We start from the raw sequence: 71082 nt of genomic DNA on the forward strand, positions 1-71082 counted from the left end.
GTGAGGGTCAGGTTGGGGCAGTGTGTGGGTGGTAGTGAGGGTCAGGCTGGTGGTGGTGAGTGGGTTGTAGTGAGGGTCAGGCTGGGTGCGTTGTGTGGGTGGTAGTGAGGGTCAGGCTGGGTGCGGTGTGTGGGTGGCAGTGAGGGTCAGGCTGGGGCCCAGTGTGTGGGTGGTAGTGAGTGTCAGGCTTGTGTGCGGTTTGTGTGTGGTAGTGAGGGTCAGGTTGGGGGGCGGTGTGTGTTGTGGTAGTGAGGGTCAGGCTGGGACGGTGTGCGGTTGGCAGTGGGGGGTCAGGCGGGGACCGTGTGTGGGTAGTAGTGAGGGTCAGGCTGGGGGCGGTGTGTGGGTGGTAGTGAGGGTCAGGCGGGGGGACGGTGTGCGGATGGTAGTGAGGGTCAGGTGGGGGGTGTTGAGTGGGTTGTAGTGAGGGTCAGGCTGGGTGCGGTGTGTGGGTGGTAGTGAGGGTCAGGCTGGGGCAGTGTGTGGGTGGTAGTGAGTGTCAGGCTGGTGGTGGTGAGTGGGTTGTAGTGAGGGTCAGGCTGGGTGCGATGCGTGGGTGGTAGTGAGGGGTCAGGCTGGGTTGCGGTGTGCGGATGGACGTGAGGGCCAGGCTGGGCGCGGTGTGTGGGTGGTAGTGAGGGTCAGGCTGGGTGCGGTGTGTTTGTGGTAGTGAGGGTCAGGCTGGGTGCGGTGTGTGGGTGGTAGTGAGGCTCAGGTTGGGTGCGGTGTGTGGATGGCAGTGAGGGGTCAGGCTGGGTGCGGTGTGTGGATGGCAGTGAGGGTCAGGCTGGGTGCGGGTGTGGGTGGTAGTGAGGGTCAGGCTGGGTGCGGTTGGTGGTGAGGGTCAGGCTGGGGCAGTGTGTGGGTGGTAGTGAGGGTCAGGCTGGGTGCGGTTTGTGGGTGGTAGTGAGGGTCAGGCTGGGGGCGGTGTGTGGGAGGCAGTGAGGGTCCGGCTGGGTGAGGTGAGTGGGTGGTAGTGGGGTCAGGCTGGGTGCGGTTGTGTGGACGGCAGTGAGGGTCAGGCTGGGTGCGGTGTGTGGACGTCAGTGAGGGTCAGCTTGGGTGCGGTGTGTGGACGGCAGTGAGGGTCAGGCTGGGTGCGGTGGGTGGACGGCAGTGAGGGTAAAGCTGGGTGCGTGTGTGTGGACGGCAGTGGGGTCAGGCTGGGTGCGGTGTGTGGTTGGTAGTGAGGGTCAGGCTGAGTGCGGTGTGTGGGTGGCGGTGAGGGTCAGGCTGTGGGCGGTATGTTATTGGTGGTGAGGGTCAGGTGGTGGCGTTGTGTGTGGGTGGTAGTCAGGGTCAGGCTGGGGGCGGTGTGTGTGGGTGGTAGTGAGGGTCAGGCTGGGTGCGGTGTGTGGGTGGTAGTGAGGGTCAGGCTGGGTGCAGTGAGTGGACGGCAATGAGGGTCAGGCTGGGTGCGGTGTGTGGGTGGTAGTGAGGGTCAGGCTGGGGGCGGTGTGTGGATGGCAGTGAGGGTCAGGCTGGATGCGGTGTGTGGGTGGTAGTGAGGGTCAGGCTGGGTGCGGTGTGTGTGTGGCGGTGAGGGTCAGTCTGTGGGCGGTATGTTATTGGTGGTGAGGGTCAGGCTGGGGGCGTTGTGTGTGTGGTAGTGGGGTCAGGCTGGGTGCGCTGAGTGGGTGGCAGTGAGGGTCAGGCTGGGTGCGGTGTGTGGGTGGTAGTGAGGGTCAGGCTGGGTGCCGTGTGTGGGTGGTAGTGGGGTCAGGGTGGGTGAGGTGTGTGGGTGGTAGTGAGGGTCAGGCTGTGTGCGGTGTGTGGGTGGCGGTGAGGGTCAGGCTGTGGGCGGTATGTTATTGGTGGTGAGGGTCAGGCTGGTGGCGTTTGTGTGTGGGTGGTACTCCAGGGTCAGGCTGGGGGCGGTGTGTGGGTGGTAGTGAGGGTCAGGCTGGGTGCGGTGTGCGGATGGCAGTGAGGGTCAGGCTGGGCGACGTGTGTGGGTGGTAGTGAGGTTCAGGCTGGGTGCAGTGAGTGGACGGCAATGAGGGTCCGGCTGGGTGCTGTGTGTGGGTGGTCGTGAGGGTCAGGCTGGGGGCGGTGTGTGGGTGGTAGTGAGGTCAGGCTGGATGCGGTGTGTGGGTGGCAGTGAGGGTCGCTGGGTGCGGTGGGTGGGTGGCAGTGAGGGTCAGGCTGGGGCGGTTTTGGTTGGCAGTGAGGGTCAGGTTTGTGCGGTGTGTTGGTGGCAGTGAGGGTCAGGCTGGGGGCGTTGAGTGGACGGCAGGAGGGTCAGGCTGGGTGCGGTGAGTGGACGGCAGTGAGGGTCAGGCTGGGGCGGTGTGTGGGCGGCAGTGAGGGACAGGCGGGGGGCGGTGTGTGTGGTTGGTAGTGAGGGTAAGGTGGAGGCGGTGTGTGGTGGGAGTGAGGGTCAGGCTGGGGAGGTGAGTGGGTGGTAGTGAGGGTCAGGCTGTGGTCGGTGCGGGGTGGTAGTGAGGGTCAGGCTGGTGCGGTGTGTGGGTGGTAGTGAGGGTCAGGCTGGGTGCGGTGTGTGGGTGGCAGTGAGGGTCCCGGCTGGGTGAGGTGAGTGGGTGGTAGTGAGGGTCAGGCTGGGTGCGGTGTGTGGACGTCAGTGAGGGTCAGCTTGGGTGCGGAGTGTGGACGGCAGTGAGGGTAAGGCTGGGTGCGGTGTGTGGACGGCAGTGAGTGTCAAGTTGGGTGCGGTGTGTGGACGGCAGTGAGGGTCAGGCTGGGTGCGGTGTGTGGGTGGTAGTGAGGGTCAGCTTGGGTGCGGTGTGTGGGTGGCGGTGAGGGTCAGGGCGGTGGGCGGTATGTTATTGGTGGTGAGGGTCAGGCTGGTGGCGTTGTGTGGGTGGTAGTGAGGGTCAGGCTGGGTGCGTGGTGTGTGGGTGGTAGTGAGGGTCAGGCTGGGTGCAGTGAGTGACGGCAATGAGGGTCAGTCTGGGCGCCGTGTGTGGGTGGCAGTGAGGGTCAGGCTGGGTGCAGAGGGTGGACAGCAGTGAGGGTCAGGCTGGGTGCGGTGTGTGGGTGGCAGTGAGGGTCAGGCTGGTGGTGGTGAGTGGGTGGTAGTGAGGGTCAGGCTGGTGCGTTGTGTGGGTGGTAGTGAGGGGTCAGGCTGGGTGCGGTGTGCGGATGGCAGTGAGGGCCAGGCTGGGGGCCTTGTGTGGGTGGTAGTGAGGGTCAGGCTTGGTGGGTTGTGTGGGCTGGTAGTGAGGGTCAGGCTGGGTGCGGTGTGGGTGGTAGTGAGGGTCAGGGTGGGTGTGGTGTGTGCGTGGCAGTGAGGGTCAGGCTGGGTGCGGTGCGTGGGTGGTAGTGAGGGTCAGGCTGGGGGCGGTATGTTATTGGTGGTGAGGGTCAGGCTGGGTGCGGTGTGGGGTGGTAGTGAGGGTCAGGCTGGGGGCAGTGTGTGGGTGGTAGTGAGGGTCAGGCTGGGTGCGGTTTGTGGGTGGTAGTGAGGGTCAGGCTGGGGGCGGTGTGTGGGAGGCAGTGAGGGCCGGCTGGCTGAGGTGAGTGGGTGGTAGTGAGGGTCAGGCTGGGTGCGGTGTGTGGACGGCAGTGAGGGTCAGGCTGGGTGCGGTGTGTGGACGTCAGTGAGGGTCAGCTTGGGTGCGGTGTGTGGACGGCAGTGAGGGTCAGCTGGGTGCGGTGTGTGGACGGCAGTGAGGGTCAGGCTGGGTGCGGTGTGTGGACGGCAGTGCGGGTCAGGCTGGGTGCGGTGTGTGGTTGGTAGTGAGGGTCAGGTGCTGAGTGCGGTGTGTGGAACGGCAGTGAGGGTCAAGCTGGGTGCGGTGTGTGGACGGCAGTGCGGGTCAGGCTGGGTGCGGTGTGTGGTTGGTAGTGAGGGTCAGCTGAGTGCGGTGTGTGGATGGCGGTGAGGGTCAGGCTGTCTGCGGTGTGTGGGTGGTAGTGAGGGTCAGGCTGGGTGCAGTGAGTGGACGGCAATGAGGTCAGGTGGGGATGCGGTGTGTGGGTGGTAGTGAGGGTCAGGCTGGGGGCGGGTGTGTGGGTGGTAGTCAGGGTCAGGCTGGGGGCGGTGTGTGTTATTGGTGGTGAGGGTCAGGCTGGTGGCGTTGTGTGGGTGGTAGTCAGGGTCAGGCTGGGGGCGGTGTGTGGGTGGTAGTGAGGGTCAGGCTGTCTGCGGTGTGTGGGTGGTAGTGAGGGTCAGGCTGGGTGCAGTGAGTGGACGGCAATGAGGGTCAGGCTGGATGCGGTGTGTGGTGTGGTAGTGAGGGGTCAGGCTGGGTGCGGTGTGTGTGGATGGCAGTGAGGTTCAGGCTGGGTGCGTGTGTGTGTGTGGGGTGAGGGTCAGGCTGTGGGCGGTATGTTATTGGTGGTGAGGGTCAGGCTGGGGCGTTGTGTGTGTGGTAGTGAGGGTCAGGCTGGGTGCGCTGTGTGGGTGGGCAGTGAGGGTCAGGCTGGGGACGGTGTGTGGGTGGTAGTGAGGGTCAGGCTGGTGCGGTGTGTGGGTGGCAGTGAGGGTCAGGCTGTGTGCGGTGTGCGGATGGCAGTGAGGGTCAGGTTGGGGGCGGTGTGTGGGTTTAGTGAGGGTCAGGCTGGGTGCGGTGTGTGGGTGTAGTTGTGGGTCAGGCTGGGTGCGGTGAGTGGACGGCAGTGAGGGTCAGGCTGGGTGAGGTGAGCGGATGGCAGTGAGGGTCAGGCTGGGTGCGGTGTGTGGGTGGTAGTGAGGGTCAGGCTGGGGGCGGTGTGTGGGTGGTAGTGAGGGTCAGGCTGGCGGCGGTGTGTGGGTGGTAGTGAGGGTCAGGCTGGGTGCGGTGTGTGGGTGGTAGTGAGGGTAAGGCTGGGGGCGGGTGTGTGGGTGGAAGTGAGGGTCAGGCTGGGGAGGTGAGTGTGTGGTAGTGACGGTCAGGCTGGGGCATTGTTGTGGGTGGTAGTGAGGGTCAGGCTGGGTGCGGTTTGTGTGTGGTAGTGAGGGTCAGGTTGGGGGCGGTGTGTGTGTGGTAGTGAGGGTCAGGCTGGGGACGGTGTGCGGTTGGCAGTGGGGTCAGGCTGGGGACCGTGTGTGGGTAGTAGTGAGGGTCAGGCTGGGTGCGGTGTGTGTGTGGTAGTGAGGGTCAGGCTGGGGACGGATGTGTGCGGATGGCAGTGAGGGTCAGGCTGGGGGTGTTGAGTGGGTTGTAGTGAGGGTCAGGCTGGGTGCGGTGTGTGGGTGGTAGTGAGGGTCAGGTTGGGGCAGTGTGTGGGTGGTAGTGAGGGTCAGGCTGGTGGTGGTGAGTGGGTTGTAGTGAGGGTCAGGCTGGGTGCGTTGTGTGGGTGGTAGTGAGGGGTCAGGCTGGGTGCGGTGTGCGGATGGCAGTGAGGGCCAGGCTGGGGGCCGTGTGTGGGTGGTAGTGAGGGTCAGGCTTGGGTGCGGTGTGTTTCTGGTAGTGAGGGTCAGGCTGGGTGCGGTGTGTGGGTGGTAGAGAGGGTCAGGGTGGGTGCGGTGTGTGCGTGGAAGTGAGGGTCAGGTTGGGTGCGGTGTGTGGATGGCAGTGAGGGTCAGGCTGGGTGCGGTGTGTGGATGGCAGTGAGGGTCAGGCTGGGTGCGGTGTGTGGGTGGTAGTGAGGGTCGGCTGGGTGCGGTATGTTATTGGTGGTGAGGTCAGGCTGGGTGCGGTGTGTGGTGGAAGTGAGGGTCAGGCTGGGGGGCAGTGTGTGGGTGGTAGTGAGGGTCAGGCTGGGTGCGGTTTGTGGGTGGTAGTAGTGAGGGTCAGGCTGGGGGCGGTGTGTGGGGGGCAGTGAGGGTCGGCAGGGTGAGGTGAGTGGGTGGTAGTGAGGGTCAGGCTGGGTGGCGGTGTGTGGACGGCAGTGAGGGTCAGGCTGGGTGCGGGTGTGGACGTCAGTGAGGGCAGCTTGGGTGCGGTGTGTGGACGGCAGTGAGGGTCAGGCTGGGTGCGGTGTGTGGACGGCAGTGAGGGTCAAGCTGGGTGCGTTGTGTGAGACGTCAGTGAGGGTCAGCTTGGGTGAGGTGTGTGGATGTCAGTGAGGGTCAGGCTGGGTGCGGTGTGTGGACGGCAGTGAGGGTCAAGCTGGGTGCGGTGTGTGGACGGCAATGCGGTCAGGCTGGGTGCGGTGTGTGGTTGGTAGTGAGGGTCAGGCTGGCTGCGGTGTGTGGGTGGCGGTGAGGGTCAGGCTGTGGGCGGTATGTTATTGGTGGTGAGGGTCAGGCTGGTGGCGTTGTGTGGGTGGTTGTCAGGGTCAGGCTGGGGATGGTGTGTGGGTGGTAGTGAGGGTCAGGCTGGGTGCGGTGTGTGGGTGGTAGTGAGGGTCAGGCTGGGTGCAGTGAGTGGACGGCAATGAGGGTCAGGCTGAATGCGGTGTGTGGGTGGTTGTGAGGGTCAGGCTGGGGGCAGTGTGTGGATGGCAGTGAGGGTCAGGCTGGATGCGGTGTGTAGGTGGTATAGTGAGGGTCAGGCTGGGCGCGGTGTGTGTGTGGCGGTGAGGGTCAGGGCTGTGGGCGGTATGTTATTGGTGGTGAGGTTCAGGCTGGGGGCGTTGTGTGGGTGGTAGTGAGGGTCAGGCTGGGTGCGCTGTGTGGGTGGCAGTGAGGGTCAGGCTGGGACGGTTGTGTGGGTGGTAGTGAGGGTCAGGCTCTGTGCCGTGTTTGGGTGGTAGTGAGGGTCAGGTGGGTGCATGGAGTTGGTGTTAGTGAGGGTCAGGCTGGGTGCGGTGTGTGGGTGGTAGTGAGGGTCAGGCTGGGTGCGGTGTGCGGATGGCAGTTAGGGTCGGTTGGGGGCGGTGTGTGGATGGCAGTGAGGGTCAGGCTGGTGAGGTGAGTGGGTGGTAGTGAGGGTCAGGCTGGGGGCGGTGTGTGGGTGGTAGTGCGGGTCAGGCTGGGGCGGTGTGGGGTGGTAGTTAGGGTCAGGCTGGGGCGGTTGTGTGAGTGGTCGTGAGGGTCAGGCTGGGGACGGTGTCTGGGTGGTAGTGAGGGTCAGGCTGGGTGCGGTGTGTGGGTGGTAGTGAGGGTCAGGCTGGGGGCGGTGTGTGGGTGGTAGTGAGGGTCAGGCTGGGGGCGGTGTGTGGGTGGTAATGAGGGTCAGGCTGGGGGCGGTGTGTGGATGGCAGTGAGGATCAGGCTGGGGGCGGTGTGTGCGTGGTAGTGAGTGTCAGTCTGGGGGCGGTGTTGGGTGGCAGTGAGGGTCAGGCTGGGGGCAGTGTGTGTCAGTCTGGGGGCGGTGTGGTGGGTTGTAGTGAGGGTCAGCCTGGGGGCGGTGTGTGGGGTGGTAGTGAGGGTCAGGCTGGGGGCGGTGTGTGGATGGCAGTGAGGGTCAGGCTGGTTGTGAGGGTCAGGCTGGGTGCGGTGTGCGGCTGGTTGTGAGTGTCAGGCTGGTTGTGAGGGTCAGGCTGGGTGCGGTGTGTGGACGGCAAGTGAGGGTCAGGCTGGGTGCGGTGTGTGGGTGGTAGTGAGTGTCAGGCTGGGTGCGGTGTGTGGGTGGTAGTGAGGGTCAGGCTGGTGGCAGTGTGTGGGCGGCAGTGAGGGTCAGGCTGGGGGCGGTGTGTGGGTGGCAGTGAGGTCAGGCTGTGGGCGGTGTGTGGGTGGTAGTGAGGGTCAGGCTGGGTGCAGTGTGTGGACGGCAGTGTGTGTCAGGCTGGGGGCGGGTGTGTGGCTGGCAGTGTGGGTCAGGCTGGGGGCGGTGTGTGGGTGGTAGTGAGGGTCAGCCTGGGTGCGGTGTGTGGGTGGTTGTGAGGGTCAGGCTGTTTGTGAGTGTCAGTCTGGTTGCGGTGTGTGTACGGCAGTGAGGGGCAGGCTGTGGGTGGTGTGTGGGTGGTAGTGAGGGTTAGGCTGGATTTTTTTACACTATTCATTTTATGATATTGGTGATTTTGATACATAGAGAATATCCATCTACAACAGATGGACTCTCCTTCTCTCCCTCTCCCCTTGCCTGGGCTGTGGTAACCTTCAGGTTAAACCCACCACCAGCCATCTCTCCCTAATGAGAGGCCAGCCCTATGGTCTGGGAGGACAATGCTGCCTTTCCCTTTTACACAGTGATGTCACTGTACCCCAGGGGTGGGGAGAGGGAATGCTGAAGCGGGGGGATGGGACACCACTCAGGCACAGTGCTTTGTCCTGGAGGATGGTCACTTTCTTTAATATTGTTGTGGGCTGCACTGATGCAGGCAAGTGGAGAATGTTCCAATACAATCCTGATGGTGTACCTTATAGAGAGCAAACAGACATTGGGGAATCAGGGGTTTGGGGAAACTGAGGTTGTTCTCCTTGTAGCAGAGGCAATTGTGGCTGCACTGTGACAGAGGGGTTTAGAAATGTTACAGGTTTATAATAATAAACCTTTCACCCATCGGCTCATTATATAAGGATTAGGACACACATTGATTGTTTGGGAAGATCTATTGAGAGAATGGGATGATTCAAAGGAGAACTTTGATGCAGTAAATGGGGAATGAGCTGGAACACAATCCTCACACACAATGTGAATATCCAGCTCCTGATGAATTGAGCAATTCTGTCAGGGTTTGGCATTACAGTTACTGAGATTCCCATCTGAATGTCCACCTGTAATATCCTGTAATACAAGTTTATAAAATCCATCACTGTCAGTTCAGGTTAGAAACTCGCACCATCCCCTCCTCTGGCCCAGGATGACTGGGCACATTACCCCTTGTGGAGGGCAGCAGTCAGTTCAGGGGGAAATCTATGTGAGTTTCTAGGAGTTTCCAACTTGGGACTTCATGTGACTGAACAGGGCAGATCTTTGACACATGGGACAGAATGTTCCAAGAGTCAGTGAGATGTGGAGAGCAGGAGTTGCTGCTTCTTTTTTAACTTCTGTGCTGCCGCTGTGCCTCATCAATAAGACATGGGGGGTGAAAGGCTCATGCAGCTCGATGGGCAAGTGGCCTCATTCTGACCAATGGGCAGCAAGCTCCTCCTAGTCCTCCCATAGAGCAACACTGCCGCTTCCACTGCCAGGACAACCAGTTAACGTTTAGAAGAATTGGGTGGAATCTGTCAGAAAAGGCATAACTGTAAAGTTCTAAGAGGATTGGTAAGTGTGAGAGATGACAGGAAGAAGGGGCAACAAGTTGCCAGATGGAGTATAATTTGGGAAAATGGGAAGTTGGTCATTTTGGAGGGGATAGTAAGAGAACAGAGTGCTATTTACATGGTGGGAACGGGGAGAAAGCTGCACCACAAAGGGACCAGGGGGGTCATTGTGCAGGAAACACAGAAAGCTAGCAGATTCTGGGTCAGTCAAGGAATCAAGGGCTCTGTTTCAGATTCATCAAGTTTAAGGCAACACCGACACGGGTAAGGGGTTTCAGTAGCAATGGACTGGGGTGAGGTGGAGACAAGCAACATTTTAAAGATTGGAATTCTGGTGTTTGTTATTGTGTAGAATCTGATCAGAAGGTCACCTTGGGGTTACAGATATAACAGCAATGTTGTAAAGAGTGTAGTTCTACCTCAGACTGCACCAGCGAGAGGGAGGGGCTCAGCAGTAAGGGAAAGTAATTTCTAATAGCATCTGAAGGCAACGGGTTTAACCATTACAATGTTTATTGGAGAAAATGCAGCCAATCGAGTAGTGGGAATGTGGTCAGCAGTTTGATAACTGAATAACAGTGGAATAATGGAGAGGGATGATGGGGAGGGAGAGCTGGGCATTGTCAGTGTACATGTGAAACCTAACACGGTGCTTTTGGACGATATCACCTCCTGGCAGTGTGTAGGTGAGAAAAAGGAGGGGCCAAGGATAGATCCTTAGATTCCCTACAGTGTGGAAACAGTCCCTTCAGCCCAACATGTCCACACTGACTCCGAAGAGGAACCCACCAGACACATTCCCCTACATTTACCCTGATTAATGCACCTAACATGACAGGCAATTTAGCATGGCCATTTCACCTAACCTGCACATCTTTGGTCTGTGGGAAGAAACCGGAGCCCGGAGGAAACCCACGCAGACACAGGGAGGATGTGCAAACTCCACACACACAGTTGCCCGAGTCTGGAATCGAACCTTGGTCCTGCTGTGAGGCAGCAGTGCTCACCACTGAGCCACCGTGCTGGCCAACCCTTGAGGGACACCACATACAGGGATTTCAGAAGGAAATCAGAGAGGGTATCACAGCTACAGAAGTTACCATTGTCGAGGAGGGGCTGCCTACTGAGTCAGTATGGGTGGAAATTAGGAACGTAAGGGAGCAGTTACCTCATTGGGCCCCCCCCAAACAGCAGCAGGGAGACTGAGGAAAGCATAGATCGGCAGATTTTGGAAAAGTGTGAATGGAGTACGGTTGTTGTAATGGGTGACTTTAACTTTCCAATATTGATTGGAACGTCCTTCGAGCAGATGGTTTGGAAGGAGCTGTTTTTGTAAGGTGTGTTCAGGAGGGTTTCCTAACTCAGTACATTAAAGCGGCCGACGCGGGGAGAGGCCATTGGTGGGCTGACGAGGGGAGAGGGGATTTGGTGCTCGGCAATGAGCCTGGGCAGGTGTCAGATCTTGTGGTGGGAGAGCATTTTGGTGATAGTGACCACAACTGCCTCGCATTGTACATAGCTATGGAGAAGGAGAGAAGCATGTACAATGGGAGGGTATTTAATTGGGGAAAAGGATATGATACTATCAGACGTGGGTTAGGAAGCATGGGACTGGGAGCAATTGTTCCATAGAAAGGGCACTATAGACATGTGGAGACGGTTTAAGGAACAGTGTTTGCGACTGATGCATAAATATGTTCCTCTGAGATAGGCAAGAAGGGGTAAGATAAAGGAAACCTTGGATGCGAGAGCGGAGGAGAGTATTCTCGTCAAAATAAGAAGGCCACTTACGTAAGGTGGAGAAGCTAAGGTCTTGCTCAGCTCTAGAGGATTACAGGCAGGCGGGGAAGGAGCTCAAAAATGGTCTGAGGAGAGCCAGGAGGGAGCACGAGAAAGGCTTGGCAGGAAGGATTAGGGAGAATCCAAAGGCATTTTACACGTGTGTGAGGAATAAGAGACTGATCAAATAAGGAGGAGAACCGATCAGGGATAGCATAGGGAACTTGTGTGTAGAGTCTGAGGGGGTACGGGGAGCCCTAAATGGGTTTTTTGCTTCTGTCTTTACTAAAGAAAGGACCTTGTAGTGAATGAAACCATTGAGGAGCAGGTAAGCATGCTGGATCAGATAGAGATTGAGGAAGCTGATGTGCTGAAATTTTTGACGAATGTTAAGATTGACAAGTCTCCAGGGCCAGACCAGATTTGTCCTCGGCTGCTTTAGGAAGAGAGAAATGTGACGGCTTCGCGCTTGCGAAGATCTTTGCATCCTCGCTCTCCACTGGAGTCGTACCTGAGGATGGAGGGAGGCAAATGTAATTCCTCTCTTCAACAAAGGAAATAGGGAAATCCCCGGCAATTACAGACCAGTCAGTCTCACGTCTGTCGTCTGCAAGGTGTTAGAAAGGATTCTGAGGATAGGATATATGACCCTCTGGAAGAGCATGGTTTGACTAAATGCAGTCAGCACGGCTTTGTGAGGGGCAGGTCATGCCTCACAAATCTTATTGAGTTCTTTGAGGATGTTACTAGACAAGTTGATGAGGTTCGAGCGGTGGATGCTGTGTATCTGGACTTCAATAAGGCATTTGATAAGGTTCCCCATGGTAGGCTCATTCAGAAGGTCAGGAGGAATGGGATACAGGGAAATGTAACTGTCTGGATACAGAATTAGCCGGTCGACAGAAGACGGCGAGTGGTAGTGGAAGGAAAGTATTCTGCCTGGAAGTCAGTGGTGAGTGGTGGGCTCTGTCCTTGGGCCTCTACTCTTTTTTTAACTTTGATTAATGACTTGGATAAGGGGATTGAAGGATGGGTCAGCAGTTTGCAGACAACACAAAGGTTGGAGGTGTCGTTGACAGTGTAGAGGGGTGTTGTAGGCTGCAGCGGGACATTGACAGGATGCAGAGATGGGCTGAGAGGTGGCAGATGGTGTTCAACCTGGATAAATGTGAGGTGATGCATTTTTGGAAAGTCGAATTTGAAAGCTGAGTACAGGATTAAGGCAGTGCGAAGGAACAGAGAGGTCTTGGTGTGCAGGTACATAGATCCCTTAAATGGCCACCCAGGTGGGCAGGGCTGTGAAGAAAGCATTCGTGTTTTGGCTTTCATTAACAGGGGGATTGAGTTTAAGAGCCGTGAGATATTGTTGCAGCTCTATAAAACTTTGGTTCGAACGCACTTGGAATACTGTGTCCAGTTCTGGTCACCCTATTATAGGAAAGATGTGGATGCTTTGGAGAGGGTTCAGAGGAGGTTTACCAGGATGCTGCCTGGAATAGGTGGGCTTATCTAACGAAGAGAGGTTGACTGAGCTTGGACTTTTTTCATTGGAAAAAAGAAGAAAGTGAGGGGACCTAATTGAGTTATACAAGATAATGAGAGGCATAGATAGAGTCGATAGCCAGAGACTATATCACAGTGCAGAAATGACTAACACGAGGGGTCAGAGTTTTAAGCTGGTTGGAGGAAAGTCTAGAGGGGATGTCAGAGGTGGGTTCTTTACACAGAGAGTTGTGCGAGCATGGAATGCGTTGCCAGCAGCAGTTGTGGAAGCGAAGTTGGGAACATTTAAGAGACTGCTGGATATGTATATGGTCACAGACATTTGAGGGTCCGTACATTAGGTTTACCTTACATGAGGATCAATGCTCGGCACAAACATCATGGGCTGAAGGGCCTGTTCTGTGCTGTACTGTTCTGTGTTCTATGATCTATGAAGTGTATCATCTGCACCCTGTACTGACAGATAGTGCTCCCTCAATACCTTAGGAACCATCCCTCAGTAAGTTTATCCCCAGATCACCTCGAGAAAACATCATAACCTCAACATCTCAGATAGTAAACCTGTTACCCCTTGGACTTGATCATTCCCAAACCTGTTCTCACTGCGATGACCCACAGCCTCCCCCCACGGCCCAGAACATTATTTTGAGTCTCTGGATTGATCATTCGGCCCATCAGGTTCACACTGACCCTCGTCAGAGCATCCTACTCCCCCCACCACCCCCCCCGCCCACCGCATCCCCCTCCCCCCGCCCCATCCAGGAACCTTTCATTCCTCGGGCTAATCCACCTAGCCTGCACATCTTTGGACAGTGACACGGGGAGAATGTGCCAACTCCACACAGACAGTCGCCCGAGGCTGGAATCGAACCCGGGGGGGGGGGGGGTGAGGCAACACTGAGCCCCCCTGACAATCCCACCATCTCCTCCCCATTGGTGACCATTTGATGTGTATACCGGGGAGTATCTAACTTGTCTAGTGTTTATTTAAGAAAGATTATAGATAAGGGCAATGCCTCCACCAGCTCAAGATGCTTGATCCCCTTGAAAAAATATTTATATCAAATTCAAAAAGACACTTTATTCACAAAAAAACTCTCCGTACAAACACAGTCACTAAAGTTCAGTTCTGTATATTCTTTACAACAAGTCTTTGCAATGACATATACACTCCCCTTGGCTGATTAACTGAAATGTTAGCTCTGAGCTGTTCCTTCTGAATTAACATCACAAAGTTACATTGATAAGGATCTTTGTGAAGTGCCTGTGTTCTGTATCTGTTCTCCCATGTAGCCCGCCCTCCGAATACAACACTTATAAAGCTTTAAACCTGTTTGTCAACTTTCAGCAGAAGCAGCCTCAGGGCATTGAGCACAGACTGAATGACTCAGTGACGCTTGGATCAGGTCAGATCAAATTCTCAAGCAAACGATGGCTGGGGATATTCAGTAACAACGGTGAGAGAGAGAGAGGAACAATTCACATTTCAAGTGACCCTTCCTCAAAACGGTCTGTTCTGAAGGAGCTTTCCCGCAGAAATCACTGGATTGAAAGGTGAACTCTGTCTGTCTCTTCCTCCCTCTCCCATCAGAGATTCTTCAGCAATCTCTGTATTGATGTTCAGGTCTCCAGCGGGTCCGTACAGATTGGTTTTAGGGTTGAATCTGAAGCTTGCTCTGTTCTAGGGATTGAATACCCCTGCTACAAAGGGGGGACAGTTACTCTCTCTGTCCTCCCTCTCTCTGCCCCTTTCTCTGTCCCTCTCTCTCTGTCCCCCCCACTCTCAGTCCCACTCTCTCTGTCCCCTCTCTCTGTTGCCCCTCTCGCTGTCTCCCCCTCTCTATCTCCCCCTCTCTGTGCCCCCCTCTCTTCTCCACCCCTCTCTGTCACCCTCTCTTTGTCCCCTCTCTCTGTTCCCCTTCTCTCTGCCCCCTTCTCTCTGTTCGCCCCTCTCTGTCCTCTCTTTCTCTCCCCCTTCTTTCTCTGGCCCCTCCTCTGTCCCATTCTCTCTCGGACCACCATCTCTCTGTCCCCCTCTCTCTGTCACCTCTCTCTGTCCCCCCTCTCTCTGTCCCCTCTCTCTGTCCCCCCCCTCTGTCCCCCCTCTCTCTGTCCCTGTCTATATGTCTCTTTTTCTCTGTCCCTTTCTCTCTGCCCCTCTCTTTGTCCCCCTCTTTTGCTCTCTCTGTCCCCTTCACTCTGCCCCCTCTCTCTGTCCCCCTCTCTGTCCCTGCTCTCTGTACCCGCTCTGTGTTCCTCCTCCTCTCTCTACCCCATCTCCGTGTCCCCTTTCTCTACCCCCTCTCTCTATCCCCACTCTCCCTGAATCCCTCTCTCTGACCCCTTTAACCCCGTCTCTCTGACCCCTGTCTCTGTTCCCCCTCTCTGTGTCCCCTCTCCAGTCTCCGCTCGCTCTGTCCCGCTCTTTTCTGGGGCCAATCTCTCTGTTCCCCTCTTACTGTCTCTCTCTTACTGTCGCCCTCTCTCTGTCCCCTCTCTCTGTCACCCCTCTCTCTGTCCCTCTCTCTCTGTTACCCCTCTCTCTGTCCCTCTCTCTGTCACCCCTCTCTCTGTCCCCCTCTCTCTGCCCCCTCTCTCTGTCCCCTCTCTCTATCCCCCTCTCTTCTATCCCCCTCTTCTCTGTCCCCTCTCTCTGTCCCCTCTCTGTGTCACCCCTCTCTGTCCCCCTCTCTCTGTCCCCTCTCTCTATCCCCCTCTCTCTATCCCCTCTCTCTGTCCCCCTCTCTCTGTCACCCCTCTCTGTCACCCCCTCTCTGTCCCCTCTCTCTATCCCCTCTCTCTGTCCCCCTCTCTCTGTCACCCCTCTCTCTGTGTTCCCTCTCTCTGCCCCCTTTCTCTGTCCTCTCTCTCTGTCCTTCAGTCCCACCTCTCTCTGTCCCCTCTCTCTGTTGCCCTCTCGCTGTCTCCCCTCTCTATCTCCCCTCTCTGTGCCCCCCTCTCTCTATCCACCCCCTCTCTGTCACCCTCTCTCTGTTCCCCTCTCTCTGTTCCCTTCTCTCTGCCCCTTCTCTCTGTTCGCCCCTCTCTGTCCTCTCTTTCTCTCCCCCTTCTTTCTCTGGCCCCTCCTCTGTCCATTCTCTCTCGGACCACCATCTCTCTGTCCCCCCTCTCTCTGTCACCCCTCTCTCTGTCCCCCCTCTCTCTGTCCCCACCTCTCTCTGTCCCCCCTCTCTGTCCCTCTCTCTGTCCCTGTCTATATGTCTCTTTTTCTCTGTCCCTTTCACTCTGCCCCCTCTCTCTGTCCCCCTCTTTCTGACACTTCTCTCTGTCCCTTCACTCTGCCCCCTCTCTCTGTCACCCCTCTCTGTCCCTGCTCTCTGTACCCGCTCTGTGTTCCTCCTCCTCTCTCACCCCATCTCCGTGCCCCTTTCTCTGTCACCCCTCTCTCTATCCCCACTCTCCCTGAATCCCTCTCTCTGACCCCTTAACCCGTCTCTCTGACCCCCTGTCTCTGTTCCCCCTCTCTGTGTCCCTCCCCAGTCTCCGCTCGCTCTGTCCCGCTCTTTCTGGGGCAATCTCTCTGTTCCCCTCTTACTGTCCCCCTCTTACTGTCGCCCTCTCTCTGTCCCTCTCTCTGTCACCCCTCTCTGTCCCTGCTCTCTGTACCCGCTCTGTGTTCCTCCTCTCTCTCTACCCATCTCCGTGCCCCTTTCTCTACCCCCTCTCTCTATCCCCACTCTCCCTGAATCCCTCTCTCTGACTCTTTAACCCCGTCTCTCTGACCCCTGTCTCTGTTCCCCCTCTCTGTGTCCCCTCTCGCTCTGTCCCGCTCTTTCTGGGGCCAATCTCTCTGTTCCCCTCTTACTGTCCCCTCTTACTGTCGCCCTCTCTCTGTCCCTCTCTCTGTCACCCCTCTCTCTGCCCTCTCTCTCTGTTACCCCTCTCTGTCCCCTCTCTCTGTCACCCTCTCTCTGTCCCCTCTCTCTGCCCCTCTCTCTGTCCCCCTCTCTCTATCCCCTCTCTCTCTATCCCCTCTCTCTGTCCCCTCTCTCTGTCCCCTCTCTCTGTCACCCCTCTCTCTGTCCCCCTCTCTCTGTCCCCCTCTCTCTATCCCCTCTCTCTATCACCCTCTCTCTGTCCCCCTCTCTCTGTCACCCCTCTCTCTGTCACCCTCTCTCTGTCCCCCTCTCTCTATCACCCTCTCTCTGTCCCCTCTCTCTGTCCCCTCTCTCTGTCCCCCTCTCTCTGTCCCCCTCTCTCTATCCCCTCTCTCTATCCCCCTCGCTCTGTCCCCCACTCTCTGTCCCCCCTCTCTCTGTCCCCCTCTCTCTGTCACGCCTCTCTCTATCCCCTCTCTCTGTCCCCCTCTCTCTGTCCCCTCTCTCTGTCACCCCTCTCTCTGTCCCCCTCTCTCTGTCACCTCTCTCTGTCCCCCTCTCTCTGTCCCCCTCTCTCTATCCCCTCTCTCTGTCCCCTTCTCTCTGTCCCCCTCTCTCTGTCCCTGCTCTTTCTGATCCCTCTCTCTATCCCCCTCTCTCTGTCCCCCTCTCTCGGCCCCCCTCTCCCTGTCCCCACTCTCTCTGTCCCCCTCTCTCTGTCCACCCTCTCTCTGTCCCCCTGACCCCTTCTCTCTGTCCCCCCCTTTGTCCCCTTCTCACTGTCCCCCCTCTCTGTCCGCCCTCTCTCTGTGCCCCCCTCTCTATCTCCCCCCTCTCTGTCCCCTCCTCTCGGTCCCTCTCTCTCTGTAGCCTCTCTCTGTCCACCCTCTCTCCCTGTCCCCCCATTTCTGTCCCCCTCTCTCTGTCCCCCTCTCTCTGTCCGCCCTCTCTCCCTGTCCCCCCATTTCTGTCCCCCTCTCTCTGTCCCCCTCTCTCTGTCCCCCCTCACTCTGTCCCTCTCTCTGTGCCCCCTCCTGTCCACCCTCTCTCCCTAAACCCATCTCTCTGTCCCCCTCTCTCTGTTCCCCTTCTCTGTGCGTCCCTTCTATCTCCCGCTCGCTCTGTCCACCTCTGTCTGTCCCCACTCTCTCTGTCCCCCTTTTACTGTCCCCCTCTCTCTATCCCCTCTCTCTGTTCCCCTCTCTCTGTCTGCCCTCTCTCTGTCCGCCCTGTCCCTCCCTCTATCTCCTCTCTCTGACCCCACGCTCTGTTCCCCCCTCTCTGTTTCCCACTCTCTCTGTCCCCCCTGTCTCTGTTCCCCCCTCTCTCTGTCCCACCCTCTCTGTAAATCCTCTCTTTGACCCCCTCACTGTTCCCTTCTCTCTGTACCCCCTCTGTCTGCCCTCTCTCTGTACCCCCCTCGCTCTGTCTCCCTGATCTCTGCCCCCCTTGTCTCTGTCCGCCTTCCTCTTTGTTCCGCCTCTCTCTGTTCCCCCCTCTCACTGTCCCCCTCTCCCTGAACCCTCTCGCTGCCCCCCATGACCCATCTCTCAGTCCCCTATCTGTCTCCCATCTCTGTCTCCCACGCTGTGCCCCTCTCTCTGTTCCCCCCTCTCTCTGGTCACCCTCTCTCTGTCCTCTTCTTACTGTCCCTCTCTCTCTACCCCCACTCTCTTTACCCCCTCTTACTGTCCCCCTCTCTCTGTCCCCCTCTCTCTGCCCCTCTCTCTGTCCCCCTCTCTCTGCCCCCTCTCTCTGTCCCATACTCTCTGCCCCACTCCGATCCCATCTCTCTGTCCCCACGACTCTCTGTCCCCCCTCTCTGTCCCCCACTCTCTGTCCCCCACTCTCTGCCCTCCACTCCGATCACCTCTCTCTGTCCCCACGTCTCTCTGTCCCCCTCTCTCTCTCCCCACGCCACTCTGTCCCCAATCTCTCTGTCCCCCACCTCTGTCCGCCCTCTCCGTCCCTCTCTTGTCCCCCCTCTCTCTGTCCCCCTCTCTCTGTCCTCCTCTCTCTGTCCCCCTCTCTCTGTACCCCCTTTCTGACCCCCCTCTCTCCTTACCACCTCTCCCTGTCCCCATGTCTCTGTACCACCTCTATTTCCCCCGTGTCCCCCGCTCTGTTTTCCATCTCTCTTAACCACTCTCTGTCCCCCTCTCTCTGCACCCACCCTCTGTCCCACACCCTGATACCCCCATCCCCTCTCTCCATCCCCATGTCTCTCAATCCCCCTCTTTCTGTCCCCCTCTCTCTGTCCCCCCCTCTCTCTGTCCCCCCTCTCTCTGTCCCACTCTCTCTGTCCCCACGTCTCTCTGTCCCCTCTCTCTCTGTCCCCCACTATCTCTGTCCCCACTCTCTCTGTCCCCCCTCTCTGTCTCTCCTCACTCTGCCCCCCCATGTCCCTCTCTCTCTGTCGTCCCTCTCTGTCCACCCTCTCTCTGTCCCCCCCTGACCCCTTCTCTCTGTCCCCCCTTTGTCCCCTTCTCACTGTCCCCCCTCTCTGTCTGCCCTCACTCTCTGTGCCCCCCCTCTCTATCTCCCCCTCTCTGTCCCCTCCTCTCTGTCCCCCTCTCTCTGTGCCCTCTCTCTGTCCGCCCTCTCTCCCTGTCCCCCATTTCTGTCCCCCTCTCTCTGTCCCCCTCTCTCTGTTCCCCTCTCTCTGTCCCCCTCACTCTGTCCCTCTCTCTGTACCCCCTCCTGTCCACCCTCTCTCCCTAAACCCATCTCTCTGTCCCCCTCTCTCTGTTCCCCTTCTCTGTGCCTCCCTTCTATCTCCCGCTCGCTCTGTCCACCTCTGTCTGTCCCCATTCTCTCTGTCCCCACTCTCTCTGTCCCCCTTTTACTGTCCCCTTCTCTCTATCCCCCTCTCTCTATCCCCCTCTCTCTGTCTCCCTCGCTCTGTCCCCCCTCTCAGTCCTCCCTCTCTGTCTTCCCTCTCTCTGTCCGCCCTCTCCCTCCCTCTGTCTCCTCTCTCTGACCCCACGCTCTGTCCCACCTTCTCTGTCCCCCATCTCTGTCCCCCCTCTCTCTGTCCCCCCTCTCTGTCCATCCTCTCTTTGTCCCCCCTCACTGTTCCCTTCTCTCTGTACCACCTCTGTCTGCCCTCTCTCTGTGCCCCCTCGCTCTGTCTCCCTGATCTCTGTCCCCCCTTCTCTCTGTCCCATTCTCTCCTTTCCCCTCTCCCTGTCCCCTTCTCTCTCTGCCCCTTCTCTCTCTGCCCCGTCTCTCTCTGTCCCCCTCTCTCTGTCCCCCCTCTCACTGTCCCCCCTCTCTGTGTCCCCTCTCTCTGTGTCCCCTCTCTCTGTCCCACCTCTCGCTATCTCCCTCTCTCTCTGTCACCCCTCTCTCTTTCCCCCTCTTTGTCCCCTTCTCTCTGTCCTGCCCCTCTGTCCCCTTCTCAGTGTCTCCCCTCTCTGTCTCGGGGGACAGAGAGAGGTGGTAAGGAGAGTGGGGGGGTCAGAGGGGGGTACAGAGAGAAAGGGACATATAGAGAGGGACAGAGAGACGGGAATAGAGAGAGGGGGAGAAAGAGAGAGGGGTCAGAGAGAGGGGGACAGAGAGAGGGGGACAGAGAGAGGGGGACAGTAAGAGGGGAACGCAGGGAGGGGTTCAGGGAGAGTGGGTACAGAGAGAGGGAGGTAGAGAGAGTGGGCACAGAGAGCTGTGTCCAGAGAGGACGGGGGAAAAGAGAATGGGGACAGAGAGAGTCCCAGAGGGGGGACAGTGAGAGGTGGGTGACTGAGAGTGGGCGACAGAGAGAGAGGGACAGTTGAGGGGGTCAGAGAGTGGGGGACAGAGTGGGGGAGGGACAGAGAGTGGGGTGACGGAGAGACGGGGACAGAGAGAGAGAGGCGAGAGACAGAGGGGGAACAGTGAGAGGCATACAGAGAGAGCGGAAACAGAGAGAAGGGAACAGAGAGAGAGGGACACAGTCAGGGGGACAGACAGTGGGACAGAGAGAGGGGTGACAGAGAGAGGGGGGACAGAGAGAGGGGTGACAGAGAGAGGGGTGACAGAGAGAGGGGTGACAGAGAGCGGGGCAGAGGGAGGGGTGGGGGTCAGAGAGCGGGGACAGTGTGGGGGATGGGGGGAGACAGATGGGGGAATGGGGGCACAGGGGGAACAGAGAGTGGTTAAGAGAGATGGAAAACAGAGAGCGGGTGTCACGGGGGGACATAGAGGGAGGTACAGAGACACGGGAGACTGAGAGAGGTCGGAGAGAGAGAGGGGGCGGATGGGGGTCAGAGGGGAGGTACGGAGAGAGGGGGGATAATGGTTGGGGGCAGAGAGAGGGGGAAAGGGAGAGGGTTGGATAGAGAGAGTGGGGACCGAGAGAGGGGGACAGAGAAAGAGGCCGCCTCTCCCTGAACTCCTCTCTCTGCCCCTCTTTCTCTGTCCCCCTTTCTCTGTCCCTCTTTCTCTGTCCCCTCTCTCTCTGCCCCCCTCTCTTTGTCCCCCCTCTCTCTGTCCCCTTTCTCTGTCCCTCTTTCTCTGTCCCCTCTCTCTCTGCCCCCCTCTCTTTGTCCCACCTCTCTCTGTCCCCCTCGCTCTGTTCCCCCTCTCTCTGTCTCCCCTCTCTCTATCTCCCCCTCTTTGTGTCCCACTCTCTCTATCCACCCTCTCTCTGTCGCCCTCTCTCTGCCCCCCTCTCTCTGTTCCCCTGTCTCTGTCCCCTTCTGTCTGCCCCCTTCTCTCTGTTCGCCCCTCTCTGTCCTCTCTTTCTCTCCCCGCTCTTTCTCTGTCCCCTCTTTCTCCGTCCCCTTCTCTGTCCCATTCTCTCTCTGACCCCCCCCTCTCTGTCCCTCTCTATATGTCTCTTTTTCTCTGTACCTTTCACTCTGCCCCCTCTCTCTGTCCCCATCTTTCTGACACCTTCTCTCTGTCCCCTTCCCTCTGTCCCCTACTCTCTGTCACCCCTCTCTCTGTCACCCCTCTCTCTGTTCCCCTCTCTCTATCACCCCTCTCTCTGTCACCCCTCTCTCTGTCCCCTCTCTCTCTGTCCCCCTCTCTCTGTCACCACTCTCTCTGTCTCCCTCTCTCTGTCACCCCTCTCTCTGTCCCCCTCTCTCTGTCCCCCTCTCTCTGTCCCCCCTCTCTCTGTCCCCTCTCTCTCTGTCTCCCTCTCTCTGTCCCCTCTCTCTGTCCCCCTCTCTCTGTCCCCTCTCTCTCTGTCCCCTCTCTCTGTCCCCACTCTCTTTGTCCCTCTCACTCTGTCCCTCTCTCTCTGTCAACCCTCTCTCTGTCCCCTCTCTCTCTGACACCCCTCTCTCTGTCCCCCACTCTCTCTGATCCCCCTCTCTCTGTCCCTCTCTATATGTCTCTTTTTCTCTGTCCCTTTCACTCTGCCCCCTCTCTCTGTCCCCCACTTTCTGATACCTTCTCTCTGTCCCCTTCCCTCTGTCACCCTCTCTCTGTCACCCCCCACTGTCCCTGCTCTCTCTGTACCCGCTCTATCTTTCTCCTCCTCTCTGTACCCCCTCTCTCTAAACCCACTCTCCCTGAATCCCTCTCTCTGACCCCTTTAACCCCGTCTCTCTGACCCCCTGTCTCTGTTCCCCCTCTCTGTGTCCCCTCTCCAGCCTCCGCTCGCTCTGTCACGCTCTTTCTGGGGCCAATCTCTCTGTTCCCCTCTTACTGTCCTCCTCTTACTGTTGCCCTCTCTGTGTTCCCCTCTCTCTATCACCCCTCTCTCTGTCACCCCTTTCTCTGTCCCCCTCTCTCTGTCCCCACTTCTCTGTCCCCTCTCTCTCTGTCACCACTCTCTCTGTCCCCACTCTCTCTGTCACCACTCTCTCTGTCCACCACTCTCTCTGTCCACCACTCTCTCTGTCCCCTCTCTCCGTCTCCCCGCTGTCCGTTCCCCCTCTCTCTGCCCCCTCTCTCCGTCTCCCCGCTGTCCGTTCCCCCCTCTCTCTGTCCCCTCTGTGCCCCCATTACCCCCTCTATCTACCCCTGTCCCACCCTCTCTGCGTCCCCCTCTCTGTACCCCCATCTGTCCCCCAGTCTCTGTCGCCCCTCTCTCTATCCCTCTCTCTCTCTCTGTCCCCCTCTCTCTGTCCCCCTCTCTGTCCCCTTCTCTCTGTCGCACCTTCTCAGACCCCTTCTCTCTGTCCCCACTTCTGTCCCCTTCTCTCTTCCCACCCCCTCTCTGTCCCACCCCCACTCCGTGCCTCGGGTTCTCTGTCCCCCTCTCTCTGTCCCTCTCTCTCTGCACCCCCTCTCTCTGTCCGCCCTCTCTCTCTGTCCGTCTCTCTGTTCCCTCTCTCTGTCCCCCTCTCTCTGTACCCAACCCTCTGTCCTCCCCCGTCTCTGTCCCCTCTTTCTCTGTCCCCTTCTCTCTCTGTCCCCTCTTTGTCCTCACCATCTCTCTGTCCCTCCTGTTTCTGTCCCCCCTCCCTGCCCCTATCTCTACACCCCCTCTCTCTATCCCCCCTCTCTCTCCCCCTCTCTCTGATCCGCTCTATCTGTCCCCCCTCTCTCTCTCCCCCCTCGCTCTCTCTCTCCATCTCTCTGTCCCCCGTCTCTGTCCTCTCTCTGTGTCCCCCACTCTCTGTCCCCTCTCTCTCTCCCCCTCTCTCTGTCCCTCTCTCTGTTCCCTCTCTCTATCCACCTCTCTCTATCCCCTCTCGCTGTCCCTCTTCTCTCTCTGTCCCCCTCTCTCTGTCCACTTTGTCTCCCGCTCTCTCTGTCCCTCTCTCTGTCCCCCCTCTCTCTGTCCCCCCTCTCTCTAATCCCCTGTCTCTGTCCCCCTCTATGTTTCCCCTTTCTTTCCCCACTCTCTCTATCCACAGCCCTCCCTTTCCCCCCTCTCTGCCCCCTCCCTCTGTCCCCCCTCTCTATCCCCCTCTCTCTGTCCCCCTCTCTCTCTGTTCCCTCTATCCGTCCCCACCCCCGCGTATCCCTTCTCTCTGATTGACCTCTCTCTGTCGCCCATGTCTCTATACTCCCATCTATGGCACCCCGTGACCCCCGCTCTCAGTTTTCCCTCTCTCCTAACACTCTCTGTACCACTGTGCCCCTGTTCCACCCTCTGTCTCCCCTGTCCCCCTTCTCTGCCCCCCTCTCTCTGACCCACTCTCTCTGTCCTGCGGTCTCTGTCCCTCTCTCTCTGTCCTTCTCTCTCTGTCCCTCTCTCTCTGTCCCCCTCTCCCTGTCCCCTGTCTCTCTGTCCCCCTCTCTCTGTCTCCACTCTCTCTGTGCCCCCTCTCTCTGTCACTGTCTCTCTGTCCCCCTCACTCTGTCCCCGCTTTCTCTGTCCCACCCTCTATGTCCCCTTCTCTCTGTCACCACTTCTGTCCCATTCTCTCTTTGCCCCCTTCGCTGTCCCACCCCCTCTCTGTGCCTCGACTTCTCTGCCCCCCACCTCTGTCCTCCCTCTCTCTGTACCCTTCTCTCTGTCCCCCTCTCTCTGTCACTCCTCTCTCTCCACCCCTCTCTCTCACACCCCTCTCTCTGTCCCCTCCTTTCTGTTCCCCTCTCTCTTTCCCCCTCTGTCTGTCCCCCAAGTCTGTCCCCACTCTCTCTGTCCCCCTCCTCTCTGTACCCCACTCTCTGTCCCCACCTCTCTGTTTCCCTCTCTCAGTCCCCCTCTCCCTGTCTCCCTCTCTCTGTCCCCGCTCTCTGTTCCCTTTTCTCTGTCCCCCTCATTCTGTCCCCCTCTCTCTGTCTGCCCATTTTGTGCCCAACTCTGCCTCCTCAGTCTGCACCCTGCTCTGTCCCTCTCTCTGTCCTACCTCTGTCTGTCACGCTCTATGTCCCAAATCTCTCTGCCCCCTCTCTCTTACCCCCCCTCACTCTGTCCTCTTCTTTCTGTTCCCCTCTCTCTGTCCCCACTCTCTCTGTCCCCTCTCTCTGTTCCCCCCCTCTCTGTCCCACCTCTGTCTGTCCCCACTCTCTCTGTCACCCCTCTCTCTGTCCCCCCTCTCTGTTCGCCTCTCTCTTTCCCCCTCTGTCTGTTCCCCTCTCTCTGTCCCCTCTCTCTCTGTCCTCCTCTCTCTGTTCGCCTCTCTCTGTTCCCCCTCTCTATGTCCCTCTCTGTCTGTCCCCCCTCTGAGTCCTCCACTCTGCCCCCTCAGTCTGCCCCCCTCTCTGTTCCTCTCTCTGTCCTACCTCTCTCTGTGCCCCTCTCTCTCTGTGTGCGCCTCTCTCTCTCTGGCCCAATCTGTCTCTGACCCCATCTCTCTGTACCCCCTCTCTGTCTCCCTCTCTCTCTGCCCCTCTCTCTCTCTCTGTCCCCCTTTATCTCCCCCTGTGTCCCACACTCTCTGTTTTCCCTCTCTATTCACTCCTCTCTGTCCGCCCTCTCTATCACCCTCTCTCTCTGTCCCCACTCTCTCTGCCCCTCTCTCTTACCTCCCTCTCTCTGTCCCCTCCTTTCTGTTCCCCTCTCTCTGTCCCCCATGTTTGTCCCCCCTCTCTCTGTCACTCCTCTCCCTGTCCCCCTCTCTCTGCCCCCTCTCTCTGTCCCCTTATCTCTGTTCCTCTCTCTCTGTCCCCCTCTCTTTTTCCCCCATTTGTACCCAACTCTGCCCCATCAGTCTGCACCCTGCTCTGTCCCTCTCTCTGTCCCCCTCTCTCTGTCCCAAATCTCTCTGCCCCTTTCTCTGTCCCCTTCTCTCTGTCCCCCCTCTCATTCTCCCCCTCTCGCTGTCCTCCTTATCTATCTCCCATCTCTCTGTCCCCACTCTCTCTGCCCCTCTGTCTTATCCCCCTCTCTCTGTCCCCTCCTTTCTGTTCCTCTTACTCTTTCCCCCACTGTCTGTCCCCCAAGTCTGTCCCCCCTCTCTCTGTCCCCCCTCTCTCTGTCCCCCCTCTCTCTGATACCCCTCTCTCTGTCCCTCCTCTCTCTGTCCTCCTCTCTCTGTCCCCGTGTCTCTGTGTCCCCCTTTATGTCCCCCCCCCCCACGTGTCCCACACTCTCTGTTTTCTCAGTCTATTATTCTCTGTCCCCCCTCTCTCTGTCCCCGCTCTGTGCCCCTCTCTCTGTCCCGGTCTCTCTGTGTCCTTCTATCTATTCTCTTCTCCATGTCCCATTCTCTCTGTCCCCCTCTCTCTGTCCCCTTCTCACTGTCCCAAATCTCTCTGCCCCCTCTCTCTTACACCCCTCTCTCTGTCCCCCTCTTTCAGTTCCCCTCTCTCTGATACCCCTCTCTCTGTCCCCACGTCTCTCTGTTGATCCCCGTACACCCACATCCCTTCTCTCTGTCCCCTCTCTCTGTCCCCTTCTCTCTGTCCACCCTCTCTCTGCCCCTCTCTCTGTCCCCACCCCTCTGTTCCCCCCCTTTCCCCCCTCTCTCTGTACCCCTCTCTCCGTCTCCCTCTCTGTCCCCCCTCTCTCTGTCCCCCTCATTTTCCACCCTCTCTCTCTGTCCGCCCTCTCTCTCTGTCCGCCCCGTCTCTGTCGCCCCCTCTCTCTCTGTCCCCCCGTCTCTGTCCCCGCCGTCTCTGTCGCCCCCGTCTCTGTCCCCCTCTCTCTCTGTCCCCCCCGTCTCTGTCCCCCCCGTCTCTCTGTCCCCCTCTCTCTCTGTCCACCCTCTCTCTCTGTCCCCCCGTCTCTGTCCGACCTCTCTCTCTGTCCCCCCCGTCTCTGTCCCCCCCGTCTCTGTCCCCCTCTCTCTCTGTCCCCCCGTCTCTGTCCGCCCTCTCTCTGTACGCCCTCTCTCTCTGTCCCCCCCGTCTCTCTGTCCCCCCTGTCTCTGTCCCCCCCGTCTCTGTCCCCCCGTCTCTGTCCCCCCCCGTCTCTGTCCCCCTCTCTCTCTGTCCCCCCTCTCTCTGTCCCCCCCGTCTCTGTCCCCCTCTCTCTCTGTCCCCCACGTCTCTGTCCGCCCTCTCTCTCTGTGCCCCCCGTCTCTGTCCGCCCTCTCTCTCTGTCCCCCCCGTCTCTGTCCACCCCGTCTCTGTCCCCCCCGTCTCTGTCCCCCTCTCTCTCTGTCCCCCGTCTCTGCCCTCTCTCTCTGTCCCCCTCTCTCTCTGTCCCCCCGTCTCTGTCCGCCCCTTCTCTCTGTCCCCCCGTCTCTGTTCCCCCCGTCTCTGTCCCCCCGTCTCTGTCCCCCTCTATCTCTGTCCACCCCGTCTCTGTCCGCCCTCTCTCTCTGTCCCCCCCCGTCTCTGTCCGCCCTCTCTCTCTGTCCCCTCTCTCTCTGTCCCCCCCGGCTCTGTCGGCCCTCTCTCTCTGTCCCCCTCTCTCTCTGTCCCCCCCCCGTCTCTGTCCCCTCTCTCTCTGTCCCCCCCGTCTCTGTCCGCCCTCTCTCTCTGTCCCCGCCGTCTTTGTCCCCCCCCGTCTCTGTCCCCCCGTCACTGTCCCCCCCCGTCTCTGTCCCCCTCTATCTCTGTCTCCCCCGTCTCTGTCCCCTCGCTCTGTTCCCCCGTCTCTGTCCCCCTCTCTCTCTGTCCCCCCCCCCGTCTCTGTCCCCCTCTCTCTCTGTCCCCCCCCGTCTCTGTCCGCCCTCTCTCTCTGCCCCCGTCTCTGTCCCCCGTCTCTGTCCCCTCTCTCTCTGTCCCCCCGTCTCTGTCCGCCCTCTCTCTCTGTCCCCCCGTCTCTGTCCCCCCGTCTTGTCCCCCTCTCTCTCTGTCCCCCGTCTCTGTCCGCCCTCTCTCTCTGTCCCCGCCGTCTCTGTCCCCCCCCGTCTCTGTCCCCCCCGTCTCTGTCCCCCCGTCTCTGTCCCCCTCTCTCTCTGTCCCCCCGTCTCTGTCCCCCCGTCTCTGTCCCCCCCCGTCTCTGTCCCCCTCTCTCTCTGTCCCCCTCTCTCTCTGTCCCCCCCCGTCTCTGTCCGCCCTCTCTCTCTCTGTCCCCCCGTCTCTGTCCCCCCGTCTCTGTCCCCCCCCCGTCTCTGTCCCCCCTCTCTCTCTGTCCCCCCGTCTCTGTCCGCCCTCTCTCTCTGTGCCCCCCCCGTCTCTGTCCCCTCTCTCTCTGTCCCCCTCTCTCTCTGTCCCCCCCGTCTCTGTCCGCCCTCTCTCTCTCTGTCCCCCGTCTCTGTCCCCCCCCGTCTCTGTCCCCCCCGTCTCTGTCCCCCTCTCTCTCTGTCCCCCGTCTCTGTCGCCCTCTCTCTCTGTCCCCCCGTCTCTGTCCCCCTCTCTCTCTGTCCCCCTCTCTCTCTGTCCCCCCGTCTCTGTCCCCCCGTCTCTGTCCCCCCGTCTCTGTCCCCCTCTCTCTCTGTACCCCGTCTCTGTCCCCCCCGTCTCTGCACCCCCGTCTCTGTCCGCCCTCTCTCTCTGTCCGCCCTCTCTCTCTGTCCCCCCCGCCTCTGTCCCCCCCGTCTCTGTCCCTCTCTCTCTGTCCCCCGCCTCTGTCCGCCCTCTCTCTCTCTGTACCCCCCGTCTCTGTCCGCCCTCTCTCTCTGTCCCCCCCCGTCTCTGTCCCCCCTCTCTCTCTGTCCCCCGTCTCTGTCCCCCCCGTCTCTGTCCCCCCCGTCTCTGTCCGCCCTCTCTCTCTGTCCGCCCTCTCCCTCTGTCCCCCCCGTCTCTGTCTCCCCCCGTCTCTGTCCCCCCCCGTCTCTGTCCGCCCTCTCTCTCTGTCCGCCCTCTCTCTCTGTCCCCCCCCGTCTCTGTCCCCCCCGTCTCTGTCCCCCTCTCTCTCTGTCCCCTCTCTCTCTGTCCCCCCCGTCTCTGCACCCCCGTCTCTGTCCCACCCGTCTCTGTCCCCCTCTCTCTCTGTCCCCTCTCTCTCTGTCCCCTCTCTCTCTGTCCCCCGTCTCTGTCCGCCCTCTCTCTCTGTCCCCCCCCGTCTCTGTCCCCCCCGTCTCTGTCCCCCCCGTCTCTGTCCCCCTCTCTCTGACCCCCCCGTCTCTGTCAGCCCTCTCTCTCTGTCCCCCGTCTCTGTACCCCCGTCTCTGTCCCCGTCTCTGTCCCCCCCCGTCTCTGTCCCCCTCTCTCTCTGTCCCCCCCGTCCCTGTCCGCCCTCTCTCTCTGTCCCCCTCTCTCTCTGTCCCCTCCGTCTCTGTCCGCCCTCTCTCTCTGTACCCCCGTCTCTGTCCCCCGTCTCTGTCCCCCCCGTCTCTGTCCCCCCCCTCTCTCTGTCCCCTCTCTCTCTGTCCCCCCCGTCCCTGTCCGCGCTCTCTCTGTGTCCCCCCGTCTCTGTCCGCCCTCTCTCTCTGTCCCCCCCGTCTCTGTCCCCCCGTCTCTGTACCCCCCGTCTCTGTCCCCCTCTCTCTCTGTCCACCCCGTCTCTGTCCGCCCTCTCTCTCTGTCCCCCCCGTCTCTGTCCGCCCTCTCTCTCTGTCCCCCCGTCTCTGTCCGCCTCTCTCTCTGTCCCCCGTCTCTGTCCCCCGTCTCTCTGTCCCCTCTCTCTCTGTCCCCCTCTCTCCGTCCCCCCCCGTCTCTGTCCCCCCCGTCTCTGTCCCCCCCCCGTCTCTGTCCCCCCGGTCTCTGTCCGCCCTCTCTCTCTGTCCCCCCCGTCTCTGTCCCCCCCCGTCTCTGTTCCCCCGTCTCTCTGTCCCCCTCTCTCTCTGTCCCCTCTCTCTCTGTCCCCCCCGTCTCTGTCCCCCCCCGTCTCTGTCCCCCCGGTCTCTGTCCGCCCTCTCTCTCTGTCCCCCGTCTCTGTCCGCCCCGTCTCTGTCCGCCCTCTCTCTCTGTCCCCCCCGTCTCTGTCCGCCCTCTCTCTCTCTGTCCCCGTCTCTGTCCCCCCCCGTCTCTGTCCCCCTCTCTCTCTGTCCCCCCCGTCTCTGTCCGCCCTCTCTCTCTGTCCCCCCCCGTCTCTGTCCGCCCTCTCTCTCTGTCCCCCCGTCTCTGTCCGCCCTCTCTCTGTGCCCCCGTCTCTGTCCCCTCTCTCTCTGTCCCCCCGTCTCTGTCGCCCCTCTCTCTCTGTCCCCCCCGTCTCTGTCCCCCCCGTCTCTGTCCCCCCCCGTCTCTGTCCCCCCTCTCTCTGTCCCCCCTCTCTCTGTCCCCCTTCTCTCTGTCCCCCCCTCTCTCTGTCCCCTTCTCTCTGTCCCCCTTCTCTCTGTCCCCTTCTCTCTGTCCCCCTTCTCTCTGTCGTCCCTTCTCTCTGTCGTCCCTTCTCTCTGTCGTCCCGTCTCTCTGTCGCCCTTCTCTCTGTCGTCCCTTCTCTCTGTCGTCCCTTCTCTCTGTCGTCCCGTCTCTCTGTCCCCCTTCTCTCTGTCGTCCCTTCTCTCTGTCGTCCCGTCTCTCTGTCCCCCTTCTCTCTGTCCCCCTTCTCTCTGTCCCCCTTCTCTCTGTCGTCCCGTCTCTCTGTCCCCCTTCTCTCTGTCCCCTTCTCTCTGTCCCCATTCTCTCTGTCGTCCCGTCTCTCTGTCCCATTCTCTCTGTCCCCCTTCTCTCTGTCCCCCTTCTCTCTGTCGTCCCGTCTCTCTGTCCCCTTCTCTCTGTTGTCCCGTCTCTCTGTCCCCCTTCTCTCCCTCCCCTCCCTCCCTCACCTCTCTTGCACTCTCCATCCCTCTCGTCCTACCCTCCCGCTCCCCTCTCTCACCCTCACCCTCGCTCGCACTCCCCTCTCTCGCCCTCCCCCTCTCTCACACTCCCCTATCTCACTATCTCCCTCCCTCTCGCCCTCTCCCTCCCTCTTGCCCACCCCTCCCTCCCTCCCCTCTCTCGCCCTCTCCCCTCTCGCTCTCTCCTCTCTCGCCCTCTCCATCCCTCTCGCCTTCACCTCCCTGTCCCCTCACTCGCACTCCCCTCTCTCCCCCTCCCCCTGTCTCGCCATTTCCTCTCTCGCCCTCCTCTCTCTCGCCCTCCTCCTCTCTCGCACTCCAGTCTCTCCCCATCCCCCCTCTCTTCCCTCCCCTCTCTCACTCTCCCTCCCTCTCGTGCTCCTCTCTCTTGCACTCCCCTCCCTCACTCCCCTGTCTCATCCTCCCCTCTCTCAACCTCTCCCTCTCTCTCTCCCTCCCTACCTCCCTCCCCTCTCTCGCCTTCTCCCTCTCCCTTTTCCTCCCCGTCTCTCGCGCTCCCTCCCTCTTCCATCCCCTCTTTCGGCCTCTCCCTCACTCTTGACCTTCCCTCCCCTCCCTTCGTCCCATCCCTCGTCCTTCCCTATCTCAACCTATCTCTCCCTTGCCCCCTCTCTCTCCCCCCGGTCCTTCACTTTCCCTACCCCATCTCTCACTCTTGACCCCCCTCAATCAGTCTCTCTCTCTCTCCCCACCTTCCTCCGTTTCTCTCTGACTGAATCTCTCTCCCTCCTGTCCCTCCCTCCCTCACTCTCTCTGACATACTCTGTCTCCCTGGTCTTTCCCTCTCCCTCTGACCCAGAGACTGGGGATATTTGGGGGTGAGGCTGCATGTGGGGCGTGGGGGTGAGATGTGGGAGGTGAGGAAAATGGGGTAGAGATGGAATTGTGGGAGGGAGACAGCGACGGCATGAGAGAGAGGGGGAGAGGGAAAGTGGAGTCAGGTGGAGAAACCGGGTTTGGGGGCGGTGTGTGTGAGGGAGAGGGGGATGAGGGAGAGGGTTGAGAAAGAGAGTGTGTGCTAAAAGAGAGAGAGAGAGAGAGAATTGAGGAGAAAGAGTAGGGGAGAGGTAATGGGGAGGCCAGGCCCAGTGGGGGGAACAGAGGGAGTTAACCCCAGCTCCTGAGCTCAGGCCGCGGTGCCCTCCCCTTCCCTGAGGACCAGGACTTGGGGCTGAGTCTGTCTCTCTCCAGCTCAGCTTCTCCAACACAAAGACACACAACAACATCGGTCCCTCTGCTGCTCGGCACGCTTTCATCAGCATTTTTATTGGTTACAAATGGAAGTGATGGATACAGTCAGTGGGATGGTGCCTTTTCTCACTGGCCCCTGAGTTGTGAGAAACATTGAAATGTTTCCCTGTAACCCCCCTGTGTGATAAGGAGGGAAAAACCATCGCTATCCTCCGTCTGTTACCATAGCGACAGGCTGCTCCATCGCTGAAACACTGAACTGAAATGAGAAAATCCCGGATGGTGTGATTAATGAGGGAATTTGATGGATGGATGGATTTGGGTGAAGGGATATTTCAGCACATTCTTCAGCTGCTGCCTGAACTTAGTCTGGGTCACGGCATAAATCGCGGTGTTTGTGCAGCAACTGAGGAGCTGCAGCATGAAGCCCAATTCCTGCACAAAAAATGGAGATGCACAGAGTCATACCCAATATACACCATCCGTTTCCATATAGAATACAGCATTAACGTTGACCATAACAGGATGAAATTGGCCGAGATCACAAACAGTAAAATGATGGATTTTTTTCGGTTTCTCATTTCAGTGTCAGACTGAGCGTCCCCATTGGTGTGAGCGCGGAGTCTCCTGCGGGCTCTGCTGGTCACTAAAATGTGTCTGACGGTGAGAACATTGAGCAGCAGAATCAGGAGAAATGGGACACCCGGGGTTAGAATGTGGTGGAGGAACTCGATTGTGACCCAGACACTGGAGAATAGAACAGCGCCTGTTACATCACAAAACCAGGGGGCGTTCCCCAGCCGATACCGAGCCCTGAGCATAAAATACCAGGAAATGTTCTTTTAAACAGCTCAGCACAGTCACTGCTCCCAGAACCACAGCCGCCGTTTTCTCACTGCAATATTTACTTTTCAGCTTCTGGCAACAAATGGCCACAAACCGATCAAAGGTGAAAGTGACGGTGAACCAGACAGAGCAGTCAGTGGCTGCATAAAGCAGGACGGCGTGGATATTACACACGGGGACGGAGTCCCTCAGGAAATAAAACTGTTCCAAATAAACAATAGGAATGTGTCTCAGGATCAGGTCAAGGATAATGACCAGGAGATCTGCCGCTGCCATGGCCCCCAGGTAACGTCTGACACATGGAGACAATCCACAATCTTTATAAAGCAGGACGTAGATGGTCACTACGTTAACTGTGAGGAAGGAAAACAAACCCATTATCCATCAGCCTGGAGGCAAAGGGACCCGTTTGATCGGGGACCCAGTGAGATTTTCAAATGTGTCCCTGTATTTAGGGATTTATTAAAATAATTGGAGCTGGAATAACAAATGGGAAAGTCTGAATTACTGACAAAAATGTGACATAAACCACAAACCCTCTCTCCCCAAACACACACAGACACATCCATAAGGACAGATGGTTTCTAGAACATTCCCACACACTCGATCACTCGAGAGCAGACACAGATCACTCTTTCCCAGTTCCTAATATGAAGGGTGGAAACATTTCTGTCCTGAAGGATTCTCTCCCAGTTTCCTGAAGACAAACGGAGTTTGGGATTCCCGTATTTTGGTATAAATTGTGGTCGATCCTGTGTCGTGGAGAAATGTAAACGCAGGAAAAAAATATTCTCCCCTTTAACTGCCCGAGGGGCCTTCGGAACAGTGTCTCCTTCTCCCTGGAACGGGATCTCTTCCCTCGGGATCTTATCGTTTGTTCAATTCACTGACGTCCGGCCGTTCACAAACAAACAACGTCAGGGACAGAACGTTCCAGGGAATGTCGGTTATAGAATGTCAGGGACAGAACGTTCCGGGGAATGTCAGTTATAGAATGTCAGGGACAGAACGTTCCGGGGAATGTCGGTTATAGAATGTCAGGGACAGAACGTTCCGGGGAATGGCAGTTATAGAATGTCGGGGACAGAACGTTCCGGGGAATGGCAGTTATAGAATGTCGGGGACAGAACGTTTTGGGGAACACTTTGACCTGTCCATGACCTTCCCCCCCCATCCACCCCACCCTCCTCTCTGACCTATCACCTCTCCCCCACTTCCGTCTCCCGATCACATTCCCAGCTCCCTTCCCCCCAGACCCAGCCTTAGCCCCAGCCCCAGCCCCAGCCCCCGCCCCCGCCCCCGCCCCAGCCCCAGCCCCAGCTCCTGCACAGCCCCCTCCCATTTATCTCTCAGCTCCCCAGCCCAGAAGCCTCATTCCTGATGAAGGGTTTATTCCCCTGCTCCTCGGATGCTGCCTGACCTGCTGTGGTTTTCCTGCACCACATTCCCAGTCAGGAAACAATCCAACACCGTCATAATCACAGGATCGGGCCTGATGGGTAATTTAGATTAGATTAGATTACTTACAGTGTGGAAACAGGCTCTTCAGCCTAACAAGTCCATACCGACCCACCGAAGAGCAACCACCCAGACTCATTCCCCTACATTTACCCCTTCACCTAACACTACAGGCAATTTAGCATGACCAATTCACCTGACCTGCACATCTTTGGACTGTGTGAGGAAACTGGAGCACCCGGAGGAAACCCACGCAGACACGGGGAGAACGTGCAAACTCCACACAGACAGTCGCCTGAGGCTGGAATTGAACTTGGTTCTCTGGTGCTGTGAAGCAGCAGTGCTAACCACTGTGCCACCATGCCGCCCAGAACGTTTCATGAAGCCCCATCACCATCCCTGGGTATATCCTGTCTCACCGGCAGGACAGACCCACCAGTGGTGGGGATACCCTGGGATATATTCAGGGAAGGAGTTACCCTGCGATTCCCCAACATTGATTCCAGAACCCAGGAAATCTCATGGTAACAGATCATGGTCAAGGAAATCGCCTGAGGATGGTTATCTCCTGCTCCCCCACCCCTCCTCTCGGTGATAACTCAGTTCCCCTCGATGTTGGAAACAAATCAGAGGAAGCACTGAGGGTGACAAGGACACAGAGCATTCTCTGTGTGTGGGACTTCAATGGCCATCACCAGGAGTGTCCCCACGGGTCCCCCGCTGACTGAGCAGGGACAGGCTTCATTACACCACAGCCAGACTGGGGGAAACATACTTACCAAACTCCTTGTCCCAGAGGGATCTGTCCCTTACAGTATCTGTAGGAACAGCCAGCACACAGTCCTGGGGAGGGACAGTCTCAGCCTCACATTTGACATACTCAAGATTAGTGTGTTCCTGGAAAAGCACAGTAGGTCATGCAGCATCCGAGGAGCAGGAAAACCACCGTTTCGGGCAGCAGACCTTCATCACAAATGAGGCTGAGAGTCTCCGGGATGGAGAGATAAATCATTTTAGGCGTACAGCTCACTGTGTTATGTGGCACTCCCTCCTGTGAAGTAGGACATACTTCTAAAGGACCGAGCACATGGAAGCTGGCCATCCAAGAGGCACTGTCGGCTAGCAGCAGCTGCAGCATGAATGGCCTTCCCTCCATCATAAAGTCAGAAGTGGGCTGTTCACTGATGGTTTCAAAATATTCAGCACCATTCCCAACTGCACCGTTACTGAGGCAGGCTATTCAGCCCAGCAGGAGTTTTAAACAGGAACAGAATGAGGCCATTCAGCCATTGGAGGCGGTTACTCAGCGATTGGAGCAGATCTTTTAATCTCTCATGCCTGTAACACAGGAAATGGAAGGGAACGTTCGGCATTTCAAAGCTGCCACACAGGAATATGGGGAGCTGTGTAGACCACAGCAGTGCATTGATCTATAACCCTGGACTAGACATTTGTCCAGCACCGGGAGCTGTGGAGACCACAGCAGTGCACTAATTTGTAAACCTGAAAGAAATATCCATCCAGCGTGGGGAGCTGCACAGACTACAACATTGCATTACCTATAAACCTCAACCAGACAGTCTGACCAGCACAGAGACCTGTGCAGTGATCACCCGTGAATTAATCTGTAAACCAGGAGCAGTTACCCTCCCAGCGTGTAGGACTATGTACCCCACCCCAGTGCATTGATCTGTAACCCAGGAGCAGTTACCCTCCCAGCGTGTAGGACTATGTACCCCACTCCAGTGCATTGATCTGTAACCCAGGAGCAGTTACCCTCCCAGCACGTAGGACTATGTACCCCACCCCAGTGCATTGATCTGTAACCCAGGAGCAGTTACCCTCCCAGCATATAGGGCTGTGTACCCCACCCCAGTGCATTGATCTGTAACCCAGGAGCAGTTACCCTCCCAGCATGTAGGACTGTGTACCCCACCCCAGTGCATTGATCTGTAACCCAGGAGCAGTTACCCTCCCAGCATGTAGGACTGTGTACCCCACCCCAGTGCATTGATCTTTAACCCAGGAGCAGTTACCCTCCCAGCATGTAGGACTGTGTGCAGCACCCCAGTGCACTGCTCAGTAACACTGTGTTAGATCCCTGCCCAGTGAGGGGAAGCTTGCAGCCCATGCTGGAAGTGACAGGACGTACAGCTCCCACCCATTTCCAGCTCCATATCCCCATTGTGCCCTGACAAGGGGGTGCTGTGGGTGTGAACATCACTGCCAGAGAGAGATGGCGGGGGAATCAGTTTAAATATCACCACGTGGGAGGGGTTTGGGGAATTAACAGAGAGGGGGAGACTGAGAGACATCGTCATGGAAGGATGTGTTCCCAGGTTTCAGAATGCTGAAATGTCGACACTTCGATAGCATCCTGTAGCATGAGCCCGTCTTCCCAAGAAAGATGGGAAAAGGGAGATTGGTGTGAGGTGAAATGATGGAGAGGATTGGATGAGCATTTGTTCTACAGCTTTGTAAATGGGAGTAGTTACAACAGAATCTCTGACTCACTGGGCTGATTCTAACAATAATTTGCCTCAGTGTCATTTTCATGGAGTGTGACAGAGAGATTATCTGTCCGAGGCCAAGCTAGATTCCTGGTGCTATCTTATCAAACACAGCTCATTGAATACCCCCCGCACCCCCCCCCTCCCCCATGGTGTCCCTGTCATTCAATACCAGCCCGATTCTCCCACCCATCATGGCTGGAGGGACTCACAGTCGCCCGGGTGCCCCTGGATATTCTGTGACCCCTGTCACTGGTGCCATCTTTAAGGCCAATGGGCACATGGTTGAGCTTTCTCAGCTTGGAGCTACCTTGCACAGTTTAGCCCGAGCATGGCAGATAAGGGGCAATTACACCACAATTTGTCGACAGGGGCACAGAGGTCCTGGTGGATGGGCTAGTACAGAGGGTGACCATTCTCTTCCCAGAGGGAGCCACACCACCAGACCCACTGAGCATGTTCTGAGCTCCCCACCCAGCTCAGTGCAGTATCTGCGGTCTGAAGAAATGCCCAGCAATACAGGACAAGCATCAATAACCTTCCCCGCTCTGTCTGGATAAGGGTCACTGTATTCTCTCTGCTCCCTCACACTCACGGTATATCTGTTATAGCACCGACCCCCGAACAAGGCTCCTGCTCTTATACACGCAGCGCTCTCTGTTCCTGCAGCCCCTTTATAACGGCACAGCCTGTTTTAAACTGTCTTTCTTTATCTTTCATTCCAAAGTGCATCACCTCACACTGCTCTGCGTTGATTCCCGTCTACCAGCGTGTCACTGTCCTGTTAGAGTGCCACACTGTCCTCCATAGACTTTACAATTCTTGCAGGTTTGGTACCATTTACAAACATTAAGATTGTCACAGTGTCACAGTGCCCATGAAACATCTGAAATCCTGCCCCACACACACACACACGAGTGTGAGCAAGTGAAATACTGATATAATCCCACGGACAGAGTCGAATAATGACATACCGTCAATGGATCAACAAAAATCCTGACACATACGAGACAGAGTAGATGAAATATTAACAAACAACAGAGCAAGAGAAATCCGGATAGGTTCCCCTTATCTATATTCATCAGGGTATAATGGGATGAAGTTGAAATTATGTACTGTACCTTTAAGCGAGAGTGAATGCTGCTCTGAACTGAGAGCTTAGAAGTACTTGAGATATGAGAGGATGGCAGACCCAGAAACAGTATATTGCTGTAGAGCTGGAGTCGGGTAATAATCAGTTAACAGATAGAGGGTCTTTCAGTTCACTTTCAGTGTTAAAAAATACATTGCTGTTTTTATTTAAACTTGGAATTTGGGATTTCTCGGTCACTCATATTTTAACAGTTTACAACGCGAACTGAACATTTATTTATGTTTAGTTTAAGTTACCAGATGAGATCTATGCCGTGTCCTAACAATTGCTGTGTGTGTATCTGTGCGTCTCTGTGGGGCTGAAAGTGATGCAATGCCACCCTCTGCTGGCCTCCACACGCCACTGCAAAGGCATTGGCAGAGGGAGAAAACCAACAGGGATTCATTCAGAGAGGGGGAGGGAGAGGGCAGCTGCTCACAGCACCGTCCAAACTGATGTCTTATCCATGTACTGGTCTAAATGTCCTTTAAACGTTATTACTGTCCCTGTTTTCACCACTTGTTCTGCAAGTTCATTCCACACACAAGCCAGCTTCTGTGTAAAATAATTACCTCTCCTGACTTTTGTAAATCTTTTTTCCTCGCACCTTAAAATATCCCTCAGTTTTGAATCCCCAACTCTAGGGAAAAGACATCAGCCCTTTAGCTTATCTGTACCCCTCATCATTTTATAAACGTCTGCAAAGTTACCCCTCCACCTCATACTCTCCAGTGAAAAATGTCCCAGCCTATTCAGCCTCTCCTTATAGCTCAATCCCTCCATTTCCAGCAACATCCAGGTTAAACTCTTCTGAACCCTCTCCAGCTAAATAATATCAAGGTCAATGATATCAAAGTGAATAGTCAAGGTATTTTATAAGGGGGTAGTGGAGACCAAAACTAGAGGACATAGTTGGAAGGTAAGAGGGCAGCTGTTTCACCCAGAGGGTGGTGTGCCTATGGAATGAGCGGGCAGGATGCCCAGACTGGACACAGTATTCCAGGAGAGATCTCACCAATGTCCCGTACAACCACAACATGACGTCCCAATTCCGATACTCAAAGGTCTGACCATTGCAGACAAGTGTGTTAAACACCTTCTTAATCACGTTATCTATATGAGATGCAACTTTTAATGAATTATACCTGATAGCCGAGGTCTCTGTTCTACAACACTGCCAAAAGACGTACCTTTAATTGTATAAGTCCTACTCTTGTTGGATTTACCAAATCCAATACCTCGCATTAATCCAAACTAAATTCCACCTGCCACACCTCGGCCAGTGAGTGATATTACCACCTCCTCACCTTCCCCGTTTAATTTTAAAATTCCCCCCCCTCTCCAGGAGGCCTGCACACTCCGGCCTTGATTTTCACGAAGACCCTGAGCTTGGTTTGCCTTGTGTGGTTAGAGGGAGGAGGGACGGATTGCAGACACAGTCAGTGGGGAGGAGAGGCTGGACAGTAATCAGCGGCCTGGTATCATTTCATGGTTTTAGACCGAGGACAGAAACACGTGAGAGTGGGGTTATACTGATCGGTGTTTTGGGACCAGAAATTATGGTCTTTCTCCGTGTCTGGTGTTCAGTAATAAATATCTATTTGAGGCCCTTCATTGGGCAGAGTGTGTCTGCAGGATTTCTGTCCCTAATATTGCAGACTACAGATAATAGCGATTAAAGATGTTCATGGTTAATTTCGATCTTGCACTTGTTTAACAAAACAAAATGTTTTGTGTAGCTCAGTAATGGTAACCTGATTATAATAAATCCACACCGAGCTGAATGCTGCCCCTTAAAATGTGACCCAAAATCTGGGTATAGTAGTGTAGTGGGTAGTATCCCTGTCTCTGAGTCATGGCTCTGGGTTTGATTCCAATTCCTGAAATTGTTTGGTAGTGTTCCTAGCTCTGGACCAGAAGGTGTGAATTCATGTCCTGCCTGTTGCAGAGGTATGTCACAGCATGTCAGGACAGGCTGATGAACAAACACACAGGAGAATAATGTTGCAGCTTTATGGGTGTTGCTGAATGGTGCTCGTGTCCCTACCTCCGGGCACAAAGGTCTAGGTGTAAATCCCACAGAAGTGTCTCCTAATATATCTGAACAAACCGATTAAACTGGGTTTTAGAATTGTGACTTGATGGAGAAAGAACAGGTGTTGGTGTTGAATTTGAGCATTTCGGCCCGGGATTATTGAAAGTACAGCCATTCGTGTTGATTGGAGTCACATTTCGTAGCAGTAAAGGTTTATAAAATCAGAACGGTCATGGATAGGGTTTATAGTCAAGGTTTTTCCCCAGGATAGCTGCGTCCAAAACTAGAGGACATTGGTGGAAAGTGAGAGGGGAAAGATTTTGAAGAGGCCTAAGGGGCACCTTTTCACACAGAGGGTGGTGTGCGTATGAAATGAGCTGCCAGAGGAAGTGGTGGAAGCTGGTACAGCTACATCATGTAAAAGGCATCTGGATGCTGACAGACCTGCCGAGCTTTTCCAGCAATTTCTGTATTTGTTAAAACAAAACATTCATTTTAACCCAGGTATCTGTGTTAGCTGTTTGAATTCAGAATTGGCTGGCCAACCGAAGACAGTGAGGGGTAGTGGAAGAAAAATATTCTGCCTGGAAGCCAGTGGTGAGTGGTGTTCCACAGAGCTCTGTCCTTGGGCCTCTACTGTTTGTAATTTTTTTAAATGACTTGGATGAGGGGATTGAAGAATGATTCAGCAAGTTTGCAGATGACACACACTTTGGAGGTGTCGTCGACAGTGTAGAGGGCTGTTGTAGGCTACAGCTGGACATTGACAGGATGCGGAGAATGGCTGAGAGGTGGCAGATGGAGTTCAACCTGGATAAATGCGAGATGATGCATTTTGGAAGGTCGAACTTGAAAGCTGATTATTGGATTAAGGTTAGGATTCTTGGCAGTGTGGAGGAACAGAGGGATCTTGGTGTGCAGGTACATAGATCCCTTAAAATGGCTACCCAAGTGGACAGGGTTGTTAAGAAAGCATAATGGTGTTTTGGCTTTCATTAACAGGGGGATTGAGTTTAAGTGCCGTGAGATCTTGTTGCAGCTCTATAAAACTTTAGTTCGAACGCACTTGGAATACTGTGTCCAGTTCTGGTCACCCTATTACAGGAAAGATGTGGATGCTTTGGAGAGGGTTCAGAGGAGGTTTACCAGGATGCTGACTGGACTGGAGGGCTTATCTTATAAAGAGAGGTTGACTGAGCTCGGACTTCTTTCATTGGAGAAAAGGAGGAGGAGAGGGGACCTAATTGAGATATTCAAGATGATGAGAGGCATACATAGAGTTGATAGCCAGAGACTATTTCCCAGGGCAGAAATGGCTAACACGAGGGGTCATAGTTTTAAGCTGGTTGGAGGAAAGTCTAGAGGGGATGTCAGAGGTGGGTTCTTTACACAGAGAGTTGTGAGAGTATGGAATGCATTGCCAGCAGCAGTTGTGGAAGCAAGGTCACTGGGGACATTTAAGAGACTGCTGGACATGCGTATGGTCACAGAAATTTAAGGGTGCTTACATGAGGATCAGTGGTCGGCATAACATGGTGGGCTGAAGGGCCTGTTCTGTGCTGTACTGTTCTATGTTCTATGTTCTATGTATTCTGAATACATTAAACATTTTATTTTTTAATGACGCAGTGCCATATAAACTTATCTTCAAATCGACCGAGACCATTTTCTGCTCAGGGTATGGCTCTGTGTATGACAGCAGCAATGATGCACCGACATGGAACAGGGAATGTGATGGAGACATAATTTGGACAATGTACAAGGAGACCTCACATGGTCCAGTTTGGGAGAGAATGACATTATTGTGTGATTCAACTCAGAGAGGGAGAAAATGTCATTTGCCCGAGAAGAAACGGCCTATTGCACTCTCTCTCCTTCATTATTCCTCATCACAGTAACGTGTACGAACTAAATCAAAACTCTCCTGTCATCATTACCATTCTTATTTTTATAGAATCCATGCAGTGTGGAAACAAGCCCTTCGGCCCAACACGTCCATACTAACCCTCCAAAGAGTAACCTTCCCATGCCCTTACAGTAACCACTGACTAGTGCAGCTGAAGTAGAAATCGCTGAACACTATGGACTATTTGACCAATCCACTTGAATTATACAGCTTTGGGCTGTGGGAGGAAACAGGAGCACCCATCAGAAGCTCACGCAGACACGGGGAGAAGATCCAAACTCCACGCAGATAGTCACCCGAGGCTGGAATTGAACTCATGTCCCTGATGCTGTGAGGCAACAGTACGAACTACTGAGCCACTGTGCTAACCTGGAACCTACTGACTGCCTAACGCAAAGGGAATTCAGCCAAATCCAACTCTCCCAGGATAAAATCCCATTGCTAGCAGCTGTGTGAGTACAATATCTTCAGAAGCAGAATCACATTTTGGACAATCTCTCAATTTTTCCTTTTGTCATGAGTTCCAATAATATCTGGACAAAGTTCTTTCAACGTGAAATTGCAGAGATTTTGTTAATTTTGTGTGCGCGTGTGTCAGTGTTTTTAGAAAGGGAAATATTGATTCTTTATTTGCAATATCCAAACATTTTTCCATTACTCTTTCCATCATAGTTTGAGTAGCATTGCTCTGGATCATAAACGTGCTATTTGAGCAGATTAAAGAAACTAGCCAGACTTGTTCCTAAAACTGACCCTGACCCAGTCTGAGACCGATATCATCGGACATATCACCGACCTGGTTCCATTTAACATTTGTTGAGCAGTGGAAAGGTGGGACTAGAAAAGGAAACAAAGACCGAAAAAACCGGGGAACTATAGACCGGTGAGCCTGATGTCAGTGGTGGGTGAGTTGTTGGAGGGGATTCTGTGGGATAGCATTTACATACGTTTGGGAAGGCAAGGACTGATCTCATTAATGTCTCATTAATTTGATTGAGTTTTATGAAGAGGTGACAAAGAAGATTGATGAAGGCAGTTTGGTAGACCTTGTCAATATGGACCTCAGCAAGATGTTCACAACATTCCGATTGGTAGGCAGATTAATAAGTTTCAGTCACATGGGATACAGAAGAAGCTAGTCACAATTGGCTTGAAGGAAGAGGGGTATTTTTCAGACTGGAGGCTTGTGAGCAGCAGTGTGCTGTAAGAATCAGTACCGATTTCACTGCATTTCATCATTTATGTAACGATTTAGATGTGGATATTGGAGCCATAGTTAGTAAGTTTACAAACGACATCAGAAAGGTGGTGTAGTAGATTATCTCAGAGTACAACAAGACCACAAATAGGTGGAACAAAGTGGCAAGGAGTGACAGATGAAGTTTAATTTAGATAAATACGAGGTTACGCATTTTGGGAAGGCAAATCAGGGCAGAAATTACACACTTAATGGTAAGGGCCTGGTGAGTGTTGTGTAACAAATGGACATAGGGCTGCAGGTACATTGTTCCTTGAAAGTGGAGTCGAATGAAGACAGTGCGGTACAGAACACATTTTACAAATTTGCCTGAATCAGTCAGAGCATTGAGTATAGGAGTTGTGGTGGTATGTTGTATCTGTACAGGACGTTGGGGAGGCCAATTTAAGAATACTGCATACAACTCGGTTTTCTGCAGAAATGACTTACATGGATGTCCCAGGACTGGGGGTTTGAGCTTTAGGGAGAGGCTAATTAGTTTGAGGTGTTTCCCCCTGGAGTGTCAGAGGCTGAAGGGTGACATTATCGAGGTTTATAAAATTATCAGGGGCATGGATATTCTGAACAGCCACGTTCTGCTCCCAGGGTAGAGGAGACCAGAACAGGAGAGCGTAGGTTGAAGGGGAGAGGACGAATGATTTAGAAGGGACGTGAAGATAAATGTTTCACACAGAGTGGTGTGTGTACATAAAGTGCTGTCAGAGGAAGTGGTGAAGGCGGTTACAATCACACATTTAAAAAAGTATCTGAAAGAGGAGGGATATTGGCCAAATGCTGGGAAATGGGACTGGATCAGATTTGAAATCTGATCGGAGTGAACAGATTGGACTAACGGGTCTGTTTCCGTTCTGCACGATTCTCTGATTCTATAAGAGGGATGACGAAAAATTCTGGAAGTACCTTTCAAATCCGAATCCTCTTCACTGGAAGTTTATCTTGCCTCTATGTTCATATTGATTGAAAGCTGCGTTAGTGAAATATTTGACAGAGAACTGAGTCATGGGTAATGGGGCGCGGACAGGAAAGTGGGGCTGAGACCACAACCTGATCAGCCACAATCTTAGTGCCTGGTGGAGAAGGTTCAACGTATCTAATGACTCACTCCTGTCCCTCAATCCCGTGTTCCTGTGTTCCATTCAGACCATTAAACCTGTTAGGCAGGAGCATTTAGGGGCTACTTACTTCTATAACCTGGTGCACAGAAACAGAGGAGATCATTCGGCCCTTCAATATTGTCCCACATGCTTTGAGTGATTTGAGAAATGTAATTGTAAAACCCAGGCTGGGTATGAAAGAGGCCCCTCATCTCTCTTTATAGAGATTCCCCTCTCTGAAACTTGTGCTCCGTTCGTTGGTCATGTTGTAGACCCAAATTCACTATGAATACAGCTCCCATACCGCACCCAGCGATGGCTCACAAAATCCTCTTGTCTCTCTGACGGCAACATTCAATAACAGAACATTCATGAAAATAACACCCACTAACTTTCCAATAACAGAATGTGTGAACATCAGACACAGGGGCAGGTCGTTCACTCCCCAAGCCTTCCTTCTCCTCCACTAAGATCATGACTGATCTGGTCTTGGTCTCAAATCCTCTTTCGCATCCAATTCTTCATCGCCCTCAACTCTCTGACAGGACACATGGGTTCAGATAAAAATAACTGGCCCTGATATCAAGGCTTCTATTGACTTCTGTTGACATCAAGGATCTTAACAAATCTGAACTTAATGGGAATCAGAGAAAACTCTACAGTATTTGGAGTCAAACATGGCACAAAGGAAGATGTTCATCAGCTCAGTCCTGGGTCACCTCTGTGGGAGATCCTCAGGGTAGCTTCCTCTTCACAAACACCTTCAGCTGCTTCATCAATGTCTCCCCACCCCCACCTCCCCACCATAAGATCCGAAGTGGGGATGGTCAATGCGGATTCCACAATGTTCAGAATAATTTGACGCCCCCGTCAGCTCCTGAACTGGATTGTGTCCATGTGAAGCAAGACATGGACACCATTGAGGCTTGTGCTTTTAAAGAGTCCATAACAGTCATATAAAGGACTGTCTGACAATGCATATTGCCACAGTAAAATAAGAGTTCATTCCGCACCTCACACTGGTTTCACAGGAATATGAGGAAGTCGTTCAGCCCATTGACACTATTGGAGAAGCGCAGGGACAGCCCATTCAGTGCCTCCAAAATATTACTCAGGAAGAGAAGGATTCTAGTGTGATGGGCCACACCAGAGCCCCTCGACAATATTTGAAGGCGGTAGCTGAGACTCTAATGTTTCCTAATTTCAAAGAAAATGTAAATTGTCTATTCCAGATGCAATGTGAGTGGTCAAACTACTTGGTGTGAAGCAAAACACCATTTACTTAAACATGATAGATGAAATAAAACCAAAGAAAGAAGAATTTAGAGTAACGTATTTATATTAGACAAGTTAACAGAATAATAGATCTAGGAACTAATACTAATGACCGTTCTAATACTGGAAATCATATGAACACAGCCCTTGGCAAAAAGGGATATTCAGACACTGATTGACACAAATATTTCTCCAATTCAGGATTTCAAAACAGCACCAAGAGGAAATCCATACAGAGTAGCTGCCAGGAGACATTCACTAAAGTTTTCAACTCAGTGGAGACCCCAATAATTTCTGATGTTACTGAGAAACCAAAACCCAGAAATCCTAATTTGTTAGAGCTGACCACACCCATTCCATCTGCAGTAAAATAAACCTAAGGCCTCACTAGTTATTTACTCAAGTGGTCTTAACTAGCCAGCTGGGTAACAGTCATTCAATCTTTCTCTTAAAAGAAACCAGAACAAAATAACCTCTTAAAGCTACAGCATCATCACACTAGTCAGCACATCGAGCTGTGATACAGGAACTAGCGGTAACCAGTCAGGCCCTTGGCCCTGTCCAATCGGACGAGGAAGAAGCCAGTCAGTCCCTTGAGTCACTTATTCAGGAACAGTAGGAGGCCATTCCCACCTCAATGCACTTACACAGGGGCAGAATGAGGTAATTGATGCTGATTCCTGATGAATGGCTTATGCTCGAAACATCGATTCTCCTGCTGTGCTTTTCCAGCAAACCACTGTCTACTCTGATCTTCAGCATCAACAATCCTCGCTATCTCCTAATTGATGCTCTAACATGGTGAACAAGTGGAGCAGAGGCTGCACAGACAGACTGCTCCACGTTGTTCTTCTTAGCTCCGTCTGTCATGATACACACGTGGGACTTTAACGCGGTTTTCTAGCGGTGAGGAGGGAAGCCATATGTCTTGTGTGAAGTCTCAAGAAGGCACCTTCCATCTCCGAGAAGCCAGCCTGGTGTTCTCTATGTAGGGTGGAAGCTGGTGGGAATGGCTACCTGTTTCAGATGGAAGGTATTGTGGCTGCTGTTGGGGATTGTGAGTAACCTGACGTTCAGTACGGGTTCACACGCCAACTGCAAAATAATGTGGGGAGAGTTAATTTAGGCAAATAAACTATTAGGAAAGTCACGTTAGACTGATGGATGGACTCTCTAAGTTCAAATAATGCTGATCTTGTTCATGTCGATCTTGTCTCGTGCACGTCCTGTTCAGTGTAACCTGTATGCCTTACTCTGTCCAAGTCTATTTCCACCGCATGATCTGTCTGGCCATGTTTACTATGATCTGCCTCCACTGCTCATAAATAAAGTGTTTCCCTGTACTGAGGTAAACGTGACAATAAATCAAACCAACTAACCCTGGGTAAAGTATGGAATATCTCACCCTATCAATGTCTCTTGTGGAAATAAGTGATCGCTGCCACTCCTCGTGTTTAAAGTCACCGTGCTTCTTCTCTCACAGCTCTACTGATTAAACACTCAGCTTCTTCACTCTATCCTCGTGATACCATCACTTGTGTCTGTGGTAAGGAGATCATTCCTTACAAAGGAGATCAAATCCGTAGAGAGTGTCCCAACCACGCTCTCAGCAAGGCCCTTGTGAGTGGGAGATCATGCTTCCCAAATTTGTTAGAGTTCGTTGATGAAGTGACCAAGAAGGTTGATGAGGGCCGAGCGGTAACCATAGTCTCTATGGATATCAGTAAGGCCTTTGATAAGGTTCCACATGGCAGGCTGATCTGGAGAGTTACATCACGTGGAATGCTGGGGAACTGGCCAATTGGATACACAGTTGGCTTGATGGTAGGAAGCAGAGGGTTTAGTGGAAGGATGTTTGTCAGACTGGAGGCTGGGTCCATTGCTGTTTGTTATCTATGATTTGGTTGAGAATGTACAAGGTATGATTAGTCAGTTTACAGATGACACTAAAATAAGTGGGAGCATGATCAGTGAGGAAGTTTATCAGAAATTGCAGCAGGACCTTAATCAGGTGGGGAAGTGGGCCGAGAAATGGCAAATGGAATTTAATATAGATACGTGAGGTCTTGCATTTTGGAAACTCAACTCAAGGTAGGAGTTGCACGGCGAATGGGAGGGCCTTAAGGGGTGTAGTGGGCAGAGAGACCTTGGTATTCAGGTGCACGGTTCTCTGAGAGTGGAGTCACATGTAGACAGGGCAGTGAAGAAGGCATTTGGCACACTGACCTTCATCAGGCCGGACATTGAGGATGGAAGTTGGGAATTTATGTTGCAGTTATACAGGACTTTGGTAAGGCCGCACTTGGAGTATTGTGTTCAGGTTTTGTCACTTTGTTATAGGGAGCACGTGTCTATCTCCTAAGGAAGTCATTACGGTACCTTGCTGGGGCAATCGACAGGGTACCCTTCGTTGTTCAGTACTTCCCAGGAGCTGAAAAATTATGCCATGTTCTTCGTGACCTGCAACACATTATCAACGAGGATGAGCACCTTGCCAAGACCTTCCCATACCTCCACTGCTTGCCTTTAAACAACGGCCAAACCTCAAACAGATCATATGTTTGCAGCAAGCTGCCCAGCTTTCAGGACAGCTCCATACAACCCTGTCACTGTAGGCGCTGCAAGACGTGTCAGAATGTGGACATGGGTATTACCATTACATGTGAGGACGCCTCCCACCATGTATGTGGCAGGTACTCATGTGACTCAGCCAACATTGTCTATCTTATACGTTGCAGGCATAGGCGCCCGGAGGTATGGTACATTGGGAAAACCGAGCAAAGGCTACGGCAATGGATGAATGGGCACCACACCACAATCAACAGACAGAAGTGTTGCCTCCCAGTTGGGGACACTTCTGCGGTACAGGACATTCGACCTCGGACCTTCGGGTGACCATCCTCCAAGGCAGACTTCAGGACAGGAAACAGCGAACAGTGGCCAAGCAGGGGCTGATAGCTAAGTTCGGTACCTCAACCGAGCCCTTGGGTTCATGTCATACTACAGGTGACCGCCATTGCACTATATACACGCACAGAAACACTTACACACACACACACACACACACACACACACACACACACACACACACACACACACACACACACACACACACACACACAGTCACTCCTATACACACACATACACACGGACACACATATACACAGACACGCACCCAGACACTCGCGCACACTCTTACAGACACACACACTCCCATACTCACACATGCATCTTCTTAGAGACTTAGACCACTCTACACTCATGCAGGCACATATACCCTCTCTCTCACAGAAACTCACAAACCCCCACCACAGACACATATACACTTCCACACTCACACATGCACCCGCTCACAGACTTAAGACACTCTGCAATCACTACACACACATATACACTCTATCTCACACTCACAACCCCCAAGCCAGACAGACATACACACAGACAGACGCACAAGACCCACATGCGCACATACATTTTGTGGCGTGAATTTGTACTTGCAGAGTTACATTGTACTTTGCTCAAAAACTGCATGAATACAGTAAAACTCTGTTATCTGACTTTTTACGTTAGAATCGATCTACACATCATGACATAGATAGAGAACACAGGGCGCTAACACTTTCGACATATTGTGTAACTAACCCAATTGTTACAGTTAACCTGAGAATGCAACTTTTAAAAAAAGGTTTTGATTTACACACAGAAGAAGCTAAACTATCATGGTATTCGAACAGATGAAAGACTCAACAGACAATCAAGTTAACTTTCAATGTTTAGTTTCAGTTACATCAAACTGAAATTTTTTGCTATAAATACTGTGCCTTACAACTTTGTCCTCCACAATCACCTGAAGAAGGTCCGGCTCTCCGAAAGCTAGTGTGCTTCCAATTAAACCTGTCGGACTATAACCTGGTGTTGTGTGGTTTTTAACTGTGGACACCCTAGTCCAACATCGGCATCTCCAAATCATGGCTACTGTGAAGTGGAATCGTATTAATCGTTCTCCAGTACTCTGGCACCTCCCCTAAGGTCAGATTCTAATTAAAATTAATGGTAGAGGTCATCTCGCCATGTTATTTATGCTCTTCTCAAGCATTATTGTCAGATTTTCTCCAGATCTCCCGTTATGTATGTGGAGTAGAGAAGGACAATGTTTTTAAACAATGCTGTGTATTACCCTAGAGAGCTGAGACTGCTCTAAACTGGATGGGAACCTTTCAGCAGCCTGGTAATGTTTTTGCTGCCTCTGTACAGGATCTTAGTGAGATCACATTGGAGTAGTGTGTAAAGAATTTTTCTACTCAATGAAGAAAGTGTATTGTTATATTGGAAGGAGCTCAGAGATAGTTCCCTCAACTGATTCCTGCAAATAAGGTGTCTTAGGATGGAGAGATAGCAGGAAAGTGGAACAGAGTCCCATATACATCAGCCATGATTGTACTTAATGGCGGAGCTGGTTCGAGGGGTAGGATTCCTGACTGATGCTCCTCGTCCACACTCAGCCTTTCGACCGTGTTACACAGTACAGAGGGAGGACTGTCTATCAAACAGGAAGCAGGCTCTCTGGATAAGTCAGTCTCAATCAGTTTGTCAGAACGTCACCACTGGAGTCACACAGTGACCAGTGCGGGGACTTCAACTATTTACAATCTACATCAATGATCAGGAGGTTGGAACAGATATCCAGATACTGAGCTTGGTGATGTCGCTTGGATAAGCAAGATATTAAATTATCAAGAGAGGGTGGAGTGTCTGCAAATAGATACAGAAAGTTCAAGGCAATGGACATAAATTTGGAAGGAGCAATACAACATGATATAACCTGTAATTTCATTTACAGGAATAATGGAAGGCAGTATGTTATTGAAATGGAGAGGAATTACAGGACTTAGTGATACTGTATACTGTGGGGTTCACGGAGACCCTTTAGACATGGAAGGTTTTGCTCCATCCCTCATCGTCTGCTCATTGACACTCCAACTGACCACATTGCTCTCCGTTCACATAGAATATTTTGATGTGGTTGGTTGGTGGTGGGGATGGTGTTTTGAAATGTGTATCAAGGGGATGGCCTTTATCCAAGATACAATTATTCCTTTCTACATGGAGACCCGTAGACGATGGAAATGGCTGCCTGCTTCTGAATGAAGGAACTGTGGCTGCTTTCAGGACAGTGGGTATTCACCAACATAATGTATTGTGCATGGACACACTGTAACATTAATAGATTGAGAGCTCCTTCAGTTCCTCTAACTCTCCCCATTTATTGGCTACTCTGCAGATACCATGTTCACCTTCAGGAATCCCACTATACTGGGAAAATATGGATACACCTGGCAGCTTCCCGCTGAGGGAGAAGCAATGTATTGACCTCATCCACCATATACATCCTCCATCACTGAATGATGACATTGATGTTGAGATACTGGGAGATGATGGAGCTGTCACCGACTCCGGCCTGGAAAGTTTCGGATCACAGAAGCTGAATGAAACTGTGACCCTAATAGCCACCGGCAGCACCGTCTTCCCCCTGGTGTGAAGCTGCAGGTCGTGTTGAAGAAGGTGACACTGCTCTGTGACCAGATCCGTGTTCAGTCCAGATCCCCTCACACTCTGCTCCTGGGTTAAGTGTAACTTGGGAAGCTGTTCCTGGAAAACCCGGGGTGGATACAGCAGATCCCTTTCCCTACTCACACTCACTCCGTGGTTTCAGAGCTTCCCCTGTCTGCAGCCTCTGTTCCATTTGGTGTTCATGTTACACACCCAGATGCTGATACCATAGTCCCCATGCTCCATCCAAAGTTGGGTCGCCAAATCCTCCGGTCTCCCTGAATGTCTGAGGCAGCTCAGAGCACAAGCCCCAGCAAACCATCCCCAGCAACTCCACTAACTTTTCAACAACAGGAGTCAGTCAGAAACCCCTCGGCTTCAAATATTGTGGACCAGAACAGATCCTCGCAAAACATTTTAAGAAGGCCACTTAGACCCAAACCATTCCTTATTTGAAAGAGAGATGTGAAGTGCGTTTTCCAGATATGTTGTGACTGGTCAAAGCACTCAACATTAAGCCAAATATAATCTATTCAAATGCTTTAGTTAATGCACAGTCAAAGAAAATTTTGGGATAGCTTATATGTTGGTACACTTACACAAACAATAGATACCGTACTTTCTTGGTATACACTGCTTGGCACAAAGATAAATTCAAATACAGATTCTTACATGCAATTTTTTGATCTAGGAAAAATCAACATCAACAACCATCTCAGAGAGAAAAGCAGCTAGGGATCATGTATTGAAGCTTCGAACCCTGTTGGGATCTCCAACAGCTTCTGAATGCTGCAGCCAAAAACAAAACGAGAAACCCTGGTCTGGGAGAGCTGGCCACTGCCCTTCATTTGTTATAACCGTTTTAATAAAACCTAAAGGTCTCCTCAGTTATTTACTTAAACTGTTTTTAGACAGCCGTTCCGCACCTCTGCCTTTAAAACCTCCCTTTAAAAAAACAAGAGAAAATAAGCTTTTTATAGTGATAGTATCCTCACAACTCCACTTTTAATAAAATGATCTATCAATATACAAAGATGGATTCATTTTAGATCTCCTAATCTTCCTCTATTTGTAGCAGGTAGAAAGGATAGTGAAGAAGGTGTTTGGTATGCTTTCCCTTATTGGTCATAGTATTGAGTACAGGATTTGGGATGTCATATTGCGGCTGGACAGGACATAATTAGGCCATTGTTGGAATATTGCATGCAATTCTGGTCTCCTTCCTATCGAAAAGATGTTGTGAAACTTGAAAAGGTTTAGAAAAGATTTACAAGAATGTTGCCAGGACTAGAGGATTTGAGCTACAGGGAGAGGCTGAACAGGCTGGAGCTCATTTCCCTGGAGAATCGGAGGCTGAGGGGTGACCTTATAAATGTTCACTCAATTATGAGGGGAATGGATAGGATAAATAGGCAAAGTCTTTCCCTGGGGTTGGGGAGTCCAGAACTAGAGGGCATAGGTTTAGGGTGAGAGGGGAAAGATATCTAAGGGGCAATCTTTTTCACGCAGAGGGTGGTACGTGTATGGAATGAGTTGCCAAAGGATTTGGTGGAGGCTGATACAATTGCAACATTTAAGAGGCATTTGGATGGGTATATGAATAGGAAGTGTTTGGAGGGATAAGGACCGGGTGCTGACAGGTGGGACGAGATTGAGTTGGGATAACTGGAGGCATGGACGGGTTGGACTGAAGGGTCTGCTTCCATGTTGCACATCTCTATGACTCTGTAATTCTATGACTGCAATGTTTATATATTATATTGACTCTGAGCATGTAAATGTTCACAACGAGATTCGATTTGAGTCATTTTACTCATGCCACAGAATGCCTTTGTCTTTCTTCATCCACGTCTCCAGAATGTGTCAAAACTTAGTTTTCTCGCCCTGTCAACTGTATAATTTCAAATTGAATGGCAGCAATAATCAGCTCAATCGAAACAGACTGGCATTTTTTCACCTGAATGTCTTCAAACGTTTTATGGGGTCACGATCAGTGATAAAGAATTGTCTCAGGTATGTTATTCACAATTTAAATGCTGAAATGTTGTAACACCAACACCAAGCTCAAGGCCTCCTTCCCTATTGTGGAATAAATCTGTTGATGTTTGCACTGGATACTCCAATCACACGTTACATAATGGAGCACTTCTCATCTCTCCAACAGTCCTTCTGAATGACATAGTTCCTCATGTCTCAGAATAAAAGAATTACATACATCTGTACCTCTTCATGCTGAAAACCCTTACCTGTTACTCCTGGCCTTGGCCAGTAAACCTTACTCTTACAGGTAAATGTTTTATGAAGATCTCCCACATTCTTCATAATCTCTCACAGAAACAAAACTTTGATTTCTGAACCCAATCATCATCATCAGACATTTAAGCTTCTCACCTTGCCATCTCTCTGCTCTTGCACACGAGTTCTCACGACGGCAGGAAGTCAATTGTTAACCTTTTCCAAAATAAGAATCTCTCTAAGAGTGCCATGGCTTTGCTTTGCTTTTAATACTAATACCCACCTTTCAAAATTACTTTGTTTGATTCTTTCAAACTCAATGTGCGTTTAACGAGGGAGGTTTTTTTTTAGATTCCAGAAACGCTGTCTGCAGCTTTTGGCGCAAGCTCATATGCACTTCAGATGGCTTTCTTCACCTCCTCATACTGGCCAGATACCTCCACTGATCGGGATGGAAATACCTACCAGCTCTGTGTGGATCAACTAAATCCACAGGGTCACTGATCACTGCATTTATTTAGCCACTTTCTCAAATGAAATTAAAAATGCTTCCCCATCCTTCTCATCAAATTTAGATAATGCCTGGGCATATTTAAACAGAACCCCATCAGGCTTTTGGCTACTAAAGGGTTGCTCATACTCACTATCCTCCTCATCCAGCCTATGATCGACCTTCATCTCCACCTTCTATGTCAACTTTCCTCTCTAATTACTAACTTTTGAAGTTGAAACTCTCTGGTTTTCTTCTCTCTCCCTTTCTCTTTCATTTCCTTTTCATTTATTTCTACTTCTCATTTTAATTTAAATGGTTTCAATTCCTTCTCATGTTCAAGGCGCCTCATTTCAAATTGAATGACAGCCATTTCCAAAGATTTGATGGCGGTTCCATCAAATGTAATTGCTGAGCTATAGCTGTAATTATCTCTCATTTTCTCACAGACAAACACAACCCCAACTCCAGCTTGTCTGTCAATTCCTACAGCTTTGCCTTTGTTACCTTTTGTAAAGCCCCCAACTTCACTGCTTCCAAACCCAACTAACTCTTAGTGACTGAAAGAATTTTGAGACACAAAACACGTTTTAAACCAGCCGAATTCAACATCCGGAACAACTACCATACATGACTTTTGAACCCAATAATCTCCGTTGCATACTCTCCAGTGTCCGCATGAGAGTATTCCGGATGCTCTGGTTTACTCCAACAATCTAAAGATGTGCATATCAGGTGAATTGGCCATGCTAAATTGTTTGTAGTTTTCAGGGATGTGTGGGTTAGATGCCTTAGTCGGGGTAAATGTGTAATAATAGTGCAGAGGAATGTTTCTGGGTAGTTCACTCCTCGGAGGGTCGGTGTGGACTTGTTGGGTCAAATGGCCTGTTTGCATATTGTAGGGATTGTAATTCAAACCCAAATGATTTGAACCAGACAAGAGGCCACAGTTAGACCAACCAGACTGCCTCGAACTATTTCAAAAAATTAGCTTGGATGCCAACATTTTCTTATTTTAAAGGCAGATGCGAAGTAGAATTTCCAGATGTGATGCTACTCGCCAAACCTCTCACTATTAATTAAAACACAATATATTTAAACACTCTAATGAAAATCCATACAAAATAAAGAGGATTTTAGAATAACTTCACTATTGGAAACCTTAACAGAACAATGGATACAAAACCTTCTACAAATGAACTGTTCCAATATACTAACATCACCTAAACACACCCCATGATAAAAAGGAGCATTCAGACAGACAGTTCTCCAATCCAGGAGGAAACAGCATCAATTGAAGCTTCAGAGAGAATAGCAGTTAGGGATAATTTACTAAAATTTCCAACCCTTCTGGGACACAAGCACCTAATGACTTACAGCTATAAGGAAAAAACGAGAAAGCCTGGTCTGTGCGAGCTGACCATTGTTACTACTATTTATTTAAAACCCAAAAACCCTGAAAGTTATTTACTTGAGCCGTTTACAGTAGGCAGTTTGGATTAAGATCTCTTGTTAAAAAAAGAGAAAATAACTTTTTTAAAAATGAAATGTGACTGCATTGTCACACAATTTAGATGCCTGGTCCTTTACTCAATGAGCTTCCCGTGTTACTGAGCGCAGGGTCACCTGAGTTGGCAAACACAGGTACCCTCCAAGTTACAAGGATGTGTCGCATAACTTCTGAAACACGCCTGTCCATGGGCCATCACGTGGGACATACCGGGAAGTGAAAAACAGCCTGACACACACCATTTCATTGTTTCTGAGCTTCACAGTGCAAGCACTCGATACAAAGCATAGCCAAAACTCAAGGCCAGGGACAGATACAGAGGGACAGAGATTCACATTAAAGACAGAAACAGACAGTTAATTAACTGAAAAGATGGTGTGGAAATATGGGGAAAAAAGACAGAGCAGCGGGACTGACTGGAGAAGTGAGATTTTCGAGAGTAAAATTACAAGAATGAGAACATTGAATAGAGGCATTTCAGATCAGCTGAAATGGTTTGTTACATCAAATTCTGAATCTGCTGGACAGAACACCACCAACAACATAAACTGGGACAAGATGACAGCCCAGCATGGAGGGCTGTGCAGACCATGCTAGTGTGTTCCTCAGTAAACTGCAGTATCTGCCCAGTATGGAAAGCATTGCAAACTTTACGATCATATGCTAACTATACTTGCATCACATGACTGCCTACAATGGGAAGGTTTGCTCTATCTGCGTGTATGTGTGTGTTCATCAGAGAATGAGGGAGAGTGTGTGCGCGTTCGCGATTGGCGTGGTTGAATGCGAAACTCAATGATTGAGAAGGAACGCACATGCAGGAAACTATTTTAAATGCGAACAACTGGCAGGCTTTTATTTAATTGAGAGAGAGAGAAAACGAGAGAATTTTCATGGACAGATGAGGTAAAGTGTTTGAAAATGTTAAAATAAAGGCATTGCCATAAAAATAGCAATATATATCTGCGTGAACATGAATGACAGATGGATGGGAGGTTGGTGTGAGTTCGAATCAGATTTGCTTCAACAGGTTTGAAGCCAGGAGCGTCAGCAGCAGATTATTAACTTCATTAAGACTGTATTTTATAACTCAAAGTTCTAACAGGAGATGGAATAAGTCAGTGAGATACATTGTGGAGTGGTGAGTATTTCAAAGTAGAAGTGGTCAGGACATGGTGTCAGGAATCAGCTCATGGTCAAAGTGATCTCCCACAGTTATGACTCGTCTGCTTCAGCTGCAAACATTGGCCAGGCATGGGATGGAAACACTGGAAGGAAGTGGAGTTTGTAACCAGAACAGTAGGCAGTGACCTCCACGCTCTTAATACTTAAATAACAAAGGCAAAGATACAGTATATTGCGGTTATCCGCTGAAACTGAGTAGGTCAACACAGAGACCCATGAGTAACATTGCCAGAGCAGAGGGAGGCAGTAATTGAACACCTTCATTGATGTAGTTAGTAGTTGTCTGTAGAGTAAATATCTGGATTCAGAGTTTCAACAGGAACAATAATAGTGACAAGAAGTGTAGACTATGTGAAAGAACAGTAATACAGTCATAACTAGTTTATAGAAAAAAATGGACAGTGACACTTACCAGGAACACCAATGATAGCCAGGAAGGGATAATAAAAATATTGAATAATGCGAAGAGCGTAATAGATCTTCGATGATAAAGACAACCAATAATATGCAGAAAGACGCCAAACATAATAGGATAAACTCCTGTCTATTGTTGGAATATTCCAGTCTAATGTTCTCAGATTCTGATCCATTGTTGGAACATTCCAGTCAAATGTTCTCAGATTCTGATCTCTCCTCCCCCTCTCTCTGGATCTGCTGATCCCTGTCAGTACTGTCGGTGATGGTCTCGCTCAATTCATGGAATAACACATTGAACGGCACCCAATTATCATTAAAAGATGGAAACCCTCCATTGGGATAATTAGTATCCATCGAGACTGGCATTAATCACAGTCACTGAACAAATAGGATCAGTTAACCAGTTCCATACATCACTTTTCATATCACTATAAAGGGGAACATTTACTGGTTTTGGATGGAATGGATGAGGGTGCTGAGAGATGGACCATAAATCTTTCAATGTTTATTTCTTTTTCCTTGCATATGAGATTATTAACAGAACACTGCAGGGGTCTATATGTGTTCCACTCTGTTTATGAAAGAAAGCAGTTATATATAACAGATCGGCTACATAAAAAAAAAGTCGGGTGGGCAAGTTTCTAGATACCTTAACCCAAAGTACGGTACTTACTAACCAGTGTGAGGCTATTCCTGGTTTTAATGCCCTGTTATCAAATCCTTTCATGACCTCGATACAGAACATTGAGACTGCTGCTTAGGAACAGGCCAAAGCAATTCTGTCCCTATGGGCCTCTTATAGAGGGATAAGAGAAGGCCATTCAGCCAATATTAGCCTGTTGCTACTTGAAAAAGTGGCACTCTGGAATATTAGCACATTTTGCCAACAAAATCATTCAAAATAAAAGGATTTGTCGCTGCAACTGTATGAGGTGTCACTGAGAGGGCACCTGGAGTTCATTGTTTCTGTAACTGAGAAGGGATGGACCTCCATCAGGTACAGTTTAGTGGCTTCTCGTATTCCAGGGGTTGATGTGTCATTAAATGTCTCGTGGCTGTTATACAGGGACAGGAGAGTCCCATGCAGTCTCTCGATCCTGTTACAGAGGGGCAGGAAGTGTTTGTTTAACATTTCAAGACTGTTACGGATAAATATTACGTTTAAAGTAGTTATGGAATAGGAAAGACCTGATGTAAACAATAACGTTCTAACTTTGAACAAGGCTAATTTTGAAAGTGTTAGTCGAGCCCTGTGAAAGGCTAATAGGAATACTCGATTTGCAGGGAAAGTGATGGTTGGTAAATGCAAGGTAATCAGAACTTGGTTTCAGAGAGTCCAGAGCCAACGTGTTCCCATTAGTGAGAGGGACAAGGCTGGTGAGTGCAGCGAGTGCAGGGTGGCTAGATATATTGACGCTCTGATCAAGGTAAGAAAGGAGGCAGATGTCAGGTAAATAGAACTGAAATCAAGTGGATCCCCAGAGGATAAGGGCAGTAAGTATATAGTCAATTGGCAAATCGGGCTAGAAAAATGTGAAAACGAGGTGGCTTTAGAAATAAGGTTAACGAGGTATCGAAGAAATTCTACAAATCTTTTCATGGCAAAAGATTAACTAGGGAGAGAATAGGGCACCTTAAAGATCAGTAAGGCTACCTATGTGTGGAACCACAAGAGATGGGAGGGATATGAAACAAGTTTTTCTCCTCAGTATTTAATGTGGAGGGAGTTACAAGAGCGAGAGAATGAGGAAATATATAGTGATATCTTGTCTATATTACAAGGACGTGTTGGACATTTTAAAACACATAAAGGTGAACAAATCCTTGGGACCTGATCAGTTGTATCTCAGACATTTGTGGGAAGCTAGGAAAGAGATTTCTCTGCATTTTGCTGATATATTTGTACCATTGATTTCCACAGGGGAGGTGCCAAAATCCTGGAGGGTTGCTAACATAGTGTCATCATTTAAGAAAGGAAGGAAAAACCATTTAAATATAGATCGGTGAGCCTGACGTCAATGGTGACTAAATTGTTGGAGGAGATTTGGAGAGAAAGGATGTTTCCGCATTTGGACAGACAAGGACTGAAGAGGGCTTTGTACATTGGAGATCACATCTCACTGACTCGGTGGAAGTTTTTGAGGAAGTGATGAAGATGATTGATGAAGGCAGGACAGTGGATGTTGTCTTTATGGAACTCAGTAAGAAAACCAAAATGTTCTACACGGTAGACTGGTTAGCAAGGTCAGACTGCCTGGGATCCAGGGAGAGTTCAATATTTAGATCCAACATTTTCTAAAATATTGGAGACAGGGCCTGACACTGGATATTTGTTCAATGAACATGGAGATCTGTGACCAGTGGTGTGCCACATAGGTCAATAGTGAGTTCACTGCCTTTTGTCACTTATGCAAATCATTTGCATTTGAGAATATGAAGTATGGTCAGTAAGCTTGTAGATAACTCCAAATTTGGTGGTGTAATCGACAGTGAAAAATGATATCTCCGAACAAAGGGAAATTTGATTAGGTGAGCCGAGGGGTGGCGGATGGAGTTAAAGTTAGATAAATATGAGGTGTTGAACTTTGGCAAGACAAATCAGGGCAAGATATGTAGGTAGGGTTCTGTCGAAAGTTGCCACTCAAAGAGAACTCAATTGAAATTATCGAATCCCTACGGTGAGGAAACAGGCTATTCGGCCCATCGAGGCCACACCGACCCTCTAAACAGTATCCTACTGGAGAAACCTCTACCCTGTCCCTCTGAGCCTGCATTTCCCATGGCTAATCCACCTCGCCCACACATCCCTGGGTACTTGTGGCAATTTAGCATGGCTAATCTACACTTGCCTGTATATCTTTGTACGGTGGCAGGAAAACATAGCACCGGGAAGAAACGCACGCAGACACGGGGAGAATGTGCAAACTCCACACAGGCAGTCATTCAAGGATGGAATTAAACCCAGATCGCTGCGCTCTGAGGGAGCAATGCTAGCCACTGAGCTACTGTGTCACCTGGTGGTGCAGGGTCTCAGTTCGTTGAAAGTGCTGTCACAGGGAGATAGCGCAGTGAAGAAGGCACTTGGTGATCTTCCCTTTATTGGTGCGTGTTTTGATTCTATGCGTTTGCAAGACATGTTGCATCTGTCCAGGACATGGGTTTGGCCACTTTTGTAATATTGCCTTTAATTCTGATCTCCCTGCTGTCGGAAAGATGTTGCAAAGGGGTGCAGAAGAGATTTAAAAGAATGTTGCAGGTGTTGGAGGGTTAGAGTTACAGGGAAAGTTTGAATACGCTGGGGCTATTTTCAAGTGTTGAGGCTGAGGGGTGACCTTAAAGAAGTATGTAAAATCATGAGGGGCACAGATAAGGTAAACAGTCAACGTCTTTATCCCAGGATAGGCGAGTCAAAAATTACAAGACAAAGGTTTAAGGTGAGAGGGGAAAGATTTATAAAGGGAAATGAGGTACAACACTTTCGAAGAGAGACTGCTGTGTTTATGGACTGAACACCCAAAAGAGGTGGTGGAGGCAGGCACACTTACACCATTTAAAAGGCATTTGAATGGGTACATGCATGGGATGGGTTTAGAGGGATATGGGCCAAGTGCTGGCAAGGGGGACGAGATTAATTTAGGATATTTGGTCAGAATGGACGAATGGACCGAAGGGTATTTTTCCGTCCTGTACATCACTGAGACTCTGTTGCCTCTTGAGTGTCTCACACAGGAACAGGAAGAGGCTATTCAGGTTCTGAATTCTGTCAGTCAGCTTGTTTGCTCAATTACTGACAAAAATACATCATTCAGATTTTGATGGTGTTTTACAGAAACAGGAGAAACGCTTTTAGTCAAGAGAAGCTGTTAGGAATGAGAAGTGGCCATTCAGGCCATCAACTCCATTCCACAGGAGCAGCAGGTGAGCACAGAGCTATTGGAGCTTGTTAGTCAGTAGCAAGAGGAGGACATCTACTTTCACAAACTTGGGATTAGGAGGCATCACTCAGTTGCTCAAGACTGGGAAACAGGAGTCAGTCACTCAACAGCTCAAGATTGGGACACAGGGACAGGAGGCAGTCATTCAACTGTTCGAGACTGGGACACAGGAACAGGAGGGAGTCACTCAACTTCTCGAGACTGGGACACAGGAACAGGAGGGAGTCACTCAACTTCTCGAGACTGGGACACAGGAACAGGAGGCAGTCACTCAACTGCTCGAGACTGGGACACAGGAACAGGAGGGAGTCACTCAACTTCTCGAGACTGGGACACAGGAACAGGAGGGAGTCACTCAACTTCTCGAGACTGGGACACAGGAACAGGAGGCAGTCACAGGAGCTGTGCTGACAGCGCTGGTTCATTCATATATAACCCCAGGCTTTTGCATTGTTCGGTAACACTGTGTTAGATCACTGCCCAGTGTGGGGAAACTTTCAGCCAATGCTGGCAGTGACAGGAAGTGCAGCTCCCACCCATTTACAGCTTTATATCTCCATTGCATCTTGACAAGGGGTGCTGTGGGTGTGAAAATCACTGGGATGGAGAGATGTAAATTGAAACAGTTTCAATACCAATAGTTCCAATTCAGGCACATACTACCCCAGTATTTAATGATGAAATAACTGAGATAATGTCCAGTGAGGTTTTGTGGATGGTGCAAAGAAGTAAGAGGGGGATGGTGATGTTATAGTGGTTGCACTATAAGCCTCCAAATAATCAATGGGAATTAGAGAAACAAATTTGCAGGGAGACTGAGGAGACTTTCAGGAGTAATAGGTTTGCCATAATAGGTGTTTTAATTATACTAACATAGACTGGGACTTCCAGAGGGTTTAAGGACTAAGATGGAAAGAAATTAGTTAAGTGTGTTCAGGAAAGTTTCCACAAGCAGCATATAGAGGGTCCTACTGGGGAGGGGACAAACTCGAACTACGGTTGGCACATAGGGCAGGATAGGTGACGGCGGTAAAGTGTGGAGCATTTACCACTTAAAATAGTTATGGGAGGGCTAAGTTTTAAATTGGGGCGAGGTGAATTTTGCTGAAAGTAGACAGGGACTTGCAAACGTTGATTGGCGAAGCTTGTTTCCAGGCAAAAGGATCTCTGGTAAGCGGGAAGCCTTTAAAAGTGAGATAGCTTGAGTTCAAGGTCTATATATTCCTGAGTATGAAGGGAAAGTGAGGCAGGAAGAGAGAACCCTGGATAACAAGGAATAATCAGGCTCTGGCCAGCAAAAAGGAGGGCTCAGTTTCAGGTAGCTGGAATCAGTGGAATCTCTGGAGAGACACAAGGGATACAGGAGTTTACTGAAGAAGGAAATCAGGAGGGCGAAAAGGGTGAACGCATAGCCTTGGCTGAGAAAATTAGGGTGAATCCAAAGATGTGCTTTCAGTATAGTCAAGAAAAAGAACGACTAGAGAGAAAATACGACGTCTTAAAATCCAAAGTGGGCATTCATGTGTAAAACCACAGCAGTTGGGCGAGGTCCTCAATTTCCCCTCTGTATTTACCACGAAGAAAGACATGAAGATCTTTGACCTTTGGGGTGGGGGTGGGGGGTTAGTTGTCATATCTTGGTACCGTTAATATCACAGTAGAGATGCTGTTGGAAATATTAGAATGCATAAAGTCAGATAAATCTCTTGGTCCTGACCAGATATATCCAAGAACACTGCAAAAGGCGAGAGAAGACAGGTCAGGGGCTAGGGTCCCGGAAGATTTGGCAGGAGCAAATGTTGTGCCCTTATTCAAGAAGAGCTACAAAGAAAAACATGGGAAGTATGCACCAGTAAGCTTCACATCTGTTTTCAGTAAACCACTTGAGAAGGTTCTGAGTGATAAGATGTGCATGCATTTGGAAAGGCAGAGTTTGACTTGGAACAGTCAGCATGGCTTTGTGGGTGGCGGATCATGCCGTACAAATTTTGTTTGAGATTTTTGAGGAAGTGACCAGAAAGGTTGACGAGGGCAGGGTGGTGGACATAGTCTATATGGATTTCAGTAAGGCCTTTGATAAGGTTCCACATGGTAGGCCGCTCGAGAAGGTTAGATTGCATGAACTCCAAGGTGAACTGGCAAATTGGCGACACAGTTGGCTTGGCGTTAGGAAGCAAATGGCAATGGTGGAGGTATGCTTGTCGGACTAGAGTCCTGTGACAATTGGAGTGCCTCAGGGGTCGGTGCTGGGCCCATTGCTATTTGTTATCTATATCAATGATCTGGACGATGGTGCACAACGTAAGGTTAGTAAGTTTGCAGATGACACTAAAATAGGAGGGATCCAATGTGGAACATTACCAGAAATTGCAGCAATACCTTGATCGGCAGCAGAAGTGGGCTGAGAAATAGCATGTGGAGTGTAACATAGATAAGGGTGACGTCATGCATTTTGGAAAGTCAAATCCAGGTAGGAGTTGAAGGATGAATGAGAGGGCCTTAAGGAGTGTAGTGGAATATAGGACATTAGAGATCAGGTGCACGGTTGTCTGAAATTTGAGTCACAGATACACAGGTCAGTGAAGAAGGCTGTTGGCACACTGGCCTACATCAGGGCATTGAGTATAGAAGTTGGGACGTTATGTTGCAATTATACAGGATATTGGTAAGGCTGCAGTTGGAGTATGGTGTTCAGTTTTGTTCACCTTGCTCTAGAAAGGATATTATTGAACAAGGAAGAGTATAGATGAAATTTCAGAGATGTTTCCTGGGCTAAAGAGTTTAAGTTATGGGGAGAAATTGGACAGGTTAGAACTTATTTCTTTCCAGCCTAGGAAACTGAAGGGGGTTCTTATCGAAGTGTATATAGTTTGCGAGAAGTTTTGTAGCTCGGGTGTTCATTGTTGTGGTTCTGTTCACCGAGCTGAGAATTTGTGTTGCAGACATTTCAGCGGACAGATGGAACTTACAACTAGGAGTGGCAGATACAAACTACTGTAAATGCCGGATGAAACATCACAGAAGTGCTTCACAGGAGGCTCCCAAGCACTAAGGATGTCACCTAGACATGGTCTCTCTAATGAGAGTTCTTTGGGAGTCTATTCTATCAATGTTACCATTTTTTTTAAAAAAGTAATTTTATTGAAAAGAGATTTTTAATATTATAATAACCCATTAACAACACAACTCAAATAACTGAACAAAATTACACGCATGTACATGTACATACAAAACAAGTTAAAAACACTCAATGGACAGAAGAAAAACAAAAATAAACAATAGTCAGGGTAAATATAGGATGGTAGGGGAATGGGTCTGGGTGGGTCGAAGTCGACTTGTTGGGCCCAAGGGCTTGTTTCCACACTGTAAGGATTCTATTAATTCTAAATAATGAATAAATAGTACAGCTCAGCATAACAAAAAGGTAGCTCTCGTTCTTCAAGAGCATTAACTGATATGCATTTTTATGTTCATAATTGTTCCTCGCTTCATATTAGATCCATTAGACAATATCGTCATGGCTATATAAAAGCCCTTCTTAATGTGAAAGATAAACCTGCATCGTGGTATTCCAAAAAATGCTGCCATGTCTTATATAAATCTCTGTTTTTTTTTGATGCACCATACTGGTGAGAAAGTCCAAAGGGATATTCTCCATGAAGAACTTAGGACGACACAACAGTCCCGGGGTTTTCAGACATGTTTCTTAGCACAGAAAGTAAGGACCCTGAGCAGGCCCAGGAAAAGAAAAACCGGATCCATCTCCAATTCAGTCCCCAATACCTATTCTATCAGAGCTACCACAGTGCTCCAATATATATGAAGCCTGCAGCAGGACAACAAACAATAGTAAGAGTACCTGTAGTCATTCTGCATTTACGATATGCTGCAGATAATCCCATTTTGCATTTCGAGAGTCAATCTGTGGTCAGATTTGAAGAATTTTCAACTGCATGGAATGGGTCCTATTACAGATCAAAATCCTTCGAGCATTTTCACAAATATCCTCCCATCTCTCCGAGGTATTTTGAACCCCCAACTCTCTCTCTCGCATGCATCACAAAGCTGCACAGTCTCGTCTGAGGGGACACACTCCAACTAGTGATAAAGGGTACTGGCAGAGAGTGTATTCTAAGCAATAAGCCCCCACTTCTCTCTATTCCATCTTTAAGAGTCTGTTAAAGCTGTATTTTTTAAAAATCAAATCTCTGAATTGGAAAAAAAACAGAAGATGTCTTCAGTAGGTTGTCCATACTTACGAGTTATTTGATCAAATGATGTCATTCTTTCTCCCTCAAATAACACGTGGTGGCTCAGTAGTTAGCACTGCGGCCTCACAGCACCAGGATCCACAGATGTGCAGGTTAGATGAATTGGCTATTGATAAATCACCCATAGTGTTCAGGGATATGTAGGTTGGAGCATTAGTCAGGGTAAATATAGGATGGTAGGGGAATAGGTCTGGGTGGGGCGAAGTCGACTTGTTGGGCCAAGGGCTTCTTTCCACACTGTAGGGATTCTATTAATTCTAAATCACTCAAGCAAGTTACCCCCCTGGCTTCCCACAGTTTAAACATGGAATCCATTATCCCCGGTTGACAACTCGGTATACCAATTGCAGGACTAAGAAACATGGTTTTGGCTGTATTGCCCTCGATCTGATGCATTGTCGTTCATGTTGTAACAGGATTGATAATTATTGGGTTATGACAATACTCCACAATATCATTTTTTCTAAGAAAAACAGACTAATAAGGGTTTACTTTCTCTGAGAGGGTTCAATATCTAACCATAGTGATGCTGAGTCCTCAGTGGCTCAGACACTAACATAGGATAATAAAGAGCTTAATTGATAGATTTTAAATTGGGAATCTACTCCCCACACTGTGTGGGGTTATTGCAGTTTGGTTAGCTTGATAAAGAGTCACTTATGATGCCAAATAAAAAAGCTAAACCAGCCATTAAATCTCCTAAACATCTGTCTGGGAAAGATCAAAGGAAACATTCACACGGGGTATAGCAAATAAGGAAGGACATTCATTTGAAGAACAGCTATCCGACCTAGCCAGGATGTTGGAAGTGCATCCCATCTTTGAAGGTCTTGTTTAATTTTGTCAAACAAATGGACATAGTTCACATTAAATAAATGATCAAAGACGGATGTAATGAATATACTGAAATAGGGAAACCACCCTCGTGACCATTTAAAAGGAAACCAGGATTTGCCTTCAACATCAGGTATTTCCCTGGACCTCCCATAGGGATGGACACAAACTTTGTAAAATTAATCTTATAGCCCGAAAAGGTGATAAACGAATTAATGTATTGCATCACGCGAGCTGCTGGAACTGTGGGATTTGACAAAAACATACATCTGCATACAACGTAATCTTATGTTATTTCTATCTTACTTCTGGGGCAGGAATGTTGGGATAATATTCCTAATTGTGTAGGATGCCACCGAATCAAAGATTGTTGCAGGGATGGGGAAGAGATCAACCCTCGTGTGCCATTTCTGCGGGTTAAAGGAGAAAATAAAATCCCTACTTGTGAGGCATATCTGCCTCCAGACATCTACCACCTCTAACTCTGCACACAAATCCACTAATTGCTTCCATCATAACGAGGGTATTTGGGACATTTGGACACTCTGTCCACCGTTGGTCCATAAGAGAGTTGAAATATCCTTCTACAATTATGTGCCACGATGCAAGATAACTTAATTTGGAAAATGCATCTACCAGGATTTTAAGATTGTGCACGGGGGTGGGGGCGCAATAAACATTCAAAATACTGTATTACTTCCCATAGTTCAAGACTTTGGGGATGATGATTCTCCCGTGAGTGTCTAATGCAATCTAGTAATTTAAATGAAAGATTCTTCTTCACTAGGATGGCTTCTCCCCTACTTCTTGCATTAAAAGACGAGAAAAAAAAAACGATCGAACCGCCCTGCTTTAACGTCAAATGTTCCTTGCCATCAAGGTGCATCTCCTGAAATTGGACAACATTCACCCTCTCTTTTTGAAGACTAGAAAGTACATTTTTCCTCTTGACTGTCAGATGGCTCCCCTTAATGTTCCAGGTACAACATTTAAGCACATCATTATCCATAACTCATTGCAGCAACATTTCAACTCTAGAGTTTCACATCGAATTATGTATCCCTGATGATTAATGGAAAAAAGACTCATTGAGCCTAAAAACTGTACCACCTAAAACTACTATAACTAAAAAGCTCTCAAAACTTTCCAAAGCTAAACACACAAAAAAAAGAATGAAATAAAATCCAAAATGCCAATCACACTCGATTTGGGAATTTACCGCCTACTGGGGACGCTCACATATCTCAAAACTTTATCTTGTGCTCGCTACCAATATGGAATCCTGGGCAATTAACAACAAAAATCGGGCTTGAACTGCACTTCGGTTGGCACTTAGTCATCACAACTACCTTTGTAACACCCTCCAGCTTGAGCTGCACCCCAGACACAAGCAAAGAAAGAGAAAAAGAGTAGTAATACCAATGAAGAAGTTAAAAATGAGTACTCAACCCATTCCCGGCTATAATTTAATACTGGTTAATACCAGAAAAATCCAACAATTTTTTTTAGGAGAAACATGATTATCTAAATATCCAGCTTACTTTAAAATGTCCATAAAGTTTTCGCTTTCTCTGGAGAGTCACACGAGTTCGTGGATCCATTGAAATCAATGCAGGGCACCGCTGGGTACCGTAAGGAATACTGAATCCCGAGTTCCCTTACTCTTCTCTTAATCTCATCAAAAGATTTGCTTTCCTGAATCACCGCCGCTGAAAAGTCCGGAAAGTACATAATCCCGTGCTCTGGTGAATTAAACCCATCAGATCTTTCCCCGAGTTCTGAAAGCTTCCACCAGTCTTTGTTTGTCCCCATAACTATGTAATCGAACAAGGACAGGATGAAGGCGTTGGTCTGAGTCTGACTTCCGAGCCGTAACCCGATGAACTGTCTCAGTCTTCACCCGTCCCTCCTCAGTTTCCAAGTGAAGGAATCACTGCAGCCAGTTCTTGAAAAAAACTCACCAGCTGATCACCTTCTGTCTCCTCCAGCAAACCGACGATGTCAATATTCTTCATTCTACCCCTATTCTCGAGGTCGTCATCTTGTTCAGTTAAGGTGCAGACCTGTTTTTCAAGGGCGAGGATCCTCTCCTGAGAGGAATCGATCACGGTCTCTGTCGCTTCAGTTCAGCACTTGGCATCGTCTGTTCTGTTTCCAAGGCTGTCAAGTTGCTGCTCATGTTTTTGGAGCACGGCTGAGAGCGGCTCTAGCCACGGCTGAACTGTTCATCAATCAGGGCTTCAATCATTTCGCGCAACTTGGTGAACTCAGTGACCAAGGCCTGGTGAGTAACTGGGTCCATGGAACGAGCAGAATGGGTTGCAGCTACAGCCTCAGGCATGCTCGATGCTTCTGACGGGTGCACCACTTGTTGGGACTTACTCGATCCTTTCCCCATGTTTTGTCATTGCCCTTTGACAAATCGGAATTAGTAAAGATTCTATCGCTCTTTTAGTGTTGAATTTTAAGTAAATGGCTGGGATGGGGTGTATTAGAGAACCACTTTGCCCGTGTGTTGATGCAGAGCCCAGCAAAGCAGACCTTCTGGATCTCTGCCGTCTAGTGTTCCCCCTTAAAGTTTTATCGATATTATCATTTCATTTTGCATTATATTCCTGCAGGTTCTGAAGCCGTGTCATTTGATACCACTGTCTACATTTCCCCCCACACTGCACATTGCTGCCCATTCTTCGATAATCCTTGACTCTGTTGTTATTTATGAACCTTCCATCTGTGCCTCAAAAATATTCAGTATCTCTGCCTCCAATGCTCTGTGGGGAAGAGTGTTCCAAAGACGCACAGCACTTTGACAAAACAATTATAAACATTATGATCTGAGTGTGAGATTAGTCTTTTGTGTCTCCTTATCTGAGAAAGGATATAATTACATTGGAAGCAGTTCAGAGATATTTCATTTCACGTATTTCTTGGGTGAAGGGCTTATATTATGAAGGCTTTAACAGGTTACTGTTGGAATGAGAATGAAATATACAAGACGTTGATAAGAGTGGATTAAGTATGTATCCACTGGGTGTTTGTATCGTCCAAATTTATTGTCATTGTCATAGAACCTCTACAGTGTGGAGGCAAGACATTCCGCCCATTAAGTCCACACTTACCAACCAAACATCATCCCACCTGGACATGCCCCCAATCTCATCGATGTAACCCTGAATTTCCCATAACTAACCCATCTAACCTACACATCCCTGGGCACTATGGGCAAGCTACTTTAAACTGCACATACTTTGACTGTGGCAGGAAACCCACACAGGCCTGGAGAGAATGTTCAAACTCCAAGTAGAAGGTCACCCTAGGTTGGAATTTTACCCAGCTCCTTGGTGATGTGAGGCAGCCGTGCTACCCACAGATCCACCATATTCCTCCGTTAGTTCTGTTAGTAACTTGTGGCTGATTAAAGAAATCTGCCTGACTTGTTCTTATCACTGAATCTGACCCAGTCTGAGACCTTTATCATCGGCCATATAACCAACCTGATTACATTTAAAATTTGTTGTTAGCAGTGAGGAGTGGGACTAGAAAAGGAAAGAGTGACACCCACGGGAGTTTGTGTAAGGGAGATCATGACTCACAATTTTGTTGGAGTTCTTTGATAAAGTGACCAGCAACTTTGAGGAGGTCTGGGTGGAATACGTAGTCTAGATGCATTGCAGTAAGGCCTTCAATAAGGTTCCACTTTGTCCGATGCTCTGGAAGGTTAGATCACATGGAATTGAGGGAGAGCTGGCAAATTAGTTACAACATTGCCTTGATGGTAGGAAGCAGAGATTAATACTGGAAACATGCTGGTCAGACTGAAGGCCTGTGACTAGTGGAATGCCTCAGGGGTTGAAGCTGGGACCACTACATATTACATATATCTATGATTTACATGAGAATGTACAGGCATGATTTGTAAGTTTGAAGACGGCACTAAAGCAGGCGGAATCATGGAGAGTGAAGAAGGTTATCAGAAATTTCAGTAATTTTAGCAGTACTTTGATCAGCTGGAGAAGTGGGTTGAGAAATGGCAAATGGATTTTAATATAGATTAGTGTAAGTTCTTGCATTTTAGAAAGTCAACTCAAGGTTGGAGTTTCATGGTGAATGGTTGGGTCCTAAGGCCTGTAGGGGAACAGAGGGACCTTGGAATTCAGGTGCGTGGTTCTCTGAAAGTTGGTTCAGAGGTAGACAGTGAAGAAAGCTTTTGGCACACTGGCCTTAATCGGTTTATATCACTGAATATCGAAATTAAGGAGTTATGTTGCAGTTATCCAGGATGCTGGTGAGGCCATATTGGTAGCGTTATGATCAGTGTTGTTCACTTTGCTATAGTAAGGATGTCATTATACTGGAAAGAGTGTGGAAAAAAATACAAGTATGTTGCCAAGGTCTCAATGGTCTGAGTTATAGAAAGAGGTTGGACAAGCTAGGACTTATTACTTTTGTATGCATGAGACTGAGGGAGGATCATATCGAAGTTTATAAGATCATGTCAGGCATGGATAGAGTGAATGCACCCAGTCTTTTTCCCAGGGTTGGGCAATCACAGACTAGAGGGCATCAGTTTAAGGTCAGGGGGAAAAAATAAAAGGGAACCTGAGGAACAACTTTTTAACACAGGGGCTGGTATGCATATGGAATGAGAAGTGGTTGAGGCAGATACATTAACAACACTTAAAAGGCATTTGAACAAATACATGGATAGTAAAGGATTAGAAAGATACGGGACAATGGCAGGTATGTGGGTTTAGCGAGGATGGGCATTTTGGTCGGAATGGACCAGTTTGGGCTGATGGGCCTGTCTCTGTGCTGTCGGATTCTATGACTCTAACAACCATTGCTTGTCTCCCACTGAATGTTATATTGTACTTTCCAAATTCACTGAAGATATCTTGACACTCTAGCCTCCAGTCTTCCATGATGTTTGTCTAGAATATTCAAGCATTCTATATTGTATGCAGACACTTTGTAAAATACACCTTATAAATGCCATTATTCCTTAAAAGCTGCTTCAGACCAATGTTAATAATTCGTCCTTCTGACCACACAAAATCAAATCCGAAATAACCTGCTCTCTAGTTTGCTTCACAACATACTCTTCAACCCACCTCATATACACTTACGGAACTTATTTTTCAGCTTTCACTTAGTTAACGTAGCTTAGATACAACTTGAGACCATCCAATAAGACTGCGGTATCCACAATACTTGTCTGTCTAATTTCCAGAACATATGATGCTCAGATTTTCTGCTACCGTTTTGGATTCGATATATAACACACCAATATTTGCTTCTCCTTGCTATCTGTAAACTCTAACTAAACTGTTTCTTTGGAACCTGAGGGACAGGTCTGTGTCGTTATTAGTGATAGACCTGGACAAGACATTCAGGGAGGCTCACCTCGACGCTGAGATGATCTGAAGAAGTGTCCCACAATACTGGACAAGCAAAAATATCTTCCACGCTCTATTTGGATAAGAGTTACCGTATACTCTCTGCTCCCTCACACTCACTGTGTATCTGTTATGGCACCTAACACCGAACAAGGTTCGCGCTCTGTCTCCAAATGCTCAGGCACTCCCACTATCACTATTGAATTCAGCAACTAATAATACTATATGGATTCAAAACTGTCGACTGACTCATTCCAGACACCTCACAACTCCCCCCACCTGCACCAGCAAAAACAGCAGGGTCACCCATTCCCACTCTCCCTCCATCCCTTTCTCCCATTCCAGGAGAAACAGCCTGGAATAGGATAGAATGGGCCAGGCTGGGTAATGTAGTGCCCGATATCCGTTCCCTCACTCCCGTCCCACCGCCATATGGGGAGGACTCTTAAAGAGCTGGAGAGGACCAGGACGCCTCATGTGGAGTATCCGAAACATCCACGTCCTACTGACCAGTTAAGGAGCAATTGAAAGACAATTCTCAGTTTAAACCCACTGGCAGTTCCAAAACAGTCCTTTCACTTCCAAAAAAAACCCCACAGATACCTCCCTGCACAGAGACGCAGACACAGAAATACACAGACGAACACACACAATACTTACAAGGAGATAGGTATACATTCACGTATAAACACACAAATACATACACAGTCACATACAAATCGACATAAATACAGATAGAAACACAGTCTGAAACACAGACAGATGTAGACACGCAAACACATAGATAACAAGCACATGAACACACACACGCACACACGGGCAAACAAACACATACAGACACACACAGACACATTCACAGACACTCGCATACAAATACACAGAGGCACAGACACTAGTGTCATTAAGACACAAATCGGTATGTTTTTGATTTGTAAGGAGATCAAGCATTCTAGGGAGAAGGCAGAAGAATGAGGTCGAGGTGCACATAAGAAATAATTGAACGGAATTTCCCGACTCGATCGGCTGACTAGCCTCAATCTGCTCATT

General features: G+C 50.7%; 1 long non-coding RNA gene across 1 annotated transcript; it reads left to right on the plus strand.

Moving 5' to 3' along the window:
- The first annotated feature begins 13711 nt into the window (after window positions 1–13711).
- On the plus strand, window positions 13712–42335 carry LOC132813938 (uncharacterized). Its single transcript, XR_009644225.1, has 4 exons — window positions 13712–13816; window positions 31614–31829; window positions 39184–39276; window positions 40309–42335. It is a non-coding gene; the product is annotated as an uncharacterized LOC132813938 (long non-coding RNA).
- The last annotated feature ends 28747 nt before the right edge of the window (window positions 42336–71082 follow it).

The sequence above is a fragment of the Hemiscyllium ocellatum genome, unplaced genomic scaffold, assembly GCF_020745735.1.
Source record: "Hemiscyllium ocellatum isolate sHemOce1 unplaced genomic scaffold, sHemOce1.pat.X.cur. scaffold_558_pat_ctg1, whole genome shotgun sequence".
Classification (NCBI taxonomy): domain Eukaryota; kingdom Metazoa; phylum Chordata; class Chondrichthyes; order Orectolobiformes; family Hemiscylliidae; genus Hemiscyllium; species Hemiscyllium ocellatum.